Here is a 72,089-nt window from a genome sequence, read left to right on the forward strand (position 1 = left end):
ATAGTTTTGGAGGAAGACTCCAAAGGCGTAATCTCCACCCATAATAATAGCATTATGGACCAACTTTTTGTGTTCTTTAATTTTAGAACCATAAGTCTAATAGACCGAGAAAAGAGCCTCCAAACTGGAAGTTCTTTAAGACAAATCCTAAATAAGGATTATATGTCTGAGGAAAATGCACTCCTCCGAAAATGGTATGAAAATTATTTCAACCATACTGAGAAAGAAAAAATTAAATCTCAGTATTTTCAAGACTTAAAAACCACAGGAGAAATAATGGGTTTCTTTCTTTGGTTTAAAAAATGTCATAAAAATATTAATGACTTTAAAAGTCTTGAAGAATTTCTAATGAAAGATAAGCTTGTGAAAAATTTCACAACTGACCAGGATAAATTAGTTCTGGCAAACAAGATTATAAGAGCAATTAGGTCTCAACAAGTCTTAGAAAATTCTAGGACTAACCCTGATAAATTAATTAGGGAAAAATCAACGTCTGTTAGGAAAGACAGTGCACCAAAACCTATAGTTAAATCTATAGAGTTCACTGCTTTACCTCAGCAGGATGTTTATTCCTCTCTTATTAAAGAGAAGGAAAGAGAAATAGAACAACTTGAGGTTGAAATAGATCAGCTTAAGGTTGCTTCTGATCTTCAGAACTCAATAAGTTCTGAGAAAGATCTCCTAGGTAATGAATCTAGGTCTTTACCAGATCTAATAGATCTGTCAGACTTACCTGACTGGAATACTAGTAAACTAGATCAAGCTCAAGAAAAGATTAATAATCTGAGACAGTTTACTACTATACCCAGGTCGGATGAAGATCCTTTTCAAATCAAGAAAGGGAATATAGGTCAGTCTAAACCTATAAAAAAGACAGAAAATAGTCTGCCTAAACCTGAGTCAGGAGAGAAAGTGTAGTATACTTGAAATCATCCTTATGACGGATTCAGAAGAAGGTGTGTTCATACCATTCAATGATAGATAAACTATTATCACAAGATGCTTTTTAGACATGGAATATTAAACTACCATATAAGATCATGCCTGGACATCATAACAGATAGTGGAGATTCATAAGCTCAAAACGAGATAGACCATAGCCACCAGATCATGCTTTTAGCAGAATCCTATACTTTTAATCAGAAAGAATGCTTAGATAAGTTGAGTGAATCATTCATCTTTTCTAAGTTTAAGCTAAACTTAGCTTTTTATCATATTCCAATCAAGGAATGTGATCGGTACAAAACAGCATTTACCACACCATTCGGACAATACGAATGGAATGTCATTCCTTTTGGCATTGGAAATGCAATCTCTGAATCCCAGAGAATACAGAATGAGATTTATAATCCATTCTCGCATTTTATTGTTAATTATAACAATGAAGTTATAGTGTTTTCTAAATCAGTAGAACAACACTTTGATATGGTAATCATTAATAATGAATTGACCATCGCCGCTGATGCAATGAACTTGCTCCAACCCTTAACCAGGACTTTGGACCACTTCATCAGCCTAGGGAAAATTATCCCACTTCTAGCCACTTTACCAAATCCAGATTGGGTTAAGATTTTCTATATATTCACTGTTTTTATCCTCAGTGAAATCTTAAAACAATTGGATCTAATTTATGGTAAAGAATTCTTTTTGCAGAATACCTCTGACAGGTGCAAGGTCACTCAGAGTAAGTATTCACACACAGAAAGAGGCATACTTTCAATAATGAAAGTTATATCCCTCTTTCAAAATGATTTGTTATCCAAGCCATTTGTGCTAAGGACAAACTGCAATGCAGTAAAACAAATCATTGAAGCCTCGCAGAAAGTAAAACAAACCTTATACCTTCGCAGAAAGAACCATATACCCGAGGTCGGATTGCTGGATCAAGGGGCAGCCGACTCGGGGTCGGGCTGCGGAGCCGAAGATATCCGACCCGAGGTCGAATTGCTGGATCAAGGGGCAGCCGTAGTCTTCCCGGGCGCGCGTGCCGGTCACGTGGGGCATGGTGGCTAAGTTCCCCCGTAACAGTAGCCCCCCACTTCCGAGCCTGGAACCAGGAGGGGAACGGGTGAAGGGAGTGATGCTTCGAGATTGCCGCCATCCCTTGGAAAGGCGCGCGCGCTTCGAGCTCCCCGCCTTCTTTACGGCGTATGGCGGTTGTCGCTGATCTGGCGGTCTGCGGATTTCGGCGAACATCCTTCCTTAATGGCGTCGATTCGCCTTTGGGGCGCGAACGAACCTTCGGCAGCCAGGCATCCTCTGGCGTCACCGAGGCGTCACCCGCCTTTCCGCCTATTTAGCCGGGGGCCCTCCCCCGTCCGCCTTTCTCTTCACAGGCATCCTCGAGTTTCTCCCTTGTGCTGCTGCCGTTGCCGTCGGACTGTTCGTTCGCTCCTTCTTTGGCGCTCTCGGAGCCGTTCTTCCTTCCCTTCCGGTGAGTTGCCCCACTCTGCAATTTAGGGCCCTCCGTACTTTTTCCTTTCGTATTAGTGTACCCCAGTCGTTCCGGTTCCTTCTCCCCTCTTGACCCCGTCCTGACCGTAGATTCACTGGCCGTTAGGGATGGACGAAGTAAGAGCAGACCGCATTCAGTCGGAGCTGGTCCCCGAAGACCTAGATAGGTTCGTGGCCCGGTACCACCTTCCTGAAACCTGCAACGTTACGCTCCCGGGGCCTGAGGAGAGGATGTCCCATCCTCCTCCAGGGAAGGTCGCCATCAATGAGGACATCCTTCGGGCTGGGTTCCGCCTTCCCCTCTCGGACTTAGTCGTGCAGGTGCTTCGAGGTTTAAGAGTGGCGCCGACGCAACTGGTGCCGAACTCATGGCGTACCTTGACGGCCTTCCAGGTTCTCTGCCGCATGCACGAGGTTCCCGCCACCCTGAACGTCTTTTGGGAATGCTATGGCCTGAACGGCCACCCTCGGGACAGAGGGTGGTGGTGCTTTGCGGCGCGGCGAGGGTGCGGCCTCGTCAAGGAGGCTCCTTCCTCCATTCATGGCTGGAAGGAGCGTTTCTTTTTCATCGACGTAGATCCCTCTTGGGGAATCGGGAAAACCTGGGAGACGCCGATGAAGTCCCCGATCGGCCTATCGAGGTTGTCGAGGGATGAGTCCGATGGCGTCGCCGTCTTGAGGGGGTTGGTTGCCGAGGGCCGGCTTCCCCCGGTGGCTAGCCTTATTTCCGAGGATGCCTTGGTGAACGTCGGTCTGAGGTCGGTCCCCGCCGACCGTGAGCCCGCCACCACTTCTTCTTTTTTAGCTCTTTTCTCCTCTTTCCTTTCTTCTTTCCATCGGTTTCTTAGTTTCTAACCATCTCGTCCTTTTTGCAGAATTCGACGACGTCATGCAGTCGGACAAGGCAATGGCTGTTAGTAGGGCGTCCCTACTGGAAGCGGTCCGGAGGAAGAAACAGACTCCTCCGAGCGGGGTCCCACCGGCGAAGAAGCCCCGCCAGCAGGCGACTCCGACGCCGACAGACGGGTCCGGGCCCATCGATCAGGGGGACGCCGCGGGCTCGGACCGACAGTTGACGCTGTATCAGCCCTCCAGTGATGAGACTATCGTTTTTCCGGAGGTGTCATCCGAGCGCGCCCGGGGCGGCCGGGTCGGACGCAGTCGGTCCCCAGCCCGATCTTCGACTTGGTCGGCTTCGGATGATACGAGAAGGGGGGGCGCGCCGAGGCCCCGGCCGAGCGGGACCCTGTCGATCTCTGGCGCGGCCCCTGCCCCGCGCACGGTTGGCATGACTCTCTCCCAAGCGATGGGTAAGGGTAAGGCTGCAGAACCACCGTCCGGCTCCGGGGCAAAGTCGGGGTCGGCCTTCACTTTCGCCGGCGCCCGAAATCTCGTCGAGACGGTGCTGCTGGAGAGGGACCGTAGGCAGGTCCGGCAGATGAGCATCCCTGAAGTCGGAGCTGCCAGCTGCGTCTGTCTCATGTCGGTGAGTGTTCTTTTGGTCGCTTTCGTCGTTTATAGGCTCTGTTGATCCCCGTCTGACGCTCTCATTTTTCCTATCTCTTAGCTCGCCCAGTACATGATCCGCCTGGAGGAGAGCCACGAGGAATAGGCGAGGCTTCTGGCGAGGACCGAGAGCCGACTGAAAGCTGTAGAGGAGGGAGGCCAGGCTGCGGCAGGGAGGACGACCAGGGACCTCGAAACGAGGCTCCAGGTGGCCTAAGAGCGGGCACTCGGCTTCGCCGTCCTCGAGAGGCAACTGTTGGATGCTCAGGAGCAACTCAAGGTTGCCTCGGGTCTCGAAAGCGAGATCAGGAAGGCGGAGGAGCGGGCCGAAAAGCAGTCCCGGAAGGCTGCCGACTTCCGGGAGAGGTGGGAGAAGGCCCAGCAGTCGGCCGACAACGCCCGCAACCGAACCCGATCTCTTGAAGCCAAGCTGGCCGAATTGGAGTCGGCCTTGGAGGGGACTCGTGCAAGCAACCAGGAGCTTCATTCGCGCCTGGAGGAGGCTGAGGCTGCTCGCGTCGCTGCCGAGGCGAGGCACATGGAGGCTCGGGCCGATCTGCTGAGGGTCTCCTCCGAGGCGGACGACCGGATTGTGGCGAAGGTCATGGAAGCGAAAGCTCAGATTACGAAGCGAGCGGAGGCTGCGCTGGCCGAGAAGAGCGCGGAAATCGGGCGTCAGACGGTACAGGCCTATCATCAGTCCGCCGAGTTCATCCATGACATGTCGGACGCGGGGTCCGACTCCTTTGCCTTAGGCTTCGATGAAGGCCTGGCAAGGGTGTCCGCTAAATACCCCGGAATTGACCTGAGTGGGGTCTCCCTCCTCGACTCCCCTCCGATGCCATTGCCTGCCGATTCTCCAACCGTCTCCCCACCCTTCGTGGACGTGCTCGCCGTTCCCGACTCAGGGGTTCCTCCAAACTGACTCTCTGTACTTTTCTTTGTTCTTTTCTTTGTATGTTGGCGTTTTGCCATGTTGTATGGGTCTCGGCCCTGATGCAACGAAAGTTAATGCAAACAGAGTGTTTCCTCATTTCACTTTCGTCCTTCCTCTTCTTAACTCTTGGTAGCGTCTCGCCGACTCCTGACTCTTGAAGTTCTTCCGGCGCTAGGCCAGGCATCCGAGGGTTAGGCCTCAGGAAATTCTTCCGGCGCTAGGCCAGGCATCCGAGGGTTAGGCCTCAGGAAATTCTTCCGGCGCTAGGCCAGGCATCCGAGGGTTGGGCCTCAAGAAATTCTTCCGGCGCTAGGCCAGGCATCCGAGGGTTGGGCCTCAGGAAATTCTTCCGGCGCTAGGCCAGGCATCCGAGGGTTAGGCCTCAGGAAATTCTTCCGGCGCTAGGCCGGGCATCCGAGGGTTGGGCCTCAGGAAATTCTTCCGGCGCTAGGCCGGGCATCCGAGGGTTGGGCCTCAGAAAATTCTTCCGCTGGTCGGCCAAGGCTGGCGCAAGCCGAGGCGACCGGTCGGGGCTTCAGGCTAGTCTACTCCCGGGATGATCATCGGGTTAGCCTGGCATCCGAGGGCCGAGCCTCGGAGAATTCCGCTCATTGGTCGGCCAAGGCTGGCGCAAGCCGAGGCGACCGGTCGGGGCTTTGGGCTAGTCTGCTCCCGGGATGATCATCGGGTTAGCCTGGCATCCGAGGGCCGAGCCTCGGGGAATTCCGCTCGTTGGTCGGCCAAGGCTGGCGCAAGCCGAGGCGACCGGTCGGGGCTTCAGGCTAGTCTGCTCCCGGGATGATCATCAGATTAGCCTGGCGTCCGAGGGCCGAGCCTCGGGGAATTCCGCTCGTTGGTCGGCCAAGGCTGGCGCAAGCCGAGGCGACCGGTCGGGGCTTCAGGCTAGTCTGCTCCCGGGATGATCATCGGGTTAGCCTGGCATCCGAGGGCCGAGCCTCGGGGAATTCCGCTCGTTGGTCGGCCAAGGCTGGCGCAAGCCGAGGCGACCGGTCGGGGCTTCAGGCTAGTCTGCTCCCGGGATGATCATCGGGTTAGCCTGGCATCCGAGGGCCGAGCCTCGGGGAATTCCGCTCGTTGGTCGGCCAAGGCTGGCGCAAGCCGAGGCGACCGGTCGGGGCTTCAGGCTAGTCTGCTCCCGGGATGATCATCGGGTTAGCCTGGCATCCGAGGGCCGAGCCTCGGGGAATTCCGCTCGTTGGTCGGCCAAGGCTGGCGCAAGCCGAGGCGACCGGTCGGGGCTTCAGGCTAGTCTGCTCCCGGGATGATCATCGGGTTAGCCTGGCATCCGAGGGCCGAGCCTCGGAGAATTCCGCTCGTTGGTCGGCCAAGGCTGGCGCAAGCCGAGGCGACCGGTCGGGGCTTCAGGCTAGTCTGCTCCCGGGATGATCATCGGGTTAGCCTGGCATCCGAGGGCCGAGCCTCGGGAAATTCCGCGCGCGCCATCTGTTGCGGGATTTTCACCCCGGCAACAGCCTTAGTCCCAACCGAGCCGAGCAGAAAGAGACCGCGTCCCCCACGAGGTATTGTCCGCTTTGGGCGCTCCGGTCCGCGCGTCCAGCGCTGACGGAGGGAGACGTTTTCGGCCCGCGCGTCCAGCGCTGACGGAGGGATTGCCCTCACGGTTTTGTCCCACAAAAGGGCCCTCGTACTCCGCCTCGTTGTTGGTCACTGGAAATCCAAACCTCAAGGCATACTCGGCTATCACTCCATCAGGACTGGTAAGGACCAGCCCGGCCCCTCCACCCTCGGGGTTCGACGACCCATCGATGTGAAGCGTCCAGGTCGGGAGGTCGAGGCTGGGCGTTTCCGGCGGTCTAGGTTCCGCCACCTGCACCGTGCACTCAGCGAGGAAGTCCGCGAGCACCTGGGCCTTGATGGCGGGCCGAGGCTGGTAGCGGATGTCGAACTCACCGAGTTCTATTGCCCACTTCACCAGCCGTCCGGCATTCTCGGGGTTGCTGAGGATCTGTCGTAGTGGTTGATCAGTTAAGAGGGTGACAGAATGGGCCTGGAAATAGGGGCGGAGCCTCCTGGTCGCGGTCAGCAGCGCGAAGGCGATCTTTTCAGCCTTCGTATACCGCGCCTCGGCATCCCGTAGGACCCGACTGATGTAGTACACGGGCTTCTGGAGCTTTGCCTCTTCCCGAACCAGCACCGCACTGACCGCGGTTGGGGAGACCGCCAGATAGAGGTAGAGCATCTCCCCTTCTTGCGGCTTGGACAGCAGGGGAGGAGACGCCAGGTATTCCTTGAGCTGGTCGAATGCTGCTTGACATTCGGCCGTCCAGAGAAAGTCTTTCGGGCGTTTTAACACCTTGAAGAATGGTTGGCAGCGTTCGGCCGATTTTGCCACAAATCGTCCGAGCGCGGCGACCCTTCCAGCGAGCTCCTGAACCTCCTTCACTTTGGTCGGAGGGGACATACCTTGGATGGCCTTGATTTTGTCCGGGTTGGCTTCGATACCCCGCTGGTTGACAATGAAACCGAGGAACCTCCCGGCCGAAGCGCCAAAGGCGCACTTCGCTGGGTTCAGCTTCATGCGAAACTTCCGCAAGGTGGTGAAAGTCTCCTCCAGATCCACGATGTGCTGGTCTGCCTGGCGGCTCTTCACCAGCATATCGTCCACGTACACCTCCATATTCCGGCCGATTTGCTCTTTGAAGATTTTGTTGACGAGGCGCTGGTAAGTGGCGCCAGCATTCTTCAGACCGAAGGGCATTACCTTGTAGCAGTACAGCCCCCGGTCTGTTATAAAGGCAGTTTTCTCCTCGTCCTGTGGGGCCATCATTATCTGGTTGTAACCGAAGAAGGCGTCCATAAAAGACAGCAGCTGATGTCCGGAAGTCGCGTCGACCAGTTGGTCTATCCGCGGAAGCAGAAAGCTATCCTTGGGGCACGCCTTGTTCAGGTCGGTATAGTCGACGCACATCCTCCACTTCCCGCTCGCCTTCCAGACAAGTACGACATTTGCCAGCCACTCGGGGTAACTCACCTCCCTTATGAATCCTGCCTCCAAGAGTTTGTCTACCTCCTGGTCGATCACCCGGATCCGATCCGGGGCACAGTGTCTCTTCTTCGGCCTCACTGGCCGGTGGGTCGGGTCGACGTTGAGGGCGTGAGAGATGACCTCCGGGTCGATCCCAGGTACATCGGCCGCCAACCAGGCAAATACATCGGCATTGGCTCGGAGGAATTCCACCAACCGGGCCCGAGCTCCCGGGTCGAGATTGGCGCCGACCCGGACCGCCCGGTCCCGGCGGCCTTCCTCGAGGGGAACTTCGACCACACCCTCGGCCGGCTCCCCCTGCCGCAAGGCCACCTCGTCTCTGGCATCAAGGGACTCGACGCTTAGGGCTTCTGCGGGCTTCTTCCCTTTGAGGGTCGCTAAGAAACATTGCCGTGCGGTCGGTTGGTCACCTCGGACCTCCCCGATCCCGACCGTCGTGGGGAACCGCATGAGCAAGTGGTACGTGGAGACCACCGCACGAAGGGCGTTCAGCCCGGGTCGTCCGAGGATAGCGTTGTAAGCCGAGGGAACACGGACGACCAAGAACCCGAGTCGCACTGTGGCTTCTGCGGGTGCGACGCCCGCAGTCACAGGCAGCTCAACGACACCTTCCACCGGGACAGCGTCACCGGTGAATCCTACGAGGGGGGTGGACATTTTGTGCAACAATTGTCTGGACAAGCTCAGCTTTTGGAAGGCCTCGTAAAACAAGATATCAGCTGAGCTTCCACTATCCAAAAGAACACGCCTTACATCATAGTTTGCCATGGTGAGGGAGATTACCATGGCGTCATCGTGGGGGGTCTGAACCCCCTTTACATCCTCATCACAAAAAGTGATTACGTTGCCGACCCTCTGCCTCTTTGCGACGGCCGCCCCCGACGCCTCCGTCGAGCCCCTTGCGTTCCTCACGGGTCGGGGGCAGCCCCCAGTGATAGTGTGGATCACGCCCGCAACGGGTCGATACTGCTCCCGAGGCCCCGGAGGAGCCGGGTCGGCCGGACGCGGGTCTGCGGGGGGACGTCGGTCGCTCACATATCGACCGAGACGCCCCCGGCGGATGAGAGCCTCGATCTCGTTCCGAAGCTGGAAGCAGTCTTCCGTGTCGTGGCCGTGGTCTCGGTGGTACTTACAGTACGCCCGGGAGGGCCTCTTCCCAGGGATCTTCCGCATCTGTCCCGGGGCCGGGAGGTCCTCCCGCCCCTTGATCTCCATAAGGATCTTGGCCCGGGGAGTCAGGAGAGGGGTGTACCGGTTGAAACGTCGGGGCGGAGAACGAGGGCGTGGGGCACCGTGGTTCTTCGCCGGCGACGGGCTTCTGCGCCGACGCTGGGGCGTCGGGCTCCTCCTCTGGCGTGCCTCTTTCCGCCTTTTCTTCCCAAGCTTTGGAGGGATCTCGGCGGCCTCCTTGCTCCGGTGGGCGGCCGCCTCCTCGGCGTCCGCATACTGGTTCGCCCGGGACAACAGCTCTGGGAAGCTCCGCGGCAGACGTTTGTCCAGGAAGAAGGTGAGTCTGCCCTTCCGGAAGCCACGCTTCAGGGCTGAAAGAGCTACCTCCTGACTCAGGCTCCGGACCTCCAGCATAGCCCTGTTGAAGCGGGTAAGATAATCCCGCAGGCTTTCTCCCTCGTTTTGCCGGACATCAAAGAGGGAGTCGGAGACCAGTCGCCGCCGGCTACTGACGGCGAAATGAGTGACGAAGAGGCGAGTGAACTGGTCGAAGGACCGGATTGAGTCGGCCTCCAGCCCGGCGAACCATGCCCTCGCCGGGCCACGGAGGGTTGCCGGGAAAGCCTTGCAGAGAAGGGGATCTGATGCTCCGTGGAGGAGCATAAGGGTCCTGAAACTCTCGACGTGATCCCGCGGGTCCGCCGCCCCGTCATAGGGCTCGATCGCCGGCATTTTGAACCCCGGCGGATTCGGGGTCCGCAGGATCCTCGAGGCAAGCGCCGGCTGGGAGGAGATCTCTAAGTCGGTGAAGGGATCTTTGGAATGGCCCTTCAGGACCTGGAGTTGTCGGTGGAGATCGTCCACCCGCCGGTCCAGGGAGCGCGACCGGTGGGTGGGAGACAAGGAGCGGCGAGAGGGGGACCGACTGGAGCGCGGGTTCCTCGAGGATTGGGGGGTCTGGGAACGCGCCCGGGCCCGCCTCTCGGACCCCGCGCGGCTCCGGTGGGAAGGTCCCGGCAGAATGGAGCGTGCTCGAGAATCCTCCTCGCGCCGGCGCTCATCCCCATGGGAGAGGAAGGAGCGCGGGTTGAGGAGGACAGGCGAATGCTCAGGCCGCGGCGGCTCCTGAGCCCGCTGCGGCGCCCGGGAAATCGCACCCTGCAGATTCTGCTCGGCCTCCGCGAGGGTGCGAACCTGCTGGGTTAGTTGGTCGAACTGGGCGGCTTCGACCGTCTGAACGGGCGGTGGGGAGGTGGAGTGTTGCTGAGAGTGTGTTGGAGATGCAGCGGCCTTCCGGCCAGAGGCGTAAGAGGCCCCGCGACCGGAAGCATTGGAAGCTCCACGACCACCTCGCCGTGCCATTACGATCGCTCTGAGATCCGGGCCCTCCTTCTAGCGCCAACTGTTGCTGGGGGTTCAAACCGAGAACGATTGGCACAGCGGTGTGAACGGGGTTTCCTTGGAATTGCTTCGGTTGCGCTCCACCTTCCGCCGGGAAACCTGCAAGCAAGCCTCGCACCACCACCAGGGTAGTGGGGGCCCTCCGACGATCAAGTTAGGGAAGATCGAAGGAGAAGGAGAGGTAGCAGGTAAGATGATACTCTGGAAAATCTTGCTTACCCTCCCCCTTCCCCCCCAGCCGCATATATACCAGGCTGGGGGGTTCTTTTGGGGATTGGTCATCGTGTGGCGCGATGGGGTTGCCACTGACATGGCCGTTACAGGGCGTCGTGGGGCAGCGCTGGGTACGGCTATGGCAGGGCGTAGTGGAGTTCCGCTTTGTACGGCTGTTACAGGGGATCGTGGAACAGCGTCGGATACGGCCGTTGCGGGGAGTAGTGGAGCAGGGGGCCGCGGCGTGCCTCAGGGGAACAGTCTGTTGTTGTCAGAGATTGCCGACTCGGGGTCGGATTGCTGGATCAAGGGGCAGCCGACTCGGGGTCGGGCTGCGGAGCCGAAGATATCCGACCCGAGGTCGGATTGCTGGATCAAGGGGCAGCCGACTCGGGGTCGGGCTGCGGAGCCGAAGATATCCGACTCGAGGTCGGATTGCTGGATCAAGGGGCAGCCGTAGTCTTCCCGGGCGCGCGTGCAGGTCACGTGGGGCATGGTGGCTAAGTTCCCCCGTAACAGGTTGGTACTTCTAATGAACAAAAATGCTCCCAACCTTGTTGTCTGATCCAATCTCCCAATCTAAAACCCTCATTGTCCAAAAATTGAAAATGTATCCTCCTACCTGTTGTCACCGGTCTCACCGCAAACTTGGCAAGCAAAACGGAGGGAGAGGGAGGTTGAGAGGGCTCCACTCGGGGTCTAGGTTGTGGAGAAGCAGGAGATGGTCTTCTAACCTCTTCTTCAACAGTAGATGAGCCTGGGAATTTCACCACTCGCTTTGCCATGGCTCTCTTGGGACCCATTTTCTTGAAATCCTTCCCTAGAACTTGATATCTTGGCTTGGGAAAGCTTAGATTTGGCTTTTGGAAATATTTGGAATTGATTGGAGGAGTGGAAGAGAGGATTCGCTCGTGTGGAATAGGGTTTGATGCCCTATTTTGTGCTCTCAGGCCCCCTTTTTAAAAGAGGGGTGCCGCATAGTCGACCCGAGCTGAGCTCAGGTCGGCTCGAGTGGGGTCGACCATCTCAGTGATGGGGTCGGCCCCAGTTCAGGCCAACAAACAATTTTTTTTTTTTTTTACTTTTCTGTTCAACCAAATGCTATGAGCTCTTGGGGGGTCATTTATGCTCAATAGTAGAGGTTCTAGGTTGATTATTTGACCAATGTTTAGGATAATAAGAGAAGATACGAAAATGTATCACGAAACATTTGACTTTTCCTATTCAAAGGGATCATATACTTCCAACTCTCTTCTAAGCATACAGAATCTATCTTTACTGAGTGATTTTGTAAATATATCAGCTAATTGTTTCTCGGTGCACACATGCTCAATACTTACATCCCCATTTTCCACATGATCTCTAATGAAGTGATATCTTATTTCAATGTGCTTTGTCTTGGAGTGCTGAATTGGATTCTTAGTGACATTGATTGCACTAGTATTATCATATTTAATAGGAATCTTGTTGAGCTTAATCCCATAGTCTTCTAGTTGTTGATTGAGCCATAGTACTTGAGCACAGCAACTTCCAACTGCAATGTATTCGACTTCAGCCATTGACAGTGCCACTGAATTCTACTTTTTACCAAACCATGATGTTGCCCAAGGTGACAACCCAAGAGGGGGGAGGGGTGAATTGGGTTTCCAAGAAATTTACCCTATTGGAGATTTAAGCTTTAACACATTTAGAGTTAATTGCAACAATAAGATATTAGGCAGTTGTTCATTGGATGTTTATAAGTTGTCTAGTGTTGATTAGGAAAGCTTTCTTGGTTTTAATTATATGCAGTAATAGAGTCTAGATGAGAAAGCAATTGGAACAAAAAACAACACAAAGACAGGGATTTTATAGTGGCTCGGTGCCAATCTTCCACCTACGTTACTCCCCAAGATTTCTTGAGAATTTTACTATAATCACCCCGATTACAGTCCGGTTGTTTTACAAGCTCACAATCAACTTGTTGTTTTCCCGGAATCACAACGAACCTGGTCGGTTTTACGAGATCACCGACTAGAACCTACCTAATTATTTTTCGGGTTCACAAATAACCCAGTTGGTTTTTTCAAGGCTCACCAACCAAAATCTTTACACAGTCCAATTAAGGTTTGGACAAAACCTTCCCCCAAGTTTCAGAACCCTCTGAAACTAGAACAGATAAGATAGGAAGAATTTAAACACACTATTGCTCAGATAGTAAAAGAAAGATGTCTTGAATGCTTCACCAACTTCTAGAGGTGAGAATTGATGTAGAATGATTGAACTTGATGCTTCCAATGGTTTGCTCACTTCAATACTCTGGATTTTCAGCTCTCAAATTGATGTCATGAAGTTTGGTCGTTAAGCACTACTTTAATCCACTTGGTTCCCTTGTATTTATACCTTAGAAACTCTTGGAAATTATTTTAGAGCCGTTGGAGACGAAATAAAGCCGTTGGAGATGAAAACAAACTAGCCGTTGCTGTGGAGAAATAGTCGTTGCAGCTTCATCCTGTCGCCTGGGGTCGACGCCTGATTTCAGGGGTCGACTAGTGTTCCTCACGAGTCGACTCGGTAAGTTTTAGAGTCGGCTCTTGCTTGCCTGCGACTTTAGCTGCTCTTTGGATTTGCTCTGTGCAACTTAAGGGGTCGACTCCACTTGTTCTAGGGTCGACTTGTGTTGTCCAGAGGTCGACTTGAATCTGGGTGGGGACAACATTTAGGCTTGGCTGGTTTTTGCAGCTCTCTGGAATTTTTCGAGACTCTTAAGGAGTTGACTCTTTTAATATTGGGGTCGACTCAAGCTATCTAGAGGTCGACTCGGATCTGCATTGGGTCGACTCTAGAGCTTGGCTATTTTTGGCTATTTTTTGTCTTTGCCCTGAGACATATCTGGGGTCGACTCCCATCTTTATGAGGTCCTCGTGATCCACTTGAGTCGACTCGGAAATCCTTCGAGTCGGCTCTCTCAGTCGAACAAAAACCATTTCTTCTGTCTCCTTCTCTGCGGACTGTCTGGGGTCGACTCATCTTTGTTGGGGTCGACTCATGATCGACTTGAGTCGACTCGAAAATCCTCCGAGTCGGCTCGGTCTCAGTCCGACAGAAACCTCTTTCTGTTTCTTTTCTGCGGGTTGTCTGGGGTCAACTCATCTTTCGCTGGGGTCGACTCAAGCTTCGCTGGGGTTGACTCGAGCGCAGTGCTTTGCTCTTCTTTTCTTTTATTTTGACTTCTCGAGGTCGACCTTTGGATGGAAGGGGTCGACTCTTCTTCTATGCTTTGGGGTTCTTTCTTTATCAAAAAAATCCTATAAAATGCTAGTTCTTTCTTTCTTCCAAAGACACAATCATTAGTCAATATAATTCATGGTTTTGTATTTCATCAAAATCAAACCTAGGATCAGCAATCTCCCCCTTTTTGATGATGACAAAACTATGAGTATATGCAACAATAAAAAGATTGTGTATATAGATATATTAGCGTAAACTAGTATTTTATGAATTAGCACAGCAAAGCATATACTCAAATAATTCTCCCCCTTTTTGACAACATCAAAATTGAGTGGTATACCAATGATAGAGCATTTCAAAAAGTTGGAAAAGTAGTTGAACTCCTCAGTTCTCTTAAAATATCATTCCTCAGTGCTCTGAGCTGCTCACCATTAAGCCTAATCTCAATGGGCTGCTGAGATGGAGGAATTGTTTCTTCAGTTGGAGCATCAAAAGATTCTTCATTTTGCGCTGGTGGCTCCCTTTCACTAGGTTCCGCAGCTGCCGGTGCAGATGATATTTCTTCATATTTTCTGATCCAATGATCGTCTTTCGTTATGAATCTCATTCAGTGTAGTGACCAGTCATTATAGGTGTCCCAACAAGATAGGCTCTTTGATGATTCTCCCTCAATATCCACTCCGAACTCCTCAAAAACTGGGGTCAGAAGCATTCCATAGGGAAGGGATGCCTTAAGTCTAGTGGCTGAATCTAACATATGCCTAAACATAAGATAAGGAAGGTTCAGGGGACGAGAGGTTAGAATATGAAACATCACTAGGATGTCCCTTTCTGAAAGAAAATCAAACCTACCTGTCTTGGGAAGCAAAATTCGGCTAACTATATGGTGAAGTAATCTATTTTCCACACTGAGTAGGTTGGCCGAAATATCTTTAAATTGGCTTAAGTTTTCTGTATCTAGGATACACTGGATACCCATTTCTCTGTCTTCTAGGATGTCTTGGGTAGAACCGATGGTTGGCATACCTAGAATTCTTCCTAGGGTTTCTGAGTTAAGAATGATACGAATACCCTTGACTACTATTTCTAAGCTACCTATCCCAGCCTTCACATTGGCGTAAAACTCACAAACAAGGTTTGGGTAGGTGGGAATGTCCAGAGAACATAGGGTTTTCCATCCCATGGCTTTTATCTTAAGCCCCATGGTAAATCCCTCGGCTTCTAAGAACCTAAAATCTATTTTTCTTCCTAGGGACACAGGTCAGGAGGCTAGTGGTACTTGCCTATAAGGAGATGGTATGACTGGAGGAGAAGGTTCATCATTCCGAGCCTTTGAACATATCTCAGATGCTTCGGGGGCTGAGGTTCTCTTCACCGCTCGGCGGACAACTTGCTTCCTCGGCATTTTGAAGAAAGGAAGGAGTGAAACAGAGGAGAGAAGCAAGGATTCGAAGGGAGTTTGAGGAGGATGGAGCTCGGAGATAATGCTCGCAGGTCGACTCTCAAGAAAAGGAATGAGGAAGGAGTCGAATCAATTTGGGGATTTATTTCGTCTTCCCGAGTCAGGGGTCGACTCGATATCAACACGAGTCGACTCCTACGTCCAGGAGTCGACTCCTCACTTTGAGGGGTCGACTCTTCCATCTCAGGGTCTTGAGTCAATGTTCCAATCAACTCGAGACGACTTCCATCAGTCAGGGGTCGACTCCTTCATTCCTGGAGTCGACTCCTAAGGAGGGGTCATGCAGAATAGAGCACATTTGAATCAGGATTTTTCTTAAATTTTAATTGATTTATCATCTTGAGCAATGTTTGGGGGATTTACTCAGTGGCTTAGGATTGACAGAATTTTCCGAGAGCATTCAATTTTTTTGTTTTGATTAAGTACTCAAGTACATTATGAAATGTTTAAGGTTATGATTATAATGGCAATTTTTGCTCAGAGGTTTTAGCATGAATTCATTTTAGCTTAAGGGGTAAAAAATCATACAATTAAAGCATCAAACCAAGCATATAAATTTACAATCGAAGGATATACTCAAGGAATGAATAATAGATAAAATGAAATATATTCATACCTTCTTGGTGTTACTCTTTTATAAAAGTTTTCTTGTGGACTTACTTTGGCCAATGAAGATCTCCTTTCTTGTTTGTCTTAATTTGGAGTTCGAGAGAAAATGTTAACTCATTTATCATACATATTTCAAACTCACCTTGCATGAGCTTAGTAAAACCTTCATATAGAGCTTCATTTGTAGAACCAAAAATGATGTCATCAATGTATACTTTGAGAAAATAAGATATCACAAATTTTTCTTTTTGATGCATAGATTTATCACCATTACTTTCTATCAAATAGTTACTCAAGCTTTTATATTATGCTTTTGGTGCTTGTTCCAAATCACATATTGCTTTATCATATTTATAATGAGTATTTTTCAAGTAAGGTTGTTATTTTACATAGATCTTCTTTAATGAAATAACCACATAGAAGTACATTCTATACATTCATTTGACAGAATATAAAGCTCATAAAGCAAGCAAATGATAATGGTGATCTTTTTGCTTCTAATAATGCAAAGATTTCATCAAGATCTATTTCATCTTTTCTTGATTGAACTTTTAGTAATCACTAATTCTTTCTCATTAAGTACATTTTTGAAAAAAAATCATTTTTTTTTGCTCCAATTATAAACAAGTTCTCAGATTTTTCAACAAGATTTCAAAATTTTATCCCTTTCAGAATGATTTTAATTTAACTTAACTAATTATCATCTTGTTCATTCTTCTTAATGTCTTTTAGATTCAGATTGTTACATGTAAGCAAAAAGATTAACCATATACTTATCATAAGATCTGATTTTAGTGTCTTGAGAATGATCATTAAATGATTATACCTTTAGGATATTGAATTGCTTATATTCAATATATTTACCTTGCTGAAATTGATCCTTTTCTTTATCATTTTTTTTTTGATGCAGAGCAATTCTTTAGGGTTAAGGCCCTAATTCCTTTATCAAGCTCACCTCCTTCAACAATAACATCTTTGTCCTTCCTTGATGAAGGATTATTAGTCTCATCAAGAATAATATGAATTAATTCTTCTTTAATTAGAGTTCTATTTATTTGAATACTCAATATGCTTTGCTTGATGAGTAATATCCAAAGACAAACATTCTTATTAGATTTGGTATATTTTTCATTATTGAGAACATAACATGTATAACTGAAAAATATGAAAGTATGCAACATTTGATTTTCTATTTTTCATAAATTCATAAGAGATTTTCTAAAACGGTTCTAATGGAAACCTTATAATATGACAAGCTGTGATGATAGCTATATTCATTACTATCACATAATATTGTCCAACACATTTCTTCAAAGGTCCTATTTTTATTTTTATTTTTTTATAAACCCAATATGCAATAATATTCTTAGTGTAGAAATAATTGTATTCAATATCATTTTCTATGCAAAACTTAACAGAAAATTGGTTTTCAAGAACTGTGCCATGATCACAGTTTGCAAACATTTTTTTTTTGAAACTTATTGTAAGTTTGTGCCAATGTAGAAAATATTTCAATTTAAGTGCCAAGAACAAAACCAATGTTAGCTTTGAGAAATCATCCACTTTTACAAAGTCAAGAAGTTTATCTCTTGAGCTTTCAATCCAAATAACTTCATGTGGAGAATTTCTAAAGACAAGGTGAAGGAAACAACATCTTTAGATTTAGAAAATGATACTTGTTTGTTTTCTAGTTGTCATGCATAGCAAACTTTGATATTGCAGAAATAAATCAAAGTAAACCAATGACAAGGTCTTTTGAAATTAAGATCAAACTATCATGAGTTAATTTTATATCCCAAATGAAAGTAATACCACTAGACTCTTTAATCTTGGTATTCATAGTGTATATTTTTTAGAGGCATACCACGCATATATTCTTATTTCTATGATCAATAGAAGATAATGCCATGGATATAAAAGATCTCAATCAAGCATATGTAGAATTCATAGAGTTAATCTTGTAATATTGATTAATCATTTAGCAATTATCCAACAGCATACTATGAAGTGAATTGAATATATTTCCAAAAATATTACCTATATCACAAATTGATTAATACCCGTAATTCATGTTCTAATCAAATACTAAAGCCAAGAGAATGATGCGATGCAAGGACTACTGATTTCATTTCAATTATTATTATTTTATTTTAAGTATATTTTAAGTTTTATTCTTTAATATGTGTCTAGATCACCCAATGTTCAAATTAATATATTTTGTTGGACCCTTGAGTGCTAGACACACCTACAGAAAATATTCAGATTTTCAACTGAGGAACCCAAGTTCTTTTGGGTCCTTGTAGGTTAGCTATAATTGTTTCTTTTGGAATCCATATTTTCTTAATAGCTATTTTATCCATAAGTTTGCAGATTTTGGGATTACAAGGAATATATTTCTGCATCCTTTTATTGAATTTAACAAATATAGATTTAACATGAATAGTAGATAATCTTTCAGTTTTCTGTTTTTGCCTTTTCAGTTCATCAAATTTGTAATGTACAGATTTAGGAGCAACTGAAGAGATTTTAGTTAGCTTTTGTTCCTGTTCGTCAGTATTATGAGAGTCTGTTTTAAAATAATTAGAAACTGTTTTAACAAATATATTCTTGAAAGATTTTTGGATGTACCAAGGTTGATATCCCAATCCAACTTTGTCATATCCAGCTCTTAAGTTTTCTATCATCAAATTTAGTTTTTCAGAGCTGAGAGTGAATCTTTCAACAATAGATTTCAAATTATCAACTTCTTTAGTTAGTTTTCTATTATCTTCTGAAAGCACTTTGTTGCCCAAGGTGACAATCCAAGAGGGGGGGGGGGGGTGAATTGGTTTCTTCTAAATTTTTGGTACTTTTAAAACTTTCTTAATTAAGTGCGATGGATGCTCTCTTAGGTTATTTAAGTGAGTTAATCTAATGCAAGAAGAGAAGATAAAGCAAGAAAAAATGAAAGCACAAACACAATGCAAACACACCAATATATAGTGGTTCGGTGCTCTCCTTAGCACCTACGTCCACTCTCCAAGCGTACCCTTGGGAATTCACTATAATCTTGCGGATTACAGTTGGATTGTTTTCCGGGCTCACAATCCAAAAACCTTGTTGGTTTTACGGGCTCACCAACGAACCTATACACTTGGTTTTCCGGGCTCACCAAGAACCTTGTTGGTTTTGCGGGCTCACCAACGAACCTATACAACTTTGGTTTTCCGGGTTCACCAAAAACCTTTGTTGGTTTTGCGGGCTTACCAACGAACCTTTGTTGGTTTTGCGGGCTTACCAACGAACCTTTACAAAGTGTTTATACAAATGAAAAGAAAAGATTTAAACTCCTAGATGAGCATATAAAGCAATATGAACAACAAGAAGAGTTAGAAGGAAATTATCGCTTTGAAGTCGCTTTGCTCTTCTTGGTCAAGGAAGCTTCACTCTTCAATGGGGGAAGGAGCTCTTAATGCCTCTTTGAATCTGCTCAATCCCTTTCTTTGATTCTTGAATGAAGCTCTTGATGAAGCTTGTCTTGCTAGGGTTCTCTCTTGAATGCACTTGATGTATTTTCTCCAAAAGCTTGCTTCCTCTGATGAATACTCCCTCTTAAATACTTCTCCAACCTCCAAATAGTCCTTTCTGACCGTTGGATTGAAGAAACTAGCCGTTTATAGCCGTTGGGAGTCCAAAAAGCATTTCTGCACAACTAGCCGTTATGTTCAGCCCGTGTTTGGGTCGGCTCAACCTATCCTTGGGTCGACCCAACTTGGCCTTGGGTCGACTCAAACATTCCTTGGGTCGACCCTCTCAGAGAACACAGAAACATGAATTTCAAACTTCCTTCACTTGGGTCGACCCAACCATTCTTTGGGTCGACTCAAAGTTCACTTGGGTCGACTCAACTTCTTCTTGGGTCGACCCTCTCAGTAATTCCAGAGAGCCATTTTCTGTCTGGCTTTCTGTCTTCCATTTGGGTCGACCCTCTCAGGGTTTGGGTCGACTCAAAGTTCACTTGGGTCGACTCAACTTCTTCTTGGGTCGACCCTCTCAGTAATTTCAGAGAACCATTTTCTGTCTGTCTTTCTGTCTTGCCTTTGGGTCGACCCTCTCAGGGTTTAGGTCGACTCAAGCTTGGGTCGACTCAACCACTGTGTGGGTCGACCCTCTCAGTAAATCCAGAGAGCATTTTTCCTTTGCATTTTGAGGTTCTTTGGAGGTTGGGTCGACTCATGCCTACCTTGGGTCGACCCAACTCACTGTTCATTTGTGCTGTTTTTGCAGGAGTGTGCCAGATGATTCCTTGATGTGCCGGGGTCGACCCAATCAACCTATGGGTCGACTCAATCCATACTTTGCTGCATTCTTAAGGTTAGATTCACTCAAATGAACAAGACCATATATATATTCTCAATTAAACAAATGTACTGAGAGTAATGAACTTATAAATGAAGCATCAATTTAGCTTATAGCATGCTTTAGATAATTGCTTGTTAATCATCAAAATAACACTATCATCCTCAATCTCCCCCTTTTTGATGATTACAAAATAAAGAGTATAAGCCTATTGATACTTGTCTTTAAAATCAGTTTATAAGAGGGATTAAATTTCTGAATTTCAGCTTTTCATATATACTTGTGAAATCTCCCCCTATATCATTCAAAAGTTGCCAATTTGACTTTTTGAATGGCTCCCCCTTTCATTTATAATTCATTAGCAATGAAACTTCAAAAATTTGAGATAACATATGAGTTTCAGCTTATGTATCGGGGTGCGAAAGGAGCGTGCCAAATTCTGAATTTATATGTGCCAAATTCTGAATTATGATAGAAAATTTTTGATTTGATGATTTTCATTGTTACAAATTGCTCCCCCTTAGATATGTAAGCTTTCTTATATGATTTTCAATTTGTTTGCCCATTTATTTCTCTTTTCTTTTCATAACTTCTTTACTCACTCTTTCTCACAAAAGTAATACTCTTTCTTTTCTTAGAGTGAATACTCTATCTTTTCGTCTCCCCCTTTATATACTCTTTCCTTCTCTTCTCTTTTATATACTCTTTCCTTCTCTTCTCCTTTATATACTCTTTCCTCTTCTCCCTTTATATACTCTTTCCTTCTCTTCTCCTTTATATACTCTTTCCTTCTCTTCTCCCCCTTTTTGTTATCATCAAAAACATATATATGGGAAAAGATGCAATAAAGAACAAACTTCAGACTTCATTGATCAAAATAGGAACATTTTCATATATTAATGCTCAAAATGATGAAAAGTACAATGTTCCACAATCAAGATTTAAAGATATAAGGGAAAGACAAGATTCATAAGGGAAAAAGCAAGATACATATGAGAAAAGGCAAGATACATACGAGAACTAGATTTCTAGCCTAGGCTCTAAATATAGATGCTAAGATCAGCCTAGGGAGACTCTAATTGAGAGTGGGAAATAGGATTTTCGGAAGAGGACAAAGGGTAAACAGTGCCCTAGATAGCTCACGGGTCCCCCTTTTAACAGTGGGGTCCCGACGTTGGGTCGACTCAAGAAATTTCTTGGGTCGACTCAACGTTGGGTCGACCCTATTCTGGGTTGGGTTGACCCAAGTGCAGAATTTTTCTTTTTCGTTTTGCTTCTAAAATGTTTTCCTTGCTTCCAATCCTTATAAACTCTTTATGGGACAATGATACATGAGTAAGGAATCTATAGATAACAAGTTTTGACTCATGTTTCATGGATTTTTGGAAATTAGAGGAATGTATCATGAGACTACTTGCTCCCTTTTATATTTCTTCAATAAAAAGGATCACATATGCCTAATTTCCTCCTTAGCGTGCAGAATCTATCTTCACTCAAGGATTTTGTGAATATATCGGCTAATTGTTTTTCAGTGCATATATGCTCAATACATATGTTTCCATTTTGCACATGATCCCTTATCTTATTTCTATGTGTTTGTCTTTAGGAATGAGATATTTAGGATGTAAGCCAGAAGTGATTTCTAAATGTAGATTCCAAAGATAGTTTTCTAATCAAGTGTAGGTGGAATCTTCCTTAGGTTAATTCAAGAAGTACCATGAATGATATTCAAGGAAGGACATGAGTGGAAATCTACTCTCTCTTCACTAAGTATGAAAGCTTGTTCGTTTAAGACCTTTTGCCCAATTTATTAAGTATTTTATCAACAGGAGAGTAATTTTAATTAATTTTCAGAGTGAAAGATCAAAACTTATATACTTGAAAGTCATATCATCATGTTGGATCATTAACTTTTAATGACTTCAAGGTTCTTTTATGATAAAAAGAGCATTGGGGCACAAGTACCAAAATGTGAATTCATGTAGTTTTTGATACATCTTAGAGTTCTTTTACAAACTTTCTTTTATCCCTTTAGAAAATAAGCACAATTTGATACATAAAAATATGAATTGGCACACAATTTAAGTTCTAAAGATCAAGTCAATTAGGATTCATTAGTGAATATCAAAAGAGATTTTCTAAATCACAGTTTTTATAGATGATCATTGAGGTACGTGTATTTATAGAATTCAATTTCTTAATCATAGTTTTTCAGCAATGTATACATGAAGCTCAATGAATTTTTAAATATCAAAACATAATCATATATTTAAAAATGTTTGCTTGTAATCAAGATCATTGAAAGACACATCATTTAGACCAATATTAGTGCATTTTAATGATAAGAAAAGATATGTTTCGGATGCGTATCAGAGCAATCAACCAAGGCATCAAAATTAATTCTGTTTTTCTTACATTAACATTTTATTTAGTAAAATATATCATGTGTTAAGTCATGCATTAAAATACTAAAAACAAGAATGTCAAGGATCAAAATCAGTTCTTTTCAAATAAACTCCCCCTATTTAAATATAATTTCGCACTGATATATTCCTTAAAGTATGTTTTCAAGTGATTAACCATTTTGACTTGATTCTTCTTATATACTTTCATTTACTTTGTCTTTCATTTTTACTTTCTTATGCTCTATACTCTATTTGCTCCCTATCCGGTGGAGTTGGGAAGGGGCACGAGGTACTACCACTAGCCTTCCTCTTGTGCTGTCCCTAATATGCCCTACACCGAATAGTTGGGTCAAATAGTGCCGGGTACTACCACTAGCCTCCCCATTGGCACCATCCCTATGATGAGCAATATAGAAGGGTTAAAGTGTTTACTTCGAATTCTTCCTGTTTTAGTGTAATTAATTATGGATTTTATCCCTTCCAAATGTCCCGAATATATTATGCTTGTTTTACTTTTCCTTAAGATTGGAGTATTTGCCTTTGCTTAGATTCTACACCTCTTGAATAATATTCATTTTCTTTTCTTTATCTCTCTCTCTTTTTGTTATTCTCAAGTAATTTACATGAAAGAGCAGAATGAGGAATTAATCTTGTGTATCATACAAACAACATTTTCATTATGTTCATGGATTCATAATTTCACACAAGTTATTTTAGATCAAAATTTTAAGCATAAACTTGTGTATTTCATGGTTATGACATATGCAAAGATATATTCTAGTTTGGGCAAACCATGAAACAATCTCTAAAAGTATAAGTCAATCAATTATAGACATGATATCAAAAATTAATAATTAAAGGCCTCAATCATGCCATAATAAGATTTAAGTTATTGACTTTGCTCAATTAATTTATGAGAGAAGTATCTAGAATTACCATTTCATTCTGCATTCTTCAGTCAAATACCTACTAGATTTCTTATGTATGAACTTTTGGCTGAGGAAGGTCCTCTCTCTTGTTTGCATGTGAATGTTTATTGTACCTTATATGGAGATATCCTTCAAGTTGAGATCTCTCATTTTTCTTGCTCAAGGATCCTGCATTATTAACAAACTCCTTTTCTTTCTTGAAGGAGAGTCATTAGTTTCTTCAAGATACAAAACATTCATCCAACATATTCTTTGTTTTAAACTAGATGACTCAATATAAGATATGACAATAGTTGCTTGTTGAGTCACTTTACTCAAGAGATTGCCTAAATATAAGCAAGCACATATCACTTGAACTAAAGAGATAGTTTCATTAACCAAGATAGTTCAATGACAAGCATGTGAGCAATGGAAAGATTTATCAAGGTCAAGTCAATTTTTATTTTCAGAATCAATTTAGCTTAGATTCTATTTCCTTAAGATAATTATCAATAAGACATATTAGCTAAGTTTTAATCAATTTTATCTTAATCAGTTGTTTCTATCAAAAATTCAGATTATGATTTATTTGTTATCAATAAAATAAGATTCATTAAAGTTAGATTGAAGTCTTGCCCAAGTGCACATAATGAGCATACATTCTGGTCTATTAGCTGTAAGATGAAATAATTATTCTATCAAGCTTCAATACAGCTTTAAACAATAGATCTACTTTGCTCATCCTTTTCAAATTCTACAAGATGGGGTCATAGATGTACCTTCTTCATGCCAATCTTCTATAAGAATTTTCTTGTGGACTACCGTTGGTCAATGAAGATCCCCTTTCTTGTTTGTCTTAATTTGGAGATTGAGAGAAGATGTTAATTCATTCATCACACATATTTCAAACTCACCTTACATGAGCTAAGTAAAATCTTCATTATAATTCTTCATTAGTAGAACCCAAAAATGATGTCATCAATGCATACTTTGAGCAAATAAGATATTACAAATTCTTCTTTTTGATGCATAGATTTATCACTATTACTTTCTATCAAAAAGGTTACTTAAGCTTTTATATATCATGCTTTTGATGCTTGTACCAAATCACATATTGCTTTATCATATATGTAATGTGTATTTTTAAGTATGGTGGTTATTTTACATAGATCTCCTTTTTAATGAAATAACCACATAGGGGTGAGTTCTACACATTCATTTGATAGCATATAAAGCTCATAAAGCAAGCAAATGATAATGGTGATCTTTACTTCTAATCATACAAGAATCTCATCAAGATCTATTTTATCTTTTCTTGATTTAGTCTTTTAGTAGTCATCAATTTTTCTTCATTAAGTGCATTTCTGAAAAACTCAATTTGGTTCTAATTATTAACATGTTTTCAGATTGTTATATGTAAAAGATTAACCATATACATATATATAATTTGTTTTTAGTATTTTGATAATAAATCATTAGTCTCATAAAGAATAAAGTGAATTGATACTTCTACAACTAGAAGTTTTCATGAATGTTCTATATGCATTGCTTGATGAATGATATCCAAGGATAGAAATATCTTTATCAGATTTGGCATTATTTTCATGGGAACATATCAAGCATAACATGTACGACTGAAAAATATGAGAGATATGCAATAGTTCTTTTTCTATTTTTCAGAAGATCAAAAGAAGTTTTCATCAAAAAATAGATTTAAGAGAGATCATATGTATGACACGCAGTGATGATAGTCTTTTAAAAATTATTTAAGTAGATGACTATCATACATAATTATCTTTTGCATTTCTTCAAGAATTCTATTAACTCTATTTTACTTATGGTGTCCTTGGTGCTGAAATCGTTGGATTTAATATTATTTTCTGTATAACCTTTATCAGGATTTTGGTTTTCAACACTGTGCCATGATACTCTTTATCTTCACAGTTTGGAAACCTTTATCATTTGAAACACTTTTACAAGATTTAGTAAATACAGAAAAATACTTCAGTTTTATTTCCCAAGAATAAATCCAACGTAAGCTTTTGAAAACTTAGAGATGGAAACAACATCTTTAGATTTAGAAAAGATTTTTGTTTGTTTCCTTAGTTAGCATGCATAGCAAAACTTTGACCTTTAAGTAGATAATCTAAGTGGGCCTATGGCAAGATCTTTTGGGAGTAAGTACATACTAGCATGAGTTGATTCTATGTGCCAAGGATGGTTTCTTTAATCTTGGTATTCATAGTGCAAATATTCAAAAGCATACCAAGTACACATTATCATTTTCATGATCAATAAAAAATAATGCCATGGATAAAAATTCTTAATCAAGCATATAGAGAATTCATCGAGTTATTTTTTAATAAATTAATTAACCATTTTGCAACTTATCCAATAGTAAGTGGAGCATACTATAAAAATGAAGTGATTTGAATATATTTTCTTTTCATAAAAAAAATATCACTTATATCACAAAAATGATTAATACTTGCAAGTTATGTTTTAATCAACTAATGAAGTAATTTCAATACGAGAAGATGTAAGAATTACTTATTTCATTCTTTCTTTCATTTGAATCATTCTTCTTAGTTACATTCAATTTTTTAACACATGTCTAGAGCACCCATTGTTTAGATAACGTCTTTCATTAGAACCTTGGATAGCTAGACATGCTTGCAGAAAAATAATCATATTTTCAACTTAGGAACCCAAGCTCTTTTGGGTCCTTGTAGGTTAGCTATAATTGTTCCTTTTGGAACCCATATTTTCTTAATAGCTATTTTGTCCATGAATTTACAGATTTTAGTATTACAAGGGATGTATTTCTGTATCCTCTTGTTGAATTTAACAAACTTAGATCGAACATGAGTAGTAGGAAAACTTCCAGTTTTCTGTTTCTCCCATTTTGGTTTATCAAATTTGTAATGTATAGATTTAGGAACAACAGAAGAGATTTTAATTAGCTTTTGTTTATAAGAATCTGTTTTAGAATAATTAAAAACTGTTTTAACAAACATATTTTTAAAAGATTTTTGAGTGTACCAAGGTTGATATCCTAATGTAACTTTATCAAATTCAGCTCTTTGATTATTTATCATTAGGTTCAGTTTTTCAGAGCTGAGCGTAAATCTTTCAACAATAGGTTTTAATCTGTCAACTTCTTTAGTTAATCTTCTGTTATCTTCTGAAAGTAATTCATTGTCTTTCTTAAGTTTATCATGACTTTCAGTGAGAAGTTGATCTCTTTGATTTAGTTCTTGATTTTTTTTAATTAAGATTTCAGTTTTACTGGTTAGTTTCAGTTTTTCATCTATTTGTTTTTCAATCTTCAAGTTCTTGTTCTTACAAATAAGTTTCTTATATTCTAAATACAAATCAAAAAAGGCATCATGGAGTTCATCAAATGTAAAATTGCTTTCAGTTTCAGTATGTACCTCTTGTGCCACCAAGCATGGATTTTCAATATGATACTGCTCTCCTTCTACACATGATGTTTCAGATTTGTTAGTGCATTCATATTTGTCTTCAAGCATATCCCATATTTCTTTAGCAGTCATGCAAGAAGATATGCAATTAAACTCATTCCTATCTAACGCACAATATAATAGGTTCATGGCTTTTGAATTTTGTTGAACCATTTTCTCATTATGTCTAGTGTTTGTGTGTGTTCCATTGACTATAATGCTCCATAAATTATAATCAACTGATTGTATAAAAATCCGCATGCGTATTTTCCAATGTGTATAGTTTATGCCATTAAATAGTGGAGGTCGATCAATTAACTGTCCCTCTCCTAGGAAACTGTCTATTTGAGTTGTCATGATCTTTGGCTCTTTGACGGTTAGGTCAAAACCAAAAAAAAAAAAAAAAGGCAAGGAATTATAGAGCACCTGCTCTGATACCACTTGTTGCCCAAGGTGACAATCCAAGAGGGGGGGTGAATTGGTTTCTTCTAAATTTTTGGTACTTTTAAAACTTTCTTAATTAAGTGCGATGGATGCTCTCTTAGGTTATTTAAGTAAGTTAATCTAATGCAAGAAGAGAAGATAAAGCAAGAAAAAATGAAAGCACAAACACAATGCAAACACACCAATATATAGTGGTTCGGTGCTCTCCTTAGCACCTACGTCCACTCCCCAAGCGTACCCTTGGGAATTCACTATAATCTTGCGGATTACAGTTGGATTGTTTTTCGGGCTCACAATCCAAAAACCTTGTTGGTTTTACGGGCTCACCAACGAACCTATACACTTGGTTTTCCGGGCTCACCAAGAACCTTGTTGGTTTTGCGGGCTCACCAACGAACCTATACAACTTTGGTTTTCCGGGTTCACCAAAAACCTTTGTTGGTTTTGCGGGCTTACCAACGAACCTTTGTTGGTTTTGCGGGCTTACCAACGAACCTTTACAAAGTGTTTATACAAATGAAAAGAAAAAATTTAAACTCCTAGATGAGCATATAAAGCAATATGAACAACAAGAAGAGTTAGAAGGAAATTATCGCTTTGAAGTCGCTTTGCTCTTCTTGGTCAAGGAAGCTTCACTCTTCAATGGGGGAAGGAGCTCTTAATGCCTCTTTGAATCTGCTCAATCCCTTTCTTTGATTCTTGAATGAAGCTCTTGATGAAGCTTGTCTTGCTAGGGTTCTCTCTTGAATGCACTTGATGTATTTTCCCCAAAAGCTTGCTTCCTCTGATGAATACTCCCTCTTAAATACTTCTCCAACCTCCAAATAGTCCTTTCTGACCGTTGGATTGAAGAAACTAGCCGTTTATAGCCGTTGGGAGTCCAAAAAGCATTTCTGCACAACTAGCCGTTATGTTCAGCCCGTGTTTGGGTCGGCTCAACCTGTCCTTGGGTCGACCCAACTTGGCCTTGGGTCGACTCAAACATTCCTTGGGTCGACCCTCTCAGAGAACACAGAAACATGAATTTCAAACTTCCTTCACTTGGGTCGACCCAACCATTCTTTGGGTCGACTCAAAGTTCACTTGGGTCGACTCAACTTCTTCTTGGGTCGACCCTCTCAGTAATTCCAGAGAGCCATTTTCTGTCTGTCTTTCTGTCTTCCATTTGGGTCGACCCTCTCAGGGTTTGGGTCGACTCAAAGTTCACTTGGGTCGACTCAACTTCTTCTTGGGTCGACCCTCTCAGTAATTCCAGAGAACCATTTTCTGTCTGTCTTTCTGTCTTGCCTTTGGGTCGACCCTCTCAGGGTTTGGGTCGACTCAAGCTTGGGTCGACTCAACCACTGTGTGGGTCGACCCTCTCAGTAAATCCAGAGAGCATTTTTTCTTTGCATTTTGAGGTTCTTTGGAGGTTGGGTCGACTCATGCCTACCTTGGGTCGACCCAACTCACTGTTCATTTGTGCTGTTTTTGCAGGAGTGTGCCAGATGATTCCTTGATGTGCCGGGGTCGACCCAATCAACCTATGGGTCGACTCAATCCACACTTTGCTGCATTCTTAAGGTTAGATTCACTCAAATGAACAAGACCATATATATATTCTCAATTAAACAAATGTACTGAGAGTAATGAACTTATAAATGAAGCATCAATTTAGCTTATAGCATGCTTTAGATAATTGCTTGTTAATCATCAAAATAACACTATCATCCTCACACTTCATTGTTCTTCTTGAGTTTATCATGGCCTTTAGTAAGAAGTTGATTTTTCTGATTTAGTTCTTTATTTTTTTTAATTAAGATTTTAATTTTATTAGTCAGTTTCAGTTATTCATCTATTAGAATTTGATTTTCATTCTTCAAGTTTTTATTTTTACAAATAAGTTTCTTATGTTCTAAATATAAATCAGAAAAGGCATCATGAAGTTCATCAAATGTAAAATCATTTTCAGTTTCAGCATGTACCTCATATATTTCATCTTCATGTGCCATGAAGCATGGATTTGCAATATGATACTGCTCTTCTTCTACACATGATGTTTCAGATTTGTTAGTGGATTCATATTTAACTTCAAGCCTATTCCATATTTCCTTAGCAGTTGTGCAAGAGGATATGCAATTAAGTTCCCTATTATCTAATGCACAGAATAGAACATTCATAGCTTTTGCATTTTGCTGAGCCATTTTCTTATCATGATTAGTGCTTGTGTGTGGCCCATTGACTATGATACTCCATAAATCGTAGTCATGTGCTTGAATAAAAGTGCGCATATGTGCTTTCCAATGTGTGAAGTTTTTGCCATTAAGTAGTGGAGGTCTATCAATTAATTGTCCCTCTCCTAGAAAACTATCTGTTTGAGCTGTCATGATCTTTGGCTCTTGATCGTGAGATCAACAATTAATATTAGAGCATCTGCTCTGATACCACTTGTTGCCCAAGGTGACAACCCAAGAGGGGAGGATGAATTGGGTTTTCAATAAATTTACCCTATTTGAGATTTAAGCTTTAACACATTTAGAGTTAATTGCAACAATAAGATATTAGGCAGTTGTTCGTTGGATGTTTATAAGTTGTCTAGTGTTGATTAGGAAAGCTTTCTTGATTTTAATTATATGCAGTAATAGAGTCTAGATGAGAAAGCAATTGGAAAAAAAAACAATACAAAGACAGGGATTTTATAGCGGTTCGGTGCCAATCTTCCACCTACGTCCCCCAAAATTTTTTGAAAATTTTACTATAATCACCCCGATTACAGTCTGGTTGTTTTACAAGCTTACAACCAACTTGTTGTTTTTCCGGGATCACAACGAACCCGGTCGGTTTTACGGGATCACCGATTAAAACCTAACTAATTATTTTTCGGGTTCACAAATAACTCAGTTGGTTTTTCCAAGGCTCACCAACTAAAACCTTTACACACTCCAATTAAGGTTTGGACAAAACTTTCCCCCAAGTTTCAAAACCCTCTGAAACTAGAACAAATAAGATAGGAAGAATTTAAACACACTATTGCTGAGATAGTAAAAGAATAGATATAAACAGTGATAGGAGCAATAGAGTAGTCGTTGGTGTAGAAAGATATCTTGAATGCTTCACCAACTTCTAGAGGTGAGAATTGATGTAGAATGATTGAACTTGATGGTTACAATGGTTTGCTCACTTCAATACTCTGGATTTTGGGCTCTCAAATTGATGTCATGAAGTTTGGTCATTAAGCACTACTTTAATCCACTTGGTTCCCTTGTATTTATACCTTAGAAACTCTTGGAAATTGTTTTAGAGCCATTGGGGATGAAATAGAGCCATTGGAGATGAAAACAAACTAGCCGTTGCCATGGAAAAATCGCCGTTGCAGCTTCATCCCGTCGCCTGGGGTCAACTCCTGATTTCAGGGGTCGACTCGTGTTCCTCACGAGTCGACTCGGTAAGTCTTGGAGTCAACTCTTGCTTGCCTGCGACTTTCGCTGCTCTCTGGATTTGCTCTGTGCAACTTAAGGGGTCGACTCCACTTATTCTGGGGTCGACTCGTGTTGTCCAAAGGTCGACTTGAATCTGGGTGGGGTCAACATTTAGGCTTGGCTGGTTTTTGCAGCTCTCTGAAATTTTCTGAGACTCTTAAGGAGTCGACTCCTTTAATATTGGGGTCGACTCAAGCTGTCCAAAGGTCAACTCGGATCTGCGTTGGGTCGACTCTAGAGCTTGGCTATTTTCGGCTGTCTTTGCCCTGAGGCATATCTGGGGTCGACTCCCGTCTTTATGGGATCGACTCGTGATTCACTTGAGTCGACTCGGGAATCCTTCGAGTTGGCTCTCTCAGTCGGACAGAAACCATTTCTTCTATCTCCTTCTCTGCGGGCTATCTGGGGTTGACTCGTCTTTGTTGGGGTCGACTCATGATCGACTTGAGTCGACTCGAAAATCCTCCGAGTCGGCTCGGTCTCAGTCCGACAGAAACCTCTTTCTGTTTCTTTTCTGCGGGTTGTCTGGGGTCGACTCATCTTTTGCTGGGGTCGACTCAAGCTTTGCTGGGGTCAACTCTTGAGGTGCTAGGGTCGACTCGAGCGCAGTGCTTTGCTCTTCTTTTCTTTTATTTTGACTTCTCGGGGTCGACCTTTGGATGGAAAGGGGTCGACTCTTCTTCTATGCTTTGAGGTTCTTTCTTTATCAAAAAAATCCTAGAAAATGCTAGTTCTTTCTTTCTTCCAAAGACACAATCATTAGTAAATATAATTCATGGTTTTGTGATCATCAAAATCAAACCTAGGATCAGCACATGACACTAAGTTGGCCCCTAAAAACTGACATGTCCCACTGGTGCTTTTCCTATCTAACTTATATCCAGCAAAATTGGCATCTGAATATGCAAGTAAGTCAAGACAAAAGTCTCTAGAATACCATAGTCCTATATTTGACGTCCTTTCTAGATATCTAAGAATTCGCTTGACAACACTTAGATGTGATTTCTTAGGATCTGATTGTACCTAGCACATATGCCTACACTGAATACTATGTCAGGCCTACTAGCAGTGAGATAGAGCAAAGACCCTATAATGCCTCTATAGAGTTTTGAGTCTACGCTCTTTCCTGTTTCATCTTTGTCTAGCTTATTGGTGGGGCTCATAGGGGTTCCTATTTCCTTATGATTTTCATTTCCAAACTTTTTGGGTATTTCTTTTGTAACTTAGTTTGATGAATGAAAATTCCTTCCTTAGTTTGCTTAATTTGTAATCCGAGAAAGAAATTAAGTTCTCCCATCATACTCATCTCGAATTCTCCTTGCATTAATTCAGCAAATTCTTTACAAAGGGTTTCATTAGTGGTACCAAAAATGATGTCATCTACGTATATTTGTACCATTAGCAGATTTTTGTTTTTTCTTTTTATGAAGAGTGTTTTATCTATATTTCCTCTATTAAATCCGTTGTTTAACAAAAATTTGCTTAGTCTTTCAACCCATGCCCTAGGTACTTGTTTTAACCCATATAGTGCCTTGTGTAGTTTGAATACATGATCAGAAAATTCATGACTTTCAAAACCAGGAGGTTGCTCTACATAAACTTCCTCTTCTATATAACCATTCAAAAAGGCACTTTTTACATCCATTTGATAAAGTTTGAAATCCATGAAACATGAGAATGCTAGTAGTAGTCTAATAGCTTCTAATCTAGCCATAGGAGCAAATATTTTTCAAAATTTATACCTTCTTTCTGATTGTACCCTTTGGCTACAAGCCTAGCTTTATTTCTTGTAACTATACCATTTTCATCTAACTTGTTCCTAAAGACCCATTTAGTTCCAATTACTGAATTATGCTTTGGTCTTTTAGTTAGTGTCCATACATTGTTTCTTTTAAATTGGTTTAGTTCTTCTTGCATAGCATTAATCCAGTTTATGTCATGTTCTGCTTCTTCATAAGTTTTAGGTTCTATTTGTGAAATAAAAGCAAGATAATTGTTAATATTTCTTAAGAAAGATCGAGTTCTTAACCCTTGTGAAGGATCACCAATAATTAAATCTTTGGGGTGTCCATGTGCATACCTCCATTTCTTTGGTAAGTCTTAAAATTGCGGTAGATTATGATCATCTTCTTTCTCCTCCTCATCTTTCTTCGATGCATCTTCTTTTTCTTGAGTTGGTATATCATTAAGATTTAGCTTTTCAAACTTAAATATCCCTGCATCATCATCAAGAGTATTTTCTCTCCTAGGGGACTCACTATCAGACTCATCAAAAATAACATGACTTGATTCTTCAACAATAAGAGTTCTTTTATTGAAGACTCTGTATGCCCTGCTAGAAGTAGAGTATCCCAAAAAGATACCCTCATCTGACTTGGCATCGAATTTTCTTAGATCTTCCTTGCCATTATTTAAGATAAAACATCGACAACCGCAAACTCTAAAGTGTTTAACAGTTGGTTTCTTATTTTTCCATAGTTCATATGGGGTTTTCTTAGTAATTGGACGGATTAAAACTCGGTTTAAAATATGGCAAGCAGTGTTTATAGCTTCAGCCCAAAAGTACTTTGGAAGATCTGACTCATATAGCATAGTGCATGCCATTTCTGCCAAAGTCTTGTTTTTCCTTTCAACAACCCCATTCTGTTGGGGCGTTCTAGGGGCTGAGAATTGATGTGAAATTTTATTTTCATATAAAATTCTTCAAAATGTTGGTTTTCAAATTCGGTTCCATGATCACTATGAATTGCTCCCAAATTAAGATTCTTTTCAGTTTTAACCTATTTGTAATATTTCAAGAATTCTGAAAATGCTTCATTTTTGTGTGTGCAAGAAAGGATACCCATGTGTACCTTGAGAAGTCATCCACAATTACTAATCCATAATTTTTTTGTCCTAGACTTGTAGTTCTATTTGGTCCAAAAGTCTATGTGGATGAGTTCAAAAGGCCTAGTGGTTGACACTATATTCTTTGATCTAAAAGATGATCTTGTTTGCTTTTCTAATTGACATGGGCCGCATATTTTATCCTTTTCAAAAACTAATTTTGGCAAATCTTTTAACAAATCCTTTTTGACTAGTTTTGAGAATAGGTCCATACTAGCATGTCCTAGTCTTCGGTGCAATAGCCAACTTGTTTCATTTATCTTTTCTTCATTAGTGATTAAGCATAATCCATTTTTCTTGGCTAAGTTATCAAGATCTACCATATAAATATTTTCATGCCTATATCCCATAAGTATAATGCTTTTATTTTTAGAATTAGTTATTATACATACTGAAGATTCAAAAGTAACTTTAAAACCTTTATCACAAAACTGACTAATAAAATTATGTTCAAACTATTAATTAGCAAAACATTATATATAACAACAGATGGAGTGATACGGATTTTACTCTTTCTAATGATATGCCCTTTTTCATTATCTCCATAGGTTACCACTCTACCATCTTTAGACTCCAACGTGACGAATTGCTCCATGTCATCCGTTATGTATCTTGAACAGCCGCTATCTAGATACCAACGTCTTTTGTTCTCATTGGTTGTAAGACACCCCTGTAATCAAAATCAAAGATGCATTTTAGGTACCCAAACTATGTTGGATCATTTAGGGTTAGTGTTTGATGTTCCTTTTGGAACCCAGATTTTTTTATATTTTAACTTGCCCTTTTCACCTAATCTATTATAGCTGAATTTTCTAAAATCACATTCATATGCTTTATGCCCTAATTTGTTGCAACAATAACATGTAATGTTTTCATTTTGGGGTTTTACAAATATATTCTTCAGGTATTTTTGCTTTCTGTTTGTTTTATATCTTAAACCTGCTTTATCATAAACGGCTTTTTGACTGTCAAGAATTATATTTAGTTTCATAGAGCTAAGTGTAAATCTATCTATTAAGGATTTATATTTTTCTGCATCTTCTTTTAGCTTAGTATTTTCTATAATTAGATTTTTGGTTTCATTAATGAACTTCTTACTCAAAGCTTCATAACCTTTAGATAGTTTTAGTTTATCTTCCATAAGTGACTGATTTTCATGCTTTAAACTTTTGTTTTTTATGTATTAGTTTTTTGTGCTCTTCCATAAGATCTAAAAATGCATTATATAATTCATCTACTGTAAAATCACAATCAAGTTCAATGTCTACCTCATCCTCATTGGCTATGTAGCAGATTTGAGCAGTGTGTTGCTGATCTTCCTCGTCTCAACTCGAATCCTCGCTCTCACTCCATGCAGCCATGAGAGTCTTCTTTTTGAGCTTCTTTGCCATCCACTTTAATTTTGGACAATTCATTTTGAAATGCCCGGGCTTGTTACATTCATAGCAAATTGGCCCCTCTTTTTCTTTTTCTTTGTCCTTTCCTTTTTCCTTGCTTCAACTACCTTTGAAGAGAGGCTTCTTTTTCTGAAAATTCCTCTTTTCTCTCATGAATTTTCTAAACTTCTTTGCAAGTATTGTCATTTCTTCCTCATTACATTCCTCTTCTTCATCTGATTTATTTGATTCACTATCGTCTTTTGGAGTTGTGGACTTCAAAGCAATCGTCTTCCTCTTCTTTACCTCTTCCTCTGAGTTTTGCTTCATTGTCAACTCATGGGTCATGAGTGATCCTAGAAGCTCCTCTAGTTGCAGTATGTTGAGATCCTTTGCCTCTTAAATAGCTGTAACCTTGGCCTCCCAAACTCTTGGTAGACACCTGAGAGTTTTTCGCACCAAATCAGAATTAGTATATGATTTTCCTAAACTCTTGAGTCCATTTATGATGTCGGTGAATCTAGTGAACATTTCAGTTATGGACTTAGTGGGTTCCATCTTGAACAATTCATATTTATGTACAAGCATATTTATTTTAGATTTCTTTACTTGATTTGTACCTTCATGTGTGACTTCCAACCTATCCCAAATTTCTTTAGCTGAGGTACATGTAGATATCCTATTGAATTATTTTATGTCTAGAGAACAATAAAGTACATTAATGGCTTTTGCATTTAATTGAGCTAGCCTTCTATCACTATCATCCCAATCATTTTCAGGTTTAGGGATGATTGTGCCATCTATGTTAAGTGTGGGTGTGTGTGGTCCTCTAATTATGATATTCCACAAATCATAATCTAAGGCTTGGATAAATATCATCATCCTAGCTTTCCAATATGTGTAATTTATGCTATTAAACAAGGAAAGTCTATTTGTGGATTGCGCCTCACTTATAGAACTTCCTATTTGGACTGCCATGATCTTTTGCTCTTGATCGTGAGATCAACAAATACTATTAGAGCACCTGCTCTGATACTAATTGTCAAGATCAAGCGCTACCATTACACCAAAACCCATAGGTATTAGTGAAGGCGCAACTTTATTTTCTTAAACTAGCGCAAGGGCCCATAGCGCCATGAGTCAACTCCGACCAAGCCTCGCCTGACTCTAGACTCCAACAGGGCCTCGCAAGTGGGTTTAGGGACCCTCTAGTGGTATAACCCATCCTAGTCCTCCAGCGCATCCATGTTGGCAGGCGGCAGCACTGACTCGGCCCTTCAGGCCTCCGCCAATATTGACTCGGCCCCTCAGGCCTCTGCCAACAATCCCCCCCAACGTGATGCCTGGGTTTCGAACTCGAGACCTATGGCACTGATACCAAGTGTCAGGATCAAGCGCTACCATTACACCAAAATCCGCAGGTATTAGTGAAGGTGCAACTTTATTTCCTTAAAGTAGCGCAGGGGCCCATAACGCCACGAGTCGACTCTGACTAACCTTACCCGACTCCGGACTCCGACAGGGCCTCGCTAGTGGGTTCAGGGACCCCTAGTGGTATAAACCACCCTACTCCTCCAACGCATCCACGTTGGCAGGCGGCAGGACTGACTCGGCCCTTCAGGCCTTCTGTCTGTTTTATCCACTAAATAATCTGCTTCTTTGGGCCATGAGAGACCAATCCACTTGAAAGAAAAGAAATCTTGGCCGAGAATGAACTGATTTTGGTGGAGAAGAGGATAGGAGAGAGTTTCAAATAGAACGAGGGAGTAGATGAAATAAAAAAAAAATTGGGATCGTTCGAATATAACATCTATCTCCCAACACAGGGGCCGACTCGAACTTACTTTTAAGTTAACTACTCAGATTCAGAGTCGGCTCACAAGGAAAAGAAATTTAAGATTTTTATTAGGATCAAATTGAATTTGAGTTAATCCATTATACTAAGTAAAAGTTTAATTAGAAGAATATCAATATAAAGATTTACAAACTCTAAGTACACCTTTAATCAAACAAAACTTGTCTTCGCTAAGAGGTTTTGTAAAAATATCTTCTCTAAACAAACAGAATCATTCATTACTTCATTATTTTGAATTTGATCTCTTATGAAATGATTTCTTATCTTAATGTGCTTAATTCTTGAGTGTTGTATGAAATTTTTAGTTAAGTTTATATCACTTGTATTATCACATCTTATGGATACTTTATCAAGTTTTATACCATAGTCCACAAGTTGTTGCTTAATGTATAAGATTTGAGCACTACAACTTTCGGTTGCTATGTATTTAACCTCAGCTATAGACAAAGCTACCAAATTTTATTTCTTGCTAAACTAGGAGATTAAGTTAACTCTTTAGAATTGGCAAGTTCTACTAGTACTTTCTTTTATCGATTTTCAACCAGCAAATTTTGCATCTGAATATCCAACTAGGTTGATTGAGGATTACTTAGAGCACCATAAATCTAGATTTTGTATTCCATTTACATATCTTAAGATTCTTTTAATAGCAATTAAGTGTGATATTTTAGGGTTAGATTGATATCTTGCACACAAGCAAATACTAAACATGATATCAGGTCTACTGGCAGTAAGATATAATAAAGAACCTATCATAACTCTATAAAGCTTTAAATCAATACTTTTACTATGCTCATCTTTCTCTAATTTACAAGAGGAGCTCATAGGGGTACCAATGTGCTTTGCTTTCTCCAAGCCAAATTTTTTCAAGATTTCTCTTGTAAACTTGCTTTGGCTAATGAAGATCCCATCTCTTGTTTATTTAATTTGAAGTTTGGAGAAAAATGTGAGTTCATCCATCATGCTCATCTTGAATTCTTCCTGCATGAGCTTAGCAAATTCTTGACATAAAGTTTTATTAGTAACACCAAAGATAATATCATCAACATATATTTGTACAATCAAGATATCGTCTTCTTTTCTTTTTATAAAGAGAGTTTTATTGAGAGTTTTATTCATGTGTCCTCTTAAAAAGTTATTTATATAAAGAAATTTACTTAATCTTTCATGCCAAGCTCTAGGAACTTGCTTCAAACCATATAATGCCTTATTTAATTTGAAGGCATGATTTGAATATTTATGATTTTCAAATCCAAGTGGTTGTTCCATACAAACTTCCTCAGGTATAAGTCCATTTAGAAATACACTTTAATATCCATTTGGAATAGTTTAAAATTTATGTAGCTAGCACATGCAAGTAATAATTCTAATAGCTTCTAATCTTGCTACAGGAGAAAAAGTTTCATCAAAATCAATGCCTTCTTCTTGATTATATTCTTTAGCAACTAGTCTAGCTTTGTTTTTTACAACATTTCCATCTTCAATTAATTTGTTTTCGTATACCCATTTAGCTCCTATTACAGGATAATTCTTAGGTCTACTAACAAGTTTCCAAACTTTACTTCTTTCAAATTGGTTTAGTTCTTCTTATATGGCAATTAACCAATTATGATCTTGTTCAACTTCTATAGATTTAGATTCAATCTAAGATACAAAGGCCAAATGATTACATAAATCACTAATAGAGGACCTAGTTCTCACCCCACGTGATGGATCATTAAGAATAAGTTCTTTAGGATGATTATGAACATACCTCCAGTGTCTAGGTAAGTCATATCTATCTTCAGATTGTTGTTGTGGCTAATCCTCTTCTTATTAACGATCACCATTATTTTTTTTCATGTTCCCTTGCACCTTGGGTAGGCAAATCGTTCAGGATAAGGTCTTGTATTTTCTTGCCTAAAGAATTTGCATCATCATCAAAAGTTTTTTTTCCTTTCTTGAAGGAAGATCATTAGTTTCATTAAAAATAATATGTATGAACTCTTCTACCGCTAGAGTTCTTTTATTAAATACTTTATATGCCTTGCTAGAGAAAGACTATCTAAGAAAGATAGCTTTATCAGATTTGGCATTAAATTTTTCTAGTTTATATTTTTCATTATTAAGTATAAAATATTTGCAGTCGAAAATATAAAAATACCCAATATTAGGTTTTTTATTTTTTCAAATCTCGTATAGTGTTTTTTTATAATAAAGGACTAATTGAAACTCTATTTAAAATGTGACAAGCTGTATTGATTACCTCAGCCCAAAAATATTTTGGAAGATGGCTCTCACACAGCATAGTTCTAGCCATTTCTTCAAGGGTTCTATTTTTTCTTTCTACCATCCCATTTTATTGTGGTGATCTCGATACAAAAATATTATGTTCTATACCATTTTTATCATGAAACTTTTTAAAATCATAATTTTCAAATTTAGTTTCATAATTACATCTTATTTTGAGAACTTGCATATCTTTTTCATTTGAAATTCTTTTGTGAAATTTTGAAAATGTAGGAAAAGTTTCATCTTTATGTCCTCAAAATAAAACCCATTTAATTTTGAAAAATTATCAATGATGACTGTTGCTGGTGGTCCAAACCGAGAACGATTGGCACAGCGGTGTGAACGGGATTCCGTTTGAGTTGCCTTGGTTGGTGTTGATTGCGCTCCACCTTCCACCGGGAAACCTGCAAGCAAGCCTCGCACCACCACTGGGGTAGTGGGGGACTCCGACGATCAAGTCAGAGGAGATTGGAGGAGAAGGAGAGATAATAGTAGCAAGTAAGAGAATGCTCTGGAAGTTCTTGCTTACCCCCCCCCCTTCTCCCCCCAGCCGCATATATACCAGGCTGGGGGGTCTTTCAGGGGGGTTCGTCATCGTGGGGCACGATGGAGCTGCCACTGACACGGCCGTTACAGGGCGTCGTGGGCAGCGCTAGGTACGGCCATGACAGGGCGTAGTGGAGCTCCGCCTTGTACGGCTGTTACAGGGGATCGTGGAGCAGCGCCAGATACAACCGTTGCAGGGAGTAGTGGAGCAGAAGGCTGCGGCGTGCCTCTGGGGAATAGCCTGTCGTTGTCGAGAGATGTCCGACTCGGGGTCGGGTTGCGGAGCCGAGGATGTCCGACTCGGGGTCGGATTGCTGGATCAAGGGGCAGCCGACTCGGGGTCGGGCTGCGGAGCCGACGATGTCCGACTCGGGGTCGGATTGCTGGATCAAGGGGCAGCCGACTCGGGGTCGGGCTGCGGAGCCGAAGATATCCGACTCGGGGTCGGATTGCTGGATCAAGGGGCTGCCGTAGTCTTCCTGGGCGCGCGTGCCGGTCACGTGGGGCATGGTGGCTAAGTTCCCCCGTAACAGTAGCCCCCCACTTCCGAGCCTGGAACCAGAAGGGGAACGGGTGAAGGGAGTGATGCTTCGGGATTGCCGCCATCCCTCGGAGAGGCGCGCGCGCTTCGAGCTCCCCGCCTTCTTTATGGCGTATGGCGGTTGTTGCTGACCTGGCAGTCTGAGGATTTCGGCGGACATCCTTCCTTAATGGCGTCGATTCGCCTTTGGGGCGCGAGCGACCCTTCGGCAGCCAGGCGTCCTCTGGCGTCACCGAGGCGTCACCCACCTTTCCGCCTATTTAACCGGGGGCCCTCCTCCGTCCGCCTTTCTCTTTACAGACATCTCCGAGTTTCTCCTTTGTGCTGCCGTCATTGCCGTCGGACTGTTCGCTTGCTCCTCCTTTGACGCTCTTGGAGCCGTTCTTCCTTTTCTTCCGGTGAGTTGCCCCATTCTTCAATTCAAGGCTCTCCATACTTTCTCCTTTTGTATTAGGGTACTCCAGTCGTTCCGGTCCTTTCCCCCTTCTTGACCCCGTCCTGACCGTAGATTCACTGGCCATTAGGGATGGGCGAAGTGAGAGCAGACCGCATTAAGTCAGAGCTGGTCGCTGAAGACCTAGATAGGTTCGTGGCTCGATACCACCTTCCCGAGGCCTGCAATGTTACGCTCCCGGGGCCTGAGGAGAGGATGTCCCATCCTCCTCCAGGGAAGGTCGCCATCAATGAGGGCATTCTTCAGGCCGGGTTTCGCTTTCCCCCCTCGGACTTAGTCGTTCAGGTGCTTCGGGGTTTAAGAGTGGCGCCGATGCAACTGGTGCCGAACTCATGGCGCGCCCTGACGGCCTTTCAGGTTCTCTGCCGCATGCACGAGGTTCCCGCCACCCTGAATGTCTTTTGGGAATGCTACGGCCTGAGCGGCCACCCCCAGGACAAAGGGTGGTGGTGCTTTGCGGCGCGGCGAGGGTGCGGCCTCGTCAAGGAGGCTCCTACCTCCATTCACGGCTGGAAGGGGCGCTTCTTTTTCGTTGATGCAGATCCCTCTTGGGGAATCAGGGCTACCTGGGAGACGCCGATGAAGTCCCCGATTGGCCTATCGAGGTTGTCGAGGGAGGAATCCGATGGCGTCGCCGTCTTGAAGGGGTTGGTTGCCGAGGGCCGGCTCCCCCCGGTGGCTCGCCTTATTTCCGAGGATACCTTGGTGAACGTCCGTCTGAGCTCGGTCCCCGCTGACCGTGAGCCCGCCACCATTTCTTTTTTAGCTCTTTTCTCCTATTTCGTTTCTTCTTTCCTTCAGTTTCTCAGCCTCCGACCATCTCGTCCTTTTTGCAGAGATCGACGACATCATGCGGTCGGACAAGGCAACGGCTGTCGGTAGGACGTCCCTACTGGAAGCGGTCCGGAGGAAGAAATGAGCTCCTCCGAGCGGAGCCCCTCCGGCGAAGAAGTCCCGCCGGCAGGCGACTCCGACGCCGACAGACGGGTCCGGACCCACCGATCAGGGGGACGCCGCGGGCGCGGACCGGCAGTTGACGCTGTATCAGCCCTCCGATGCCGAGACTACCGTTTCTCCGGAGGCATCACCCGGGCGCGCCCGAGATGGACGGGTCGGACGTGATCGGTCCCCAGCCCAGCCTTCGACTCGGTCGGCTCCGGATGATACGAGGAGGGACGCGCCGAGGCCCCGGCCGAGCGGGACCCTGTCAATTCCAGGGGCGGTCCCCGCCCCGAGCATGGTCAGCATGACTCTTCCCCAAGCGATGGGTAAGGGTAAGGCTGCAGAACCACCGTCCGACTCCGGGGAGAAGTCGGGGTCGGCCTTCACTTTCGCCGGCGCCCGAAACCTCATCGAGACGGTGCTGCTGGAGAAGGACTGCAGGTGGGTCCGGGAGATGAGGGTCCCTGACGTTGGGGCTGCCAGCTGCGTCTGTCTCATGTCGGTGAGTGTTCTTTTGGTCGCTTTCATCATTTATAGGCTCTGTTGATCCCCGCCTGACGCCCTCGTTTTTCCTATCTCTTAGCTCGCCCAGTACATGATCCGCCTGGAGGAATGCTACGAGGAACAGGCGAGGCTTCTGGCGAGGGCCGAGAGCCAACTGAAGGCAGTAGAGGAGGGAGGTCAGGCTGCGGCGGGGAGGACGACCAGGGACCTCGAGATGAGGCTCCAGGTGGCCGAAGAGCGGGCACTCGGCTTCGTCACCCTCGAGAAGCAACTGTTGGAGGCTCAGGAGCAACTCAAGGTCGCCTCGGGTCTCGAGGGCGAGATCAAGAAGGCGGAGGAGCGGGCCGAGAAGCAGTCCCGGAAGGCTGCCGACTACCGGGAGAGGTGGGAGAAGGCCCAGCGGTCAGCCGACAACGCCCGCAACCGAACCCGGTCTCTTGAAGCCAAGCTGGGCGAATTGGAGTCGGCCTTGGAGAAGTCCCGCGCGAGCGACCAGGAGCTTCATTCGCGCCTGGAGGAGGCTGAGGCTGCTCGCATTGCTACCGAGGTGAAGCACAAGGAGGCTCAGGCTGATCTGCTGAGGGTCTCCTCCGAGGCGGATGACCGGATTGTGGCGAAGGTCTTGGAGGCGAAAGCTCAGATTATGGAGCGGGCAGAGGCGGCGCTGGCCGAGAAGAGTGCGGAGATCGGGCATCAGGCGGTACAGGCTTATCGTCAGTCCGCCGAGTTCACCCGTGATATGTCGGAGGCGGTACAGGCCTATCGTCAGTCTGACGAGTTCGTCCGTGACATGTCGGACGCGGGGTCCGACTCCTTTGTCTTAGGCTTCGAGGAAGGCCTGGCAAGGGTGTCGGCTAAGTACCCCGAAATTGACCTGAGTGGGATCTCCCTTCTCGACTCCCCTCCGGCGCCATTGCCTGCTGATTCTCCAACCGTCTCCCTACCCCTTACGGACGTGCCGGGCGTTCCCGACCCGGGGGTTCCTCCAAGCTGACCCTCTGTACTTTTCTTTGTGTGTTGGCGTTTTGCCAAGTTGTATGGGTCTCGGCCCTGAAACAATGAAAGTTAATGCAAATAGAGTTTCTTCATTTCACTTTCGTCCTTCTTCTTTTTAACTCTTGGTAGCGTTTCGCTGACTCCCGACTCTTGAAATTCTTCTGGCGCTAGGCCAGGTATCTGAGGGTTAGGCCTCAGGGAATTCTTCCGGCGCTAAGCCAGGCATCCGAGGGTTAGGCCTCAGGAACTTCTTCCGGCGCTAAGCCAGGCATCCGAGGGTTAGGCCTCAGGAACTTCTTTCGGCGCTAAGCCAGGCATCCGAGGGTTAGGCCTCAGGGAATTCTTCCGGCGCTACGCCAGGCATCCGAGGGTTAGGCCTCAGGAACTTCTTCCGGCGCTAGGCCAGGCATCCGAGGGTTAGGCCTCAGGAACTTCTTCCGGCGCTAAGCCAGGCATCCGAGGGTTAGGCCTCAGGAACTTCTTCCGGCGCTAGGCCAGGCATCCGAGGGTTAGGCCTCAGGAACTTCTTCCGGCGCTAGGCCAGGCATCCTAGGGTTAGGCCTCAGGAACTTCTTCCGGCGCTAGGCCAGGCATCCGAGGGTTAGGCCTCAGGAACTTCTTCCGGCGCTACGCCAGGCATCCGAGGGTTAGGCCTCAGGAACTTCTTCCGGCGCTAAGCCAGGCATCCGAGGGTTAGGCCTCAGGAACTTCTTCCGGCGCTAAGCCAGGCATCCGAGGGTTAGGCCTCAGGGAATTCTTCCGGCGCTACGTTAGGCATCCGAGGGTTAGGCCTCAGGAACTTCTTCCGGCGCTAGGCCAGGCATCCGAGGGTTAGGCCTCCGGAACTTCTTCCGGCGCTAGGCCAGGCATCCGAGGGTTAGGCCTCAGGAACTTCTTCCGGCGCTAGGCCAGGCATCCGAGGGTTAGGCCTCAGGAACTTCTTCCGGCGCTAGGCCAGGCATCCGAGGGTTAGGCCTCAGGAACTTCTTCCGGCGCTAAGCCAGGCATCTGAGGGTTAGGCCTCAGGAACTTCTTCCGGCGCTAGGCCAGGCATCCGAGGGTTAGGCCTCAGGAACTTCTTCCGGCGCTAAGCCAGGCATCCGAGGGTTAGGCCTCAGGAACTTCTTCCGGCGCTAAGCCAGGCATCCGAGGGTTAGGCCTCAGGAAATTCCGCTCGTTGGTCGGCCAAGGCTGGCGCAAGCCGAGGCGACCGGTCGGGGCTTCAGGCTAGTCTGCTCCCGGGATGATCATCGGGTTAGCCTGGCATCCGAGGGCCAAGCCTCAGGAGATTCCGCTCGTTGGTCGGCCAAGGCTGGCGCAAGCCGAGGCGACCGGTCGGGGCTTCAGGCTAGTCTGCTCCCGGGATGATCATCGGGTTAGCCTGGCATCCGAGGGCCCAGCCTCAGGAGATTCTGCTCGTTGGTCGGCCAAGGCTGGCGCAAGCCGAGGCGACCGGTCGGGGCTTCAGGCTAGTCTGCTCCCGGGATGATCATCGGGTTAGCCTGGCATCCGAGGGCCGAGCCTCGGGAAATTCCGCTCGTTGGTCGGCCAAGGCTGGCGCAAGCCGAGGCGACTGGTCGGGGCTTCAGGCTAGTCTGCTCCCGGAATGATCATCGGGTTAGCCTGGCATCCGAGGGCCGAGCCTCGGGAAATTCCGCTCATTGGTCGGCCAAGGCTGGCGCAAGCCGAGGCGACCGGTCGGGGCTTCAGGCTAGTCCGCTCCCGAGATGATCATCGGGTTAGCCTGGCATCCGAGGGTTGTCAGGCCTCAGGAAATTCCGCTCGTTGGTCGGCCAAGGCTGGCGCAAGCCGAGGCGACCGGTCGGGGCTTCAGGCTAGTCTGCTCCCGGGATGATCATCGGGTTAGCCTGGCATCCGAGGGCCGAGCCTCGAGAAATTCCGCTCGTTGGTCGGCCAAGGCTGGCGCAAGCCGAGGCGACCGGTCGGGGCTTCAGGCTAGTCTGCTCCCGGGATGATCATCGGGTTAGCCTGGCATCCGAGGGCCGAGCCTCGGAAAATTCCGCTCGTTGGTCGGCCAAGGCTGGCGCAAGCCGAGGCGACCGGTCGGGGCTTCAGGCTAGTCTGCTCCCGGGATGATCATCGGGTTAGCCTGGCATCCGAGGGCCGAGCCTCGGAAAATTCCGCTCGTTGGTCGGCCAAGGCTGGCGCAAGCCGAGGCGACCGGTCGGGGCTTCAGGCTAGTCTGCTCTCGGGATGATCATCGGGTTAGCCTGGCATCCGAGGGCCGAGCCTCGGGAAATTCCGCTCGCTGGTCGTGCGCCTGTCGCTTGCCGCCCGACGGGATTTCTCCGTGGCCAGCTGCGATCGTGTTTCTCCTCCTCTCCAAGCGTCGCCTGGGGAACACCAGATGGGCATTAAATGCTAATTGAGAGGTTACCTGGGAAATCGGATCGCCAGTTGCTGCTTGCGAGGAGTGTCAGTTAAGCAGCCGCGATACGCGCGTTCTTCGAGGCGGATGCGGCCTGGGCGCGAGCGGAGATACGTGGACCTAGGGGTACAGGCCACCCGGAGTGTCCTGCACAAAGAATGCGATTAAGGAGAATAACGCTTAGGAAATCGCGGGAAGATACGCCTCGAGAGCCGGATCGGCTCCGGATTCAATGCGCCCGCATTTATTGGAGCCACCCGCATCGGAACGACCGGGGGGCCGCAGTTTGGCTATAAATATAGGTGCAGGTGCGATGGAGCCTGCCAAGCCAGAGCTGTTCAGATTGCCATGGATCGTGGGCCTCCTCTCCAGCGCATGGTTGAGAGACCCCTATCGAAGGAACGGGAGGCGCGCCCTTCGCGACTTCCGCCAACTAGCCGTTTCATCTGGGATCAACAAGGAGGTTCTCCCCGGCGGAACTCCGCTCTAGGCGTTTCATCCGGGATCACATCTCCCCTCCTTGAAGTTCAGCCTCCCGATTGAGCTCCGCACCAGACGCTTGATCCGGGACCGCGCCTCCATATGCTCTTCTCCCTTGTATTCCTTCTCTCCCCTAACACTGGGGAGGACCGGAATATCCCTTGGAGGTGGCGTTCCCCTGGAGGCAGCGGGAGCTTCTTCTGCGGCGGCTCCTCGTCTTTTTCGTGAGGCGTGGATGGCGCCTCTGGGTAGGAGCAGTGTGGACTTCTCCTTCGTCCACTTCTTCTTCATCCGCGCCGGCTCTTCGTCTTTTTCGTGAGACGCCGATGGCGCCTCCGGTTGGAATCACCCACTTCCGGCGGGATTGCAGCCGCTTCGGATGGAGGTTTCGGGATCCCAGATCTTCAGCTCCTCGGAGCCTCCACCTCTTCTTTACTTTCTTTACACCCTAATTTCCCTCTAGGAATTCCTTGTAATCACACGAGCACGCCATTGTAACCAGAAATTATTGAAATGAAAAGTGTTATACATTTTTGAACTGTCTTTCTGGCATTGTCGTTCTACTGGTAATACATCCGCAGGTTAGCGGAATTCCAGCTCCTTGGAATTTCTCGACCATCTAGGGCCTCCAACTGGTAGGAGCCAGGTCGGTTTACCCAGCGAACCCTATACGGGCCTTCCCAATTTGGCGCTAGCTTCCCACCTTCCGCAGGTTGAGATGCTTTAGCTCGCCTTAGCACCAGATCTCCGATTCTGAAAAGCTTCGGTCGGACCTTGGAGTTGTAATATCGGGCCACCCTCCGCTGATACATCGCCATCCGAACCTGCGCCATTTCCCTCACTTCTTCCAAGAGATCCAGGTTCCCTCGGAGTTGCTCCGAATTGGCCTCGGGTCGGTGCGCGGCCACCCGAGGTGAGGGGAGTCCGAGCTCCACGGGGACAACGGCTTCCGTGCCATAGGTTAGGCTGAAAGGCGTCTCCCCGGTAGGGGTCCGATGCGTGGTCCGATACGCCCAAAGGACATTCTCGAGTTCTTCGACCCAAGCTTGCCCCGTCCAACCGATTCGCGCTTTGATTCCTTGGAGGATTGTCCGATTTGTGACCTCGGCCTCGCCGTTGGTTTGGGGATGCGACACAGATGTGAACCGATGCTCGATCCCGAACTCCTCGCAGAAGTCACGGAAATGCTTGTTGTCGAACTGTCGACCATTATCCGAGATGAGGACCCGAGGTACCCCAAATCGGACAATGACGAACTTCCGGACTTGCGCCTCCGTGATAGTGGCCAGCGGCTCTGCCTCCACCCACTTGGTGAAGTAGTCGATTGCAACAATCAAAAATTTCCGCTGAGCTGAAGCGACGGAGAATGGTCCGAGGATGTCCATTCCCCACTGGGCGAAGGGCCAGGGTGCAGTGATTGGTGCCAAGGGGACAGAAGGGACTCTCTGGACGTTGGCGTGGCGCTGGCAGGCGTCGCATTTCCGTACATGATCCTTTGAGTCCTCCAACAAGGTAGGCCAATAATAGCCTTGCCTCATGATCTTGTGCGCCAAGGACCTAGCCCCCAAGTGTGATCCGCAAACGCCTTCGTGGACTTCGCCAAGGACGTAGGCCGCTTCCGAGGGGCGGAGGCACTTTAAGAGGGGGGCGGATATTTTGTGCAACAATTGTCTGGACAAGCTCATCTTTTGGAAGGCCTCGTAAAACAAAATATCAGCTGAGCTTCCACTATCCACAAGAACACGCCTTACATCATAATTTGCCATAGTGAGGGAGATCACCATGGCGTCATCGTGGGGGGTCTGAACCCCCTTTACATCTTCATCACAAAAAGTGATTACATTACCGACCCTTTGCCTCTTCGCGACGGCTGCCCCTGACGCTTCAGTCGAGCCCCCTGCGTTCCTCTCGGGCCGGGGGCAGCCCCCAGTGATAGTGTGGATCACGCCCGCGACGGGTCGATTCTGCTCCCGAGGCTCCTGAGGGGCCGGGTCGGCCGGACGTGGGTCTGCGAGGGGACGTCGGTCGTTCACATATCGACCGAGACGCCCTCGGCGGATGAGAGCCTCGATCTCGTCCCGAAGCTGGAAGCAGTCTTCGGTGTCGTGGCCGTGGTCCCGGTGGTACTCACAGTACGCCCGAGAGGGCCTCCTCCCAGGAATCCTCTTCATCTGTCTCGGGACCGGGAGGTCCTCCCGCCCCTTGATTTCCATGAGGATCTGGGCCCGGGGAGTCAGGAGAGGAGTGTACCGGTTGAAACGTCGGGGCGGAGAACGAGGGCATAGGGCGCCGTGGTTCCTCGCCGGCGATAGGCTTCTGCGCCGACGTTGAGGCGTCGGGCTCCTCCTCTGGTGTGCCTCTTTTCGCCTTTTCTTCCCGAGCTTTGGAGGGATCTCGGCGGCCTCCTTGCTCCAGTGGGCGGCCGCTTCCTCGGCGTCCGCATACTGGTTCGCCCGGGACAACAGCTCCGGGAAGCTCCGCGGCAGGCGTTTGTCCAGGGAGAAGGTGAGTCTGCCCTTTCGGAAGCCACACTTCAGGGCTGAAAGAGCCACCTCCTGGCTCAGGTTCCGGACTTCCAGCGTAGCCTTGTTGAAGCGGGTAAGATAATCCCGCAAGCTTTCTCCCTCGTTTTGCCGGACATCAAAGAGGGAGTCGGAGACCAGTCGCCGCCGGCTACTGACGGCGAAATGGGTGATGAAGAGGCGAGTAAACTGGTCGAAGGACTGGATTGAGTTAGCCTCCAAGCCGGCGAACCACGCCCTTGCCGGGCCACGGAGGGTCGCCGGGAAGGCCTTGCAGAGGAGAGGATCTGATGCTCCGTGGAGGAGCATAAGGGTCCTGAAACTCTCGACGTGATCCCGCGGGTCCGCCGCCCCGTCATAGGGCTCGATCGCCGGCATTTTAAACCCCGGCGGATTCGGGGTCTGCAGGATCCTCGAGGCAAGCGCCGGCTGGGAGGAGATCTCCAAGTCGGCGAAGGGATCTTTGGAGTGGCCCTTCAGGACCTGGAGTTGTCGGTGGAGATCGTCCACCCGCCGGTCCAGGGAGCGCGACCGATGGGTGGAAGACAAGGAGCACCGAGAGGGGGACCGACTGGAGCGCGGGTTCCTTGAGGACTGGGGGGTCTGGGAACGCGCCCGGGCCCGCCTCTCGTACCCCGCGCAGCTCCGATGGGAAGGTCCCGGCAGAATGGACCGTGCTCGAGAATCTTCCTCGCGCCGACGCTCCTCCCCATGGGAGAGGAAGGAGCGCGGGTTGAGGAGGACAGGTGAGCGCTCAGGGAGCAGCGGCTCCTGGGCCCGCTGCGGCGCCCGAGACATCACACCCTGCAGGTTCTGCACTGCCTCCGCGAGGGTGCGAACCTGCTGGGCTAACTGGTCGAACTGAGCGGCTTCGACCATCTGAATGGGAGGTGGAGCGGTGGAGTGTTGCTGAGAATGTGTTGGAGACGCAGCGGCCTCCCGGCCGGAGGCGCGAGAGGCCCCGCGACCGGAGGCATTGGAAGCTCCACGACCACCTCGCCGTGCCATTACGATCGCTCTGAGATCAGGCCCTTCCTCTAGCGCCAACTGTTGCTGGTGGTCCAAACCGAGAACGATTGGCACAGCGGTGTGAACGGGATTCCATTTGAGTTGCCTTGGTTGGTGTTGATTGCGCTCCACCTTCCACCGGGAAACCTGCAAGCAAGCCTCGCACCACCACTGGGGTAGTGGGGGCCCTCCGACGATCAAGTCAGAGGAGATTGGAGGAGAAGGAGAGATAATAGTAGCAAGTAAGAGAATGCTCTGGAAGTTCTTGCTTACCCCCCCTTCTCCCCCCAGCCGTATATATACCAGGCTGGGGGGTCTTTCAGGGGGGTTCGTCATCGTGGGGCACGATGGAGCTGCCACTAACACGGCCGTTACAGGGCGTCGTGGGCAGCGCTAGGTACGGCCATGACAGGGTGTAGTGGAGCTCCGCCTTGTACGGCTGTTACAGGGGATCGTGGAGCAGCGCCAGATACAACCGTTGCAGGGAGTAGTGGAGCAGGAGGCTGCGGCGTGCCTCTGGGGAATAGCCTGTCGTTGTCGAGAGATGTCCGACTCGGGGTCGGGCTGCGGAGCCGAGGATGTCCGACTCGGGGTCGGATTGCTGGATCAAGGGGCAGCCGACTCGGAGTCGGGCTGCGGAGCCGACGATGTCCGACTCGGGGTCGGATTGCTGGATCAAGGGGCAGCCGACTCGGGGTCGGGCTGCGGAGCCGAAGATATCCGACTCGGGGTCGGATTGCTGGATCAAGGGGCTGCCGTAGTCTTCCTGGGCGCGCGTGCCGGTCACGTGGGGCATGGTGGCTAAGTTCCCCCGTAACAATGACAAAAGCAAAATGTCTGCCACCTAGACTTGAAGTTCTAGTTAGCCCAAACAAATCCATATGCAGAAGTTCCAAAGGCTTAAAAGTTGAAACTATCTTTTTTGATTTAAAAGAAACTCTAGTTTGCTTTTTTAGTTAGGATCACAGACTCTATCTTTTTCAAAGCTTAATTTGGACAGACCTATAACTAGATCTTTTCTAGCTAATTTTAAAATAAGATCGATGCTTGCATGACCTAATCTATGTTGCCACAACCAACTAGTCTCACTGATTTTGGCATTCATGAAAACCAAGCATTGTATGTTTGTCATTAATAAATGTTCAAGATTGACCATGCATACATTTTCATACCTATGCTTTGTAAACTTTATGTTGTCATCATTAGGACTAGAAACAATGCATATAGAGGATCAAATATTACTTAAGCCTTTGTCACATGAATGACTAATGCTAAGAAGATTATGTTTAAGACCATCTACTAAAAGTACACACCCCATAAATGTAGAGTGAGTGATACTAATGTTACCAATTCCAATGATCTTCCTTTTGTCGTTGTCGCCAAAGGTAACCACCCCTTCATCTTTTTTTTAAGAAAAATGAATTGTGATTCATCCCTTGCCATTTGTCTAGAGCACCCACTATCTAAGTACCATCTTCTATTTGATCCATGGGCTGCTAGACACACTTGCACTATAGAAAACAAGTTGTTGTCTTAGGTGTACCTAAGCTTTCTTAGGGCCTTGAAGGTTAGCTATTCTGGTTCATTTTGAAATCCATATTTTCGTAATAGCTACTTTACTAATTATTGCTTTATAACTACAAGTGAAGAATTTGTGGCCAATTTTACCACAGTTAAAACATGTTCTGGCTTGAGTGATTGCTTGATGATATGACAAACATATTTATTAAATTTTTTTTTATTAGCAAAGGAATATAGCCAAGTCCAGCTTTATCAAAAAAAGCTTGTTCGCTATCTAGAATCAAGTTCAACCTGTCAAAACTTAAGTTAAATTTTTCAAAAATTGGTTTTAATTTATTTACTTCTTTACTTAGGTTCTGATTTTCTTCTAGTAAGATTTGTTTTGCTTTTAATGTCTTTTCATTTTTATTTATAAAAATTTGGTTTTTCAATTTTAGTTCTCTACTTCTTTGACTGAGCTTTCTAAACTCATCTAATAAATCATTGAAAGCCTCTTGAAGTTCATCAACGGTAAAATCATTAAACGGTTTAGAGTTTATCTCATCTTCATGAACCATGAGGCATAGACTTGATCTTTCTTGGGTATCCTACTCTAAACTTGATTCGTTGCTATTACTCCATATAGTGACCATTGCTTTCTATCTTGGCTTCTTGAGAGCTTTCTTAAGTAATGGATAGTTTGCTCTAAAGGGATCTGACTTCTCACATTCATAGCATACCAACGGCTTCTCCTTTTCTTTTTCTTTGCTTGGCTCCCCCTTGGTCAATGGCCTTCTTCTTATTCCTTGCCTTCTTCTTCTTTGAATCTTCTAACTTTTTTTGTAATTAGGGCTATTTCCTCATCACCCTCTATACTATCTGATTCTTCACTCTCTTCTTCTTCTTGAGCTATTGATTTGAGAGCGATGGTTCTCCTTTTCTTTGACTCATCTTCTTCAAGGTTCTACTTCCTGGATAGCTCATGAGTCATTAGAGAACCCATCAATTCTTTTAGGAGAAGGGCGTTGAAGTCTTTCATTTCTTGAATGGCTGTGACTTGGGCCTCCCAAGCTCTTGGTAGTGACCTAAAAATCTTTCTTACTAAATCACTATTAATGTAGAATTTTCCAAGGCTTGTAAGACTGTTAATGATATCAGTGAAACGAGTAAATATTTTAGTAATTGACTCACTAGACTCCTTTTTAAATAGTTCATATTTATGTACAAGCATATTAATTTTAGATTCTTTGACTTGGTTAGTGTCTTCATAGGTTACTTCTAGACTATCCGAAATCTCTTTAGCAGACTAACACGTTGATATGCGATTAAACTTATTAACATCTAATGAACAATAAAGAATATTCATGGGCTTAGCATTTAGCTACGTCATCTTTTTATCAAACTCATCTCCTTCCCTTTTGAGTTTGGGAAGAGACACCATCAATATATTTTGTGAATGTGTGAGGACCATTAACTATGACACTCCACATGTCATAGTCTATTGCCTGAACAAAGATGCGTATGCATGCTTTCCAATAGGTGTAATTTGTTCCATTGAAAAGTGGAGGTCTGTTTGTAGACTGTCCCTTGACAAGAGAGGTTCCAATTGAGGCTGCCATAGATCTTTAACTCTTGATAGTTAGGTCAATGAGAGGCTTAAGTATCAGGCTCTGATACCACTTGTTGCCCAGTTATGCGGTCCAAGAAGAAGAAAAATTAGGCTTCTCGAAAACTTAAATATAATTCAGCAGAAGAAAAATGTGACAAGTGAATATTAATTTCAGCAACTAACTAATAAGTGACTATACAGAAAATCAATTTAGGCAAATCAAAAAACACAAACATATAAAATTTATAGTAGTTCGGTGCCAACCTTGCACCTACGTCCACTCTCCAAGACACCCATTTTAAGAATTTTCACTATAATTTTCTTAGAATTACATTCTAATTGTTTTACCTAGGCTTAGAATCAATCTAATTGATTTTCACTGGTTATCAACCAAAAACCAACATCGACCCTATCCCCAAGCTCAACACAGTCCAATGCATAATTTGGATGGACCTTTTTCCAAGTTTCAGTCCCTGAAATTTATTACAATAGAGTATAAAAAGTAGTGTATACATACAATGAAGTACAGCTCCTGAATAATAAATATAAAGTAATAAATGGAGCTTGACTTAGTTGGTTGACTTTGATTGATCTTGAATGAACTTCACCAACTCTCGGTAAAAGAGGATATGATCTTTCATCTTTTAGTAATGCTCTTGAGTAGTTTTCTCTTCAAAGCTCTCTTTTTTTGTTTTCTCTTTCTTTCTCTTATTTTTATTGATTTCTTTTCTCACTTCTCATTTTTTTTGTTTCTTTTGGTGTTTCATGCACTTATACCATTTGAAAGTGGTAGGAACACTCCCCTAGTCGTTAGACAGGTTGAAAGAGCCATTGTAAGATGAAAACAACTATTCTAATTTACAAAAAAACTAGCCATTATTATTGTCATGCACAGAGGGGTCGACTCAACATTTTCATGGGTCGATTCATGATCTCCAGCAATCGACTTATGATCATTGGAGGTCGACTTAAACTTGTCGTTATTTTTGCCGGACTCTGTCTTTCTTTTACAATCATTGTGGAGTCAGCTCTCTTAGTCAGACGTCAACTCATCTAGTGATAAGGGTCGACTCAATATTTTTAGAAGTAGACTCTTCAACAGACTGAGTTTTACTGCTTTCTAACTTTCTACTATCACCATTCTGGGGTTGACTCACTTGTCTCTAAGATCGACTCTTATTTTACTATAGTTGGCTCGTATTTTTCATGGGTCGACTCGCCAATGTGATGAAGTTTTGAGCCCTTTATCTTTTCTCTGTGGCCATTCAGGGGTCGACTCATATTAGACTCTAGTCGACTCATATTCTTCATGAGTCGACTTGCCAATACCATGAATTCCACAGCTTTCTGCCTGTCCTCTAAGACTATTCTGGACTTAACTCGCATTCTGCATGATTCAACTCGTGAAAGCATATCAATCAGTGATAATGTATGAGAGTTAACTCATTGCAAACTCAGAGTCGACTCTTGAGATAACTTAGAACAAAATTTTCTATATCTGCATGTGAACTTCCAAAGATTTCTTCAAGGCCTTTCTAGAGTTGTATTTCTTGGCGTAGAGCTTTAGATAAACTGAAGGCTTTCTTCTTAGCTTTTTGAAATCAATCAAGCATACTCAAGGCAATAGATTAGTGATCCATTTTTTCAATTATTTTGCATCATCAAAATCAACCCTTTATTGTCAATAGTGTAGATCAGTTGATGGGAGAGGAACATGAAAAGATCCACACGAACCAACCAAAGAAGGTGAGAGCATGGGATAAGCCAAATTCTGGCTAGAAAGATATTGACCTACCATTTAGAAGCCCTAAACCAAGTAGCAAGCTGCTAGTGATGGTATTCCAATTTAGCAATGTCATCATTCATGGTGACAATCCAATCTCTGATGGTATTCGAATTGGGCAAATCAATCGAAAGTTAGTTGGTCAAAGCTAATGGGTTGTGCTAGCAAATACTCAGGTTCACTCTTCAAGGTAAAGGAAAGAAGAATGTGAGAAGGCATGAGGATAGTCAGGAAGAAGAAGAATGAGTATAGTATCAAAAAGAGGAGTGCAGGATCTATTTATAGAGGAGAAGCATGTCTTACTTGAAGATAAACCAAAATTACTATTAATACCAAAGATAATGTCAAATCCCAATAGATTTAGAGAATCCTTCGAGTAGTGTGTAGGCCATTTTGGTACCAAAAACATTCTACATGAGAAGATATGACAAGACAAGAAGGCATAGTGGAAACTGAAGAGATACGAGCAACTCTTAATCAGCTAATCGAAGCTATAATTGCAAAAAATTTCCTTCTATAGATATCAAGATGGCAATAACAAACATCCTATCAGTCTCATGATCCTCGACCAATAAGATATGAGGGGCATTGCTTACACTATTTCTCAACCATCTAGTCGGCAGCTAGGAGTAAGTACCATATGGATTAAGTTGATTAAATCAAAGTAGCTGAAAATAATATGACTCTTACTAAAATTAGATAGACTTCGGCTATAAAATCACACATCGGTGGAGATCTAGGCCGAGCAGATAGAATTTGGCCCTAAGGTGGAAAAAAAATAGACCCAATGATTAAATCTTAAGTCAATAGAATAGAAGACCGAGGCGAAGATACCAGTCTTAAATTTTCAAGAATATATGACCATTTTGTAGGCTAAATAAAGAGAAATGGCCAACACGAGCTATGTCAATATAAGTTAAAGGCCAATGAGGTGCGATAATCGGTTTGACAATTGCAAAATGGTTGTTCTTATGCATGGGAAGACAATTGGCGTATGTTACTAGAACCGCAAGGGATGGAGATCAAATGTGGGAAGCCACCATCACAATGGGCAATTATTGTATTTATGGGCAGCTATTATGTATTAGTATAGATAATTAGAATTGTACTTTATATAGGACCTTTCGACAACCAATCCAAATAGTTAATCTTTATCTTTACATTTATCTTTGTTTTTTATCCTAAAAGTAGGCATACCTTAACTTTCTACCGTAGCCCAACTTTACACTCTTACCATAGCCTAGTGTTGCACCCCTACCATAGGCTAGTGCTATATCCTTTCCACCATAGCCTAGTGTTATACACACATCCATTTCTATCTCTCTCAAATAGTAGTGTTACGGATCGAAAGTTCTTGCAAGTTAAGGAACCTAGATCCATGTTACACTCCATCCTCCATTCGACCAAACCTTTTCGACTAGCTCGATGCTAATGGCGCGCCTGTGCATGCATTGAGGATTCACCCAATCAAGCTTGGTAGGTGACCCTCTACCTCGACCGAGCAAGCTCCTCAAGGATTCCTAGATTCCTGGCTTGCCCAAAATAGATGAAAAAGGGTGCCAATGGTGGGTAGTAATGATTTTGTCAAATTGACGCTGGTCGCAATTTCTCTGACAAATTCCACTTTTGCCTAGTATGTTAATCTACCACCTAATTATATTCATACTTAGCAGGACCTAGAACGCCAATTTCATGCCCAATTTTATAGAATTGAGCCTGAAGTCTCCATGGTCAATTAGCTAGATTGACACAACAACTTGGTGAATCGATTGAGAAATACATGACGAGGTTCAAATAGGCAAGAAATAGGTACCATGCATCATTAGGAGAGGTTGAGTACATAAAAATTGCACAAAACGGCCTTAATTTAGAATTAAGAAAGAAATTTACAAGTCGAGTTTTCAGACCTCTTTCAATTGACTACCCAAATGGTTAATTATGGAACTATTTTAAGGGAAGAAAAATAGAGAAAAATAAGGACCTACATGATTAAATCTCAGCAATTGATGCTCATTCAGAATGTGCGCCTACTGATTTGGATGAAACAGAAGTAGATATTGCTGAAAAAAATTGACTGGTAAACCTTATGTTTGCAGGGCACTTACCAGGCTGAATTTTCAAATATTAATTGGACATTGCCAACGACAAACAAATCTATGATCATCTGCTTAAAGATAAACAAATTAAGATGCTGGAAGGCCACAAAATTTATTCCCGTGAAAAGTTGAAGGGTAAAAGATATCGTAATTGGCATAATAGATAGAGCCACAATACTAGTTATTATATAGTTTTCATGAATGTTATTCAAAAAGATATTACCAAAGAGAAGGCTTAAATTCCGGAAAAAGAGAGAGATGTCATGTTAGTCGATGAATGCCGAGCTGGGTGCTTATTTGTTCAAGCTACAGAACTTTACACCAAGCGGCACGCGACCTCGGAGGTCTGTTGCTTTTGATATGCTCGTCTCTACTCTTAGATTAGTCGGGGTAAACCTGGCTCGACCGCACAGATTGCTACATCAACTTTGAGTTGGAGAAATCTGAGTCATGCCATATTATTAGGCTCATTTTCCACCGTATCTGTCCACAAAAAAATGTTTGGATGCCAATCATCTGTTGTTGTCAATTTATTAACCTATTGTTGCACGGGATTTCTTTTTGTCCTATCACTCCAGAATTCCAACCATGTACGAAGTTAGAGTGTCGGCTGTGAATTAACTAACCTCTCAGCTGGTATTTTTCTGACCGCGCTCTACACATTCCCTTTCTCCAAAGAAGAGGTGGTGGGGGCATGGGCTACGCAAGAAAAAGGTTTTTTAGTAGCATCAGGAGGAATCGGTACCTTGTGAAATATTCAAAAGATCCTCTTTTCCCGTTTTCCCCTTCATCTATTCCTCTCTCTGGCTCTCAACTGTTTGATCATGCTGCCCCGGTGATTAACTGTGCCACTTTAGGCACGCATTTTGTACCTTTTTCTTCCAAACGTTTTTTCTTTTTGACTATTTAATCCTTCACTGGTAGCTTATAGTTAGATATTCAGTCTCTAAAACCGACTCTTTCACTCTCTAGGAGCCTGCATGATCGCATTTATGCGTAAAAAGTGAGAGAAAATTTCTAGGGAAACAATTTCCAAGTATTCACCATGACAGAATCCCTAAACAACAACATGGCAGGGTCAACTATGATCAATTATGGTTAAACTCAGATTAAAAAGAAAAATATTGGTCACTAACATATGCTTACAATCAATAATAGGTAAGGACCAATAATGGTCATTTGCAATCTAGCATAGATGAATTTTTGGTATGATAACTGTTAGTGTAATTTTAGAGATCATGTAACAATCTGTATCAACCCGTAATATTTTAGTTTGTTAGCGCAATTTTGTATCAGCTTGTATTAGTTTTCTTTATTAGTATGATTTTGTTAGAGTGATTTTAGAGATCACATAGCAACCTTTATTAGCTCGTAATATTTTTCTTTGTCAATATGATCCTATATCAACCTATATTATTTTTCTTGTATAGAGTTTGTACACTACTGTATATAACCCTGAGATATACCCAATATGAAGAAATAGAAATATAAAGATCTTTCTCTCTTTCTCTCTTGTTTTTCTTTCTTTCTACAAATATTTTAAAAATAACAAAATGGACATTTTCTTTGTGACAAAAGAAATAATGGAAAGTTCGATCATTTGGAAAGACAAATGTAGTTCGACTTTGCCAATAAATTTATTAACATATGTTGATATTAGATAAAATCATTGGCGCATCTTGATTTGGATACCCATCATGCCCTTAAGTCCTTCACAGAACTATATGAGTTCTATCTTGGGAGTTACAATTGTTCCAATATTCCAATACAACAAAATGGCAATTTAAGCAAAAATCAACATAAATTTTATAATTTTGTGAATAGAGGATGACATGCTTGTCCAAGAAAGGTAAAGGAATAGCAGTAAAACATTTACTAATTGGACAACACCTTTAATTGAGAATAAAATTCATTTGGGTGAAGGGAATTAATAAGTTTTGACTGTTAAAGACCATTGAGCTACTCAGTTTTATGTTAAAGACCATTATGCTAGTCATGAAAGAAATATGATGTTCACATTAGATCAAGGTGGTTTCCTATATTTTGCCTCTCAAATACTTCTTAGTGAAGACACAGTAATAGTCCTCTTGATCCAAGGATTGTTAAAACTCACAGAGAGCAGCCAAAAGTAGAATCTTGCTTGAAATGGTTCCGGAAGGAACAGCCAACCTGAACAATTGGGACGACATTTATTTCCCTTTATGAAGCATAGATTTAACGTTAGCTAATCCATCTCGGTGAGCCCCAAATTATGAAGAAAGTGGTGGAAACTTTAACATAATTTTAGGATTTAGATCAATAATCATTCCCACCATGGTCATGGCTGCAATTAGTTTTACAGAAACAGCAGAATAGATCAATAGAATAGCAAACGTTTAGATCCTACATCCCTAATATTACACACACATAAGTTAGGTTTTGGACATCTAAAATATCTTAAGTGTGGTTAATTCCTTTCTTTTTCAATAAAAATGAGCAAACATATTAAAATTTGTTAGTGGACTTCTCTTGTTATTTGTAAACTAAAACTGTGTGTAAGTCAACAAAGTCTGAAGCTACAATGTGAACTGAGAATCTTCCTTTTGTTCAAAAGCTTCCCATTAAATTCTCTTTTCATAAGCAAGAGTGGCAATGGAAAGGCATTTATTTAATCAGTCCTGGTACAAATTAATTTGGCTAATGTTTGAAGGTAGTGCATTTTTTCAATGAGTAGGTGTAAGCTCCTAATTATGAAGAAATGAAGTCACCATCTGTCTTTGTTTGTGATTTAATAGGAACAAGGCAAGATCCAAGTGCATTACCGTGATCTGCTATTGTTCCTTTTTTATAATTTTTCAGTGAGGATGCGCAATTTTTTTATTAACAAGTAGAAAGTAAGAAGATAGACCAATAGTATGAAACACTTCCATAGATCTCTTCAATATTTCTAGAGTACACATTTTGAAATGAATAAAAACATGGCATATCAGTTGTCTGAAAGGCAACAAAAAAAATTTTAAGTCACATGTAAACTCCCATTTCTTTAATACGAATTTACTTTTTTCCTTTTCTTTTATTTCAGTTTCAGGAAGACCCAGCTTTGATTGGATAAAAAATAAAAAAGGTTACCACGCGTATCTCACCTAATTGAGCATGTACTTTGCTAACTTATTTAAATGCAATTTGGTTGCTTCCTAAAACCAGCAATCCGACCTGAAAAATATAATTTGTCCTATTCTTCCAATGTATGACTTAGTTCACTTCTTGGGACTGTCGGCAATATTATTTTTTGACTTCATCCTTCTAGAATCTGAGAAGTGCCACTTAAGCTAATAGGTGAAATATTTTGTAAACTTTTATTATCTCTCTTGACAATTTTAAGTTAAAGCACAGGGCAGATTATAATCAATGGAGGATTAACCTTAATCACTTTGTTACTGCGTGAAAAACATGAAGTGATTCACATAAGTAGTGGATGTTCTTGAAAGCATTTAAGTTCTCCACTGTAAGTTTGGTAAACTATCAGATGTATGCATCACAGAAGTTTAGTACCATTTTGTTACTCTCAGAAGAAAATTTTATTGGCCTGAATATTCTCTACCAGCCGTTCTGCGCCCTTTCTGAAGAGAACTATAAGCCCCCAAATTATGTCCACATTCAAAATTGACACTAGAAAAAACTGTTGCTTTATGCTATATACTAGTAGTCATATATCCAAAATGATCTCAAATTGTACTTGAGGGTTGGTATTCATATCTAGAGATTTGGGTTTGAGTGTCATTGAAGTAATCTATGATTTCTATTTTATACCAAGTAGTAGCAATTTCTACAAAATCTCGTACCCTCTAGGACTTTTGCATACTTCAGACATAAGAAATGGATTTTTGAATACTTTAAGATCCACATGGACTCTTTGCTACTAATATAAATGTCACACATCTGTGTCCAGCTTTTGGGTACATTACCTACCACAGTTCTATCCAATGAAACATCTTTCTCTTCCCTTTGGTTTGATTATAGCTGCCAGCGGAGGGAGCTGACAACTCGAAATTATTGGAAGAGAAATTACTAAAAGGATTGTTGATTCAACTATGCTCAAGTTGTAAGCAAAAGGTGATATAATACCATCTAGACTAAAATAGTAGCACAATTAGTAAGGAAAATATAAGAAATTAATGTTTTCGATCAAGACATGGTCCTGACAGATAAGAACATAAGCATTAAAAGTGTAAAAAAAAAGATTTTATAAAATCAAGCGGAAGCTTATCGGTTTCGTATATATCTCACTCATATGAAATCGGCCACTTAGGATCTTCAAATGGGCTTTTCATGTTGGTTTATACACGTTTTGAACAACCAATAAGCTCTAGAAACCTAGATTAGCATGCTGGTAATCTTTTGAGCGAGACTTCGTCACAAACCGAACATATTTACTCATGGTGGTATACACTACTAGTCTACTACTAGAGTGTTACAAACAAATTCATAGCCTAAAAGCTTTAGACAACAAAAAGAGAAGGAGGGAGCTTTTTTTTTTGAATAATATTTTTGCCTCTTGGCTTACGTACATCATAATTGGATGGAGGCCTATGTAGGACTTCCCCCATGAAATGCATAGTAAATGAGCCATCCCACTAACTTAATTTAACCAGCCAATTTATGGCTTTCAATTGCCAAACTTTTGGCTTTTCAATTACGAAGTGTACGCCCCTTCACTTGCTCACCTATTGAGCTTCCAAGCATGCAGTACAAATCTTAAAATATGAAGAGTCAAGCAACTAAAAAGATATGGATTTGCCCATTTTGGGTGCTCTTATATTGGGCATAAATCCCAATGTCTAACATCTACCACTCACCCATAGTGGGCATGGCCTTGTCATGCATCTCTCTTGCTCCAATTATACTTTCTAATAGGTTGTGCGATCTTGGAGACTAAATTAATGTTTGTTTCAAATAGTACTCAGTATCCTTTTTTTATTTTCTAACAAATCCTAGCCACCATATCAAATTAAGTGTCTCTATTCCATCTCGAGTTTCAATCTCAGAACCTCATTTAGTCCCATCATTTTAATATACTCATGATTATATTACAACCCTAGGAAGTGGCAACCTGTTGCAGGGACTATGAAATATGTATGTGGTTCTAAATAGTATTCCCTTCACCTCATGACATTTAATTTCAGTTTAATCACTTTTCTAGCAGTGTCCCTATAGACTGAATCAAGCATAGAACCAAAGCTCTGATACTAACTTGATCCAACTAGAAAGAAGAAAGATTTTTCTCAATCCGCTCAATTCAAAACTCTCAAAAAAAATAAGAAAAAAAGTAAAAAAATAACAAAAGTAGGGTTCATGTCTTATTTTCTTTTATTAATGATCCATACATTATAAATTGAGGTACATAGCTTCTATTTATAATAGTACTGAGATCGTTCCTTATACAATTTGGATTGAATTTCTCTCCTAGTTCAAATAAGACTAAGATTCCAACATTAAATATGATTAGTAGAAATAATCATGAAAAAGAAACTAAAATCCTACAAAAGGTAAATCTCAACTTCTACATCAACTTTATAATATATCACTCTACATAATTCTTCATAGATTCGAAGATACACTCAATCAAAATTTTTATTAAAAAAAATCCTTTCAATTTGACCTTCCTATTTTGGAACTCAAATAATAGAATTTCATCACATTTCAACCTCCTATGGGGTTGGTGCTACTTCGTAGACCTCTAAAAGTTACCTAGTTTGGAAGAAAAAGAGCAATCATTTCAATTGGACATCATATGACTAAGCTATAGTATTTGGGAGTTCGGTACGAATTTGGTTTTCTAATATGGAGAATCTCACTTCTAGACCCTATCCAACCCTATCTATAGCGACCAAAGTGGTCCACATCGAGTTTAGTAATCCTTTTGGATATTCATAGTGGATAATTTGATCCACATCGAGTCTAGTGATACTCCTAGTCACTGATAGTAGCCAAAGTGATCCACATCGAGTCTAATAATTCTTCTAAATCATTAAGTCTCATAGCACAACCAATATACTATAATAGACCTCATCTTACCTCTAGCTAAGGAGAACATATTATGATGTGTCTTTTTACTATGTGTTCAAGAATACCAAAAAATCATTAACTTTGCTCACTACAATAGCGCCAAAGGACACTATGTCTCATCTCTATTCTCTACTCTTAGAATCCAAGGTGTTTGCTTTTGTGAGGAAGCCGATCTAGCCTGTTGACATGCTTTCTACACCATGCTTCTATTCTCATGGTGAATGTGTGTGCCAAGTAATAAATATATAATATAATATTAAACTAATACAAAATAACATCATATTCATTCATAAATAATATCCCATAAAGAGTACATCTAATGTAAAGAAATAGAAATTAGAAAATACAGCAATCATAGTCTCCATGGTCCTAAACTCCTAACATGAGCCTAAAAAATATCTCTAGTAATAGGCTTAGTTAGGGGATCAGCAATCGTTTGACTAGTAGAAATATATTTTAGTTTCACTTCTTTCTATGCAACCATGTCTCTCATGTGGTGAAAAGTAATGTCAATATGTGTTTGATTTTTCTATGGTACTTGGGGTCCTTGGCATAGACAAGAACTGCCATACTATCACAATAGATTGTCGCCGGATCAGAAGCATAAGTGGCAACATCTAAATGCCTAAGAAATCTTCTTAATCAAACTGCCTCCTACACAGCAGCTGAGCAAGCTACGTACTCTGCCTCCATGCTAGACAAAGCTATATAGGGTTGCTTCTTGCTAGACCAACTAACGGCACCATGGTTAAGTAAGAAAGCATATCTAGAAGTGGACTTGCACTCATCTAAGTCACTACCCTAGTCGACATCACTGTATCCAATTAGGCGCAAATCTGAACCATGATAGCAAAGCACATCATCTACTATCCCTTTAAGGTATTGAAGTATCCTCTTCACTATGATTTAGCGAGCAAGTCCGAGGTTAGAGTGGAATTAACAAACCAACCCGATAGCATAACAAATATCTAGCCGAGTACACATCATTATGTACATCAAGCTTCCCATGTCACTAGAGTAAGAAACATAAGCCATCTTTTCCTTTTCACTTTGACTCCTGGGATACATATCTAGGCTCAAAGCTTCACCCTTAGCAATAGGAGTCCCAATAGGAGTGTCAATGGATTTACAGTTTTGCATATTAAAGCATTTTAGAACCTTCTTAATTTAAGTCTGTAAAGACAAACCGAGAAATTTCTTTGAATGATCTCCGAAGATTGTTACTCGAAGGATGTAATTTTCTCCACCCATGGTCTTCATTGCAAAAGAAGAGGACAGCCACCCTTGAGTGGCAACAAGCATCTCGTTATCATTGTTGGCCAATAATATGTCGTTGACATACAATGAAAGAATAGAAACTTTCCTTAGACCATTTAACAAAAACACAATGGTCCTCTTTAATCATCGTAAACCTCTCAAAAATAATGGCTTGATGGACTCTAAGGTACCATTGCCAAGACAATTATTTTAGACCACAAATGGATCTTTTGAGCTTGCACACTTTATGGTCTTGCCCTTCAACTATAAAGCCAATTGGTTGATCCATGTATACCTCTTCATCAAATTCTCCATTTAGGAAAGCCATCTTAACATCCAATTGGGGTAGTTCCAAATCTAGATGCATGACAATAGCCAATATCAGACGAATTGGGGCAAACCTTACTATGGTGGAAAGGTTTCCTCATAATCTATGTCCTCTTTTAGGATTAGCTTCTAGCCATGAGGCGAGCCTTATATTTCTTAATGGAACCATCTACTTTGCTCTTGCTCATTAGGACCCATTTGCTCCCAATAGCCTTATGCCATGGTAGAAGATCCATAACTCCAAAACTTGGTTAGTTCTCATAGACTCCATTTCATCATTTCTTGCTTTAATCTTCAGAAGTAGGGGATGAGAGAGCCTCATGATATCTCTTTGTCTCATCATCATCGAGCACAACAACCATGAATGCTTCCCCATCAACATCAAAATGACGATGATGGAATTTTTCATGGCTACTTCTATGCAATTGAGGTTCTTGTGAATCATTTTCTCTTCATGTACTCCCACGAGCTTGTGAGTCACTCCCACTATCCCTGAGAGGTTCAAGATTTTTTCCTTTCCTCTACCAGGATACTTGAAGCACCTGCTTCCTAATCCACCATTTTGTAGAACTCTAGTTCTTTATTAACCTCACCTCTACTTGGGAATTCATCCTTGATGAAATCCACATCTTGTGACTCAATTTCAATCACACTTCCAACATGTTGCTCCCCTATATTTCTTTCCTTTTGGGCCTAACTTTACATGTTTATGAGAAGTATCGTGAACAAAACACACTGATCCCCATGGTCTCAAATGACCCAAATGGGGCTTTTTGCCGGTCCATAACTCATATGGGATGGAAGGTACTAATTTAGAAAGTACGCAGTTAAGAATATAGGCAACAATCAAAAATGCGTCCCCTCAAAAGATATTGGTAGGTTTGCTTATGCCATCATTGACCTAACCATTTCTAACGATATCCTATTCTTTTTTTCTTCTGCATCATTTTGTGATAGAGTTCCAAGCAATGTTAGTTGTTTTTGGATTCCATATTTCTCACAAAGGACTTTAAATTACTCAGATAAATATTCACATCCATAGTCAGTTTTAAGAGCTTTAATGCTCTTGTCTTTATGATTCTCTACTTTGCCTTTAAAACATCTAAAGCACTTTAATGCTTTTGACTTGTAGGAGATCAAGTAAACATAACTAAATCATGAATAATCATATATGAATGTAATGAAATAGAAAGCTCCATGCCTTGCCTTCACATTAATTGGGCCACAAATGTCCAAGTGGACTAATTGCAACATACAAGATACCCGGTTGGTTTTTCCAAATGATTTTCTTATTATCTTTCCCATAAGATGATGTCTGCATGTGGGCAAAGAGACTTTAGCAAGTGAGCCTAGAAGGCCTTCTTGAACTAACCTAGCCATCCTATCTTGCCCAATATAGCCTAGTCTAGCATGCCTTTTAATAGATCCATCATAAGCATTATCAACAGAAGCCAACAAAACAGTTGAATTATTATTAATTGAATCAAAGTCCTACACTATAAAACCATTGAAAACAAAGCCACAACCATAGTAAAATGTTCCAAAGTAAATTTCGTTACTCTCGGACTTGAAATGAAATGAAAATCTAATTTAAGCAAAGTTACAGCTAAAAGTAAATTCCACCAAACTTTCGGAGCATAAAGGACGTTATGGAACAATAGGGTGCAGCTAACCTGCAAATCTAGCTTGCAGGTACCAATTCCTAGCACCTCAACACTATCTCCATTACCTATGGTCACTCCATGACTCCCTGCAGAAATTTGGCGGTACTCCACGAACCAAACTCGATCGGTCTCTCACTACATGCTCAATTGCTGCTGAATCTACAATCCACGCAAAAACAAGAGAAAGCAACCATAACATGACTATCCATATTTAAATTGCGAGTTTCTAAGTTAGGGGGTACCATTTTTTGGCTCAGTGCACTCACGAGAAAAGTGTCCTTCCTTTCCACGGTTGAAGCATGTTAGATGTATGCCCGAGAAGCCAATCTGGCTGACACATTGTTAATTCTAGGAACATAATTTTGTACTTGACTATTTATTATTGAATAAATAAAAGGCATTTTTTTCATTCATATTGTTTATGTGTCTATGAATCATCCAAGAATTAATAAGATGTTGATGCATATTCTTAAGAGTTAAGAATTTGAGCCATGCACCATTGGTGATTAAATTTCTGAATGCTCCTGATCAGTGGATCATCACGAGGACGGTGATCGATCCGATCAGTGCACACATTGCTTTCCTTATGGATGGATGAGACTCGAGTCTACGGTGTGGAGACACTAAAGTAATAGTGCAGGTGCTTGTTAGAGAATAAGGATACTGAGCATGACCAATACAAGAAGTCACTTGGATGTCTATTCACTCGTCAGTGACTTGCTTGATGTTGCAGTAGTGTAACTGGTCCTTTGACCTGCGGTGCTTCGGCTACTCACAGTGAGGTTATTGTAGTTTGACTGCGCATACACATGGCCTCTAGACATATGGGACCATGCAGTGTAGATTGGCTACAGTAGGTTCACTGTAGAAGTAGGGTATGCACCTATATGGAATCTATCGACCTTGGTAGATAAGGAGAGATCCTATGTGATTTATAAGACTGAGTTCGTAAGATCTCGGTCGAGGCAGTATGCATAGTAGAGAAAGAGTTTTCCACTCTCGAACTTAAGTCAAATAAATCTTCACATACGACAGACGATGGGGTTTGACGAGTTGTCCATGACCTCCGTCCTGTAGGGATCCACGATAGTAGGATTGTATCACACGTTAACTGCACCTAGAGGTTCATCATTCTATTCTACTGGGTAGCCACTATATGCTGCTAGGTGTCACTGGTAGATGGTGAGACTCACAGGGAATATCTCGATGATCGATAAACCCTAATGAGTTGAGTTGGAATCGTTCTAACCCACTGAAAGAAGTTTTCAATGATATTGTGATAGAGATCACAATATATCTCACTACCAGTCAGAATAGAACCTATAGGGTCACACACACTAGAAGTATTGACCGATCCGATGGTTGAAAAGTGATTAGGAATCACAAGTAATCAATTCGATTGATAATCAGTTGAAGAAGGAACAATGGGATTAATTAATTGGACTTAAATACAAATCCTACTTAGAGTAGGATTCCTAGAGTCCTAATTGGATTAGGACTGGGAGTTCTACTTGGAGTAGGACTGGGATTCCTACTTGAAGTAGGATTCCCACAATCCTAATTAGATTAGGATTTTGAATTTATTTTGGATTCCTACTTAGAATAGGATTCCTAGAAATCATAATTGGATTAGGACTTCGGATTCAAATTAGAGTCCTAATTGGATTATGACTAAAATTGAATAAATCCTAATTGGATTAGGACTTCTTAAGTCTCCTAATTAGATTAGGATTGAAGGGTTCAATTGAGTCATGGTTCATTAAGTTCTAATTGGATTAGGACTTACCAAGATTAAACCCAATTGGTTCACCCTTGGTCTAAGCCTAATTAGATTAGGGCTTAGCCACATTAGGGCCTCCCAATTCTTACTTAATGAGGATTAGGGCAACACAAAAGGGAGGGGCTCACGCCCCTCCCCTTTTGTCTTCTTTGGTGCGGCAAGACAAGAGGGGCCGGCGCCCCTCTTGGAAATCAATCAAGGAGCTCCTAATTTGTAGGAGCTCCACATCTTTTTTAAGGAGAAGAGGGGGGCAGCACGTAGGGTATTGAAAGCCCTTCTCCTTGTGCCGTACGCCCCCTCTCCTCTCCTCTTAGATCAGCCGCAAGCCAGAAGAGAAAAAGACCCTTGGCGGTCTCCTTCTTCCTCCTCCGTTTGGGATTCAACGCAAGGGAAAGGAAAGGCTGCATCTAGCCTTTTGGATCTTCTCCCTTGATCCTTTTCATCTTCTTTCTCCTCCCTCTAGCATTCAGGGGTTGATTGAAAGGGAGGTGATCAGCCATCAAAGTAATCTCTGTAAGGAAGCTAGCACCCCGGGGAGATTGGAGCATTTGGATTGGTCCTCTGCTTCGTGTGAATACCCGTAGAGGCCGGACGCTTGTGCGGCTTCAAGCGAACCTTCATCCTAAAACTACGAACTCCAGTTTGCGGTGATCATCTACCCGCACAAGGTGAAGATCTGATCTTCCAATTGTTTTAAAATTTTTAATTCTAATCTATCTACGAACGGTCTTGAAACAATGTTCATGCGATGAACGGTTGATCCCGCGCATGCTTCTTCCGCTGTATCTGAATTTTTTAAAATTTTCTGCGGCATGGGTGGGTTCCCAACAGTGGTATCAGAGCCTAGGCTTCGTAGTTTAAGATTAGAATTAATTTTAAATAGGCATATAAGATCTGAAAATTGAAAGATTATGCATGCTGAAATTTTTCTGCATGCAGATTTTTTCAAGGATGCTGATTTTTACATGCTGATTTTTATGTGATAAATTGATGATTCTAATTGCATTGTTAATGGGATTACAAAGTTTAAAATCATGTTTAGCATGATCAGCAACCCATGTCATAAAATAATCAATCAAATTTCAGATCTGAAAATTATAATTGTTGCATACGGTGATGATCATAGGATTCAAACCCTTTTGGTATCAAATGTAATGACCTGCGATGTGTAATGTCATGTAATTTTTTAGATGCTTGCATGCATCTTGTTTGATGTTTTGAGGGGCCTGCGTGCCTCCTAAAAGGGGATGTAATATATATTTTTATTTTATATATATCTTGTTGTATATCTGTGATGTGATGTACGTCAACGATCAAGTCAAAGACAATACATGGGATGAACGGCGATTTGAGCGGTTGATGGCGATTGGATCAAGAGTTGATCAAGGATCGAATCAAGGAGGCTTGGAACCAATTCAAGAGTTGAAGACCAGTTGATTGATTAACGTATATGTGCTTATAATATGACCTAATTAGAATCCATGATCATCACCTACTTAAAGTTTAGCTTTATTTATTGTCGCGATTATAACTGCCTGCGATGTGCCGTTTGCATGTGATGTAAATGAGAGCGGGGTAGATAGGTTTACATGTGATGTAGCAAACCCAATTGAGACCTAAATTAAAACCTCCTCAATCAAGTCAAGAGTGAACCAACATGAGCGAGTCATATTAGATTAATTGATCTAATTGGTGTCTAGGAAAGCATGAAAGGTGGTTACTTAATTAGGACCTTACTCTCTGAGTAAGGGGAGCCTTCCACCTGCTTACCTGGCCAATTGATCGATTACCTCTTATGAAGAGCTCAAGGTTGCAAACACTATGACCTGATTAATTGATATTAAGTCTAAAGGTCTTCCACTGTAGTAGAGTTGCTAAGGTCTTTCTGATGTTGATTTGTCTCGGCTGGACACAGTGGGCAAGTTGCATCGGGGGGCTGGACCTCTCTATAGACATGAGATGTTGTAGGATAAAGGTGGGGTTGGGCACTAATAACTGTTAGGTGAGGACCCAATGACGACTTTATTTCTACGGTTATACGGTGGGTCTGACTTAACTAAGGAATGGGACCAATAACTGTTAGGTGAGGTCTTCATAACTTAGAGACCAAGTAGCACTGCAAAATGCTTAAGAAGCATTGTACAAGAGTTGTACACTCATCTATTTGTGTGTCACCAATAACTGTTAGGTGAGGTGGCATGTAAATCGGTGGGACCGCAGTACCCACTAAAAACTCTAGTCGTGTAGGATTTCCGTTTTCCTACCAGGGGAGTGTGAGGAATTCGTGAAAATGGTAGGAGGTACATTTGTTCTAAAAGACCCTAGAACAGATTAGGATCAAGTACAAAAGTCTAACTAGAATCTTTACTCTCTGCAGATCATAATGTCAGCCTCAAACCCTTTGATCCGTATTCTTGAGACCAACCGATTGACCGGTACCAATTACAGAGACTGGCTTAGGAATCTCAAAATTGTTCTGAGTTGCGAGAAAATAGGCTATGTGCTCGACAATGACATCCCCACATTACCAGCACGTCCGACTATTGATCAGCGTGCGACGCATGAAAAGTGGACAGACGATGACATTAGGGTCAAGTGCTATATCATGGCATCTATGTCCAATGAACTCCAATGCCAGCATGAGAATATGAAGACTGCTAGGAGCATACTGGCACACCTGCAAGAGTTGTATGGTGAGCAGAGTCGCACAGCTCGTTTTGAAGTATCCAAGAGGCTCTTCAAAGCAAAGATGCGTGAGGGGCAGTCTGTCCATGATCACGATCTGACTATGATCAAGGATCTGAAGGAGCTTGAGAAACTCGGTATGAACATACACAAGGAATTGCAAGTAGATCTGATCCTTCAATCCCTACCTGATTCATTTGGACAGTTTATAGTAAACTACCACATGAATAAGATTGAATGCACTAAGACTGAACTATTAAACATGTTGGTAACTGCTGAGGGAGCCTTGAAAGGTTCAAGGGGCAATGTACTTGCTGCTGAGCTAACTTCTGGTTCCAAGAGAAAGTCAACTTGGAAGAAAAAAAGCCTGCAAAGAAGCAGAAGAAAGACAAGAAGCCAAAGAAGGAAGTTCAAAAGAAAAAGGCTAATGACAAAGGAAAATGTTTCCACTGCAATGTCGACGGCCACTGGAAGAGGAGCTGTCCTTCATACCTCGAGAGCCTGAAGAACAAGAAGGCTGACACACCTTCAGAAGGTATAGACTTGCTCATAATTGAAACTAATCTAACGGTTTCTTCTACTTCTAGTTGGGTTATAGATTCTGGTTCTAGTGCTCATTTACGCACTACCATGCAGGGTCTAAAGGAAAGTAGAAGGCTGGCGGAAGGTGCGGTAACCCTTCGGATTGGCAATGGGGCAAAAGTTGCTGCTATGGCTGTGGGCACCTACCATCTGCGACTACTGTCTGGTTTTAGTTTATTACTTAGAGACTGCTATTATGTACCTGCTGCTAGTAGAAATTTGATTTTTGTTTCATGTCTAGCACAGGAAGGTCATATTTTTACATTTGACAAAGACTGCTATTCTATTTATTTCAGAAATAAAATAGTCGCACGTAGTTTTATGATTGACAGTCTCTATCATTTGCATATGGATGTATCTGTAAATGTGTCTGAGCAAGAAGTGAGTGCCAAAGGATCCAAGAGATCCAGGGATGAGATAAACTAAAAATATTTGTAGCACCTCAGACTTGGCCATATTGGAGAAGACAGAATGAACAAAATGGATAAAGATGGGCTTCTCGGCTCATTGACTTCTGAGTCATATTCAGTTTGCGAGTCCTGTCTTCAAGGGAAAATGGCTAGATTGCCCTTTGTAGGACATGGGGAGAGGACCACTGAAATACTTACCCTAATACACACAGATGTGTGTGGCCCATTCGATGTGCAAGCTAGGGGACGTTATTCGTACTTCATTACCTTTACCGATGATTATTCACGGTATGGGTATGTGTATCTTATGAGACACAAATCTGAATCTTTTGAAAAGTTCAAAGAGTTCAGAAATGAAGTAGAAAAACAAACTGGAAAACCTCTTAAGGCTCTTCGATCAGATCGAGGAGGAGAATACCTTAGTGGAAAATTCCGGAACTATCTCAAGGACAATGGCATAGTCTTACAATGGATTCCTCCGGGTACACCTCAACTCAACGGGGTGTCAGAGAGGAGAAATCGGACTCTATTAGATATGGTCCGGTCCATGATGAGCTTCACTGATCTACCGATA

At 43.2% G+C, this 72,089-nt stretch overlaps 1 long non-coding RNA gene across 1 annotated transcript; it reads right to left on the minus strand.

Moving 5' to 3' along the window:
- Positions 1–19,082: 19,082 nt before the first annotated feature.
- On the minus strand, positions 19,083–28,076 carry LOC149753352 (uncharacterized). Its single transcript, XR_016395729.1, has 2 exons — positions 27,983–28,076; positions 19,083–19,244 (listed from the first exon to the last, which is right to left on the minus strand). It is a non-coding gene; the product is annotated as an uncharacterized LOC149753352 (long non-coding RNA).
- Between the last annotated feature and the right edge of the window lie 44,013 nt (positions 28,077–72,089).

Source organism: Phoenix dactylifera, chromosome 6 (assembly GCF_051530095.1).
Source record: "Phoenix dactylifera cultivar Ajwa chromosome 6, Ajwa_hap1_PhDact_Kaust_v1.1, whole genome shotgun sequence".
NCBI classification, from domain to species: domain Eukaryota; kingdom Viridiplantae; phylum Streptophyta; class Magnoliopsida; order Arecales; family Arecaceae; genus Phoenix; species Phoenix dactylifera.